The sequence below is a fragment of the Vanessa tameamea genome, chromosome 24, assembly GCF_037043105.1.
Source record: "Vanessa tameamea isolate UH-Manoa-2023 chromosome 24, ilVanTame1 primary haplotype, whole genome shotgun sequence".
Taxonomy (NCBI): Eukaryota; Metazoa; Arthropoda; class Insecta; order Lepidoptera; family Nymphalidae; genus Vanessa; species Vanessa tameamea.
The window spans coordinates 3457057-3529145 of NC_087332.1; the positions used below are offsets into that span (position 1 = coordinate 3457057).

The 72089-nt window shown below is 31.6% G+C and overlaps 4 protein-coding genes and 1 non-coding gene across 5 annotated transcripts; 3 read left to right on the top strand and 2 right to left on the bottom strand.

Moving 5' to 3' along the window:
• Positions 1–12908: 12908 nt before the first annotated feature.
• Osi10a (Osiris 10a) lies at positions 12909–15023 on the top strand. Its single transcript, XM_026636696.2, has 4 exons — positions 12909–13291; positions 13403–13584; positions 14061–14336; positions 14808–15023. The coding sequence occupies exons 1-4, from the start codon at positions 12978–12980 to the stop codon at positions 15017–15019; spliced, it is 984 nt and encodes a 327-aa protein (XP_026492481.2). The 5' UTR covers positions 12909–12977; the 3' UTR covers positions 15020–15023.
• Positions 15024–18976: 3953 nt separating this feature from the next.
• Positions 18977–20794, bottom strand: LOC113398110 (uncharacterized). The gene has a single exon (XM_026636697.2). It carries the CDS (start codon positions 20613–20615, stop codon positions 19848–19850), a length of 768 nt encoding a protein of 255 aa, XP_026492482.1. The 5' UTR covers positions 20616–20794; the 3' UTR covers positions 18977–19847.
• Positions 20795–39410: 18616 nt separating this feature from the next.
• Positions 39411–55094, top strand: LOC113398091 (uncharacterized). Its single transcript, XM_064218784.1, has 3 exons — positions 39411–39873; positions 42914–43041; positions 54788–55094. Exons 1-3 carry the CDS (start codon positions 39474–39476, stop codon positions 54965–54967), a joined length of 708 nt encoding a protein of 235 aa, XP_064074854.1. The 5' UTR covers positions 39411–39473; the 3' UTR covers positions 54968–55094.
• Positions 55095–62459: 7365 nt separating this feature from the next.
• On the bottom strand, positions 62460–62531 carry Trnad-guc (transfer RNA aspartic acid (anticodon GUC)). Its single transcript has one exon. It is a non-coding gene; the product is annotated as a tRNA-Asp (tRNA).
• A 3044-nt stretch (positions 62532–65575) lies between these two features.
• On the top strand, positions 65576–68212 carry LOC113403237 (uncharacterized). Its single transcript, XM_026643705.2, has 2 exons — positions 65576–66304; positions 67495–68212. Exons 1-2 carry the CDS (start codon positions 65743–65745, stop codon positions 67812–67814), a joined length of 882 nt encoding a protein of 293 aa, XP_026499490.1. The 5' UTR covers positions 65576–65742; the 3' UTR covers positions 67815–68212.
• The last annotated feature ends 3877 nt before the right edge of the window (positions 68213–72089 follow it).

Genomic DNA, 72089 nt, shown 5'->3' on the forward strand with positions numbered 1-72089 from the left:
ATCATTGACACTAAGTAAGAGTCAGTAGATCATAATTATTATGTCAATTCTTCTTACTTTATCATTATATTTACTTTTATTTGAATAAATTTATATACCTAATTTATGTAAATATATTTAATAAAAAACGAGTATTACAAACGATCCAGTTGCCCTTAATGATATAAACAACTGACTCCATAGATTAACAAATGTCTATATCTAGTATTTTAATAGAAAACATATTTCTGAAAAAAAAATCCAAAAATTGGCGAAATTAATCAAATCATTGTTGACACAAGCGATAGAATATTTTACATCCTAATGCGACTTATAAGTTTAAAATTGGCTTATTTTGTAAGTTGCAGTATACGGACGAAGATGACCACTTAGCAAATGGTGACTCATTGGCCACGAAGAAGATTGTAGCTTGAAATCCGGGAAAACGCCACTGAGTTTTCATATGCTCAATTTTATTTATTATATTAAATCTCGTGTTCTGCGCCGAATAACATCGTGATGAAACCCGCTTGTGCTGTGCTGGAAATTCCACTCAAATTCTGTCACAGGTGTAACCAACCCACATTAGAGCATCTTTGTGCCTTTGCCCAGCTTTGCATATTAATAGGTTGTTTCTATTAATTTTATATAATTGTTATAAGCATATGATGTATAAGATATCTCACCTTTGTAATGAGCAAAATTTACATTATCACGGAAATTGGGTTGGTTCCATCTGACGGCCGACTCTAGCATCGTACGCACTCATTAGTCAAATCAAATAGTGCGCGCTTTCCCGGATTCCTATTACACACTTCCGTCCCTTTTCGAGAGCTTTCCTGTAATCACTCCCACAGATTACAGGAAAGCGGTAGAAAATATGTACAGTATCAAAAAATAATGTTAACATGGGTAGAAGACACAAAAATGAGTTCACTGGTATTCAATAAAGTTAGCATCATTTATAAAAAAGTTTTTTGATGTACTTTATTATATCAATGGTGCATAATTTTTTTTAAATTATTTTTTACTGTATAAATAAAGGTAATGCCATAGATAAACATTAGAGTTGAAGTTTTATCATTATCATTGAGCCGAGAATAAGCCTTTTTCTTGCATCAAACTGATTTGCAACGAAAAATTAATGTTATATTTTTGTTGTTTTTTTTACAAAAGCTGCTTAAATAGCATTCGTTTGTTGAATAAATCCACAATATTTAATTTCAGTGATAACTTATGAATGACGTAGAAGATTTTTAAAATTTAAGGAGACAAAATGATAAACTCGATTATATCCAAGTGCACTTTATTTTTTCGTTTTGTTTGTGATGTTAAATATGTATTAACCATTAAGATCATAATAATCGCAGCAATAGAAAATATATTGTTTGACAGTAAATTATCTGAAAAGACAGTACAACTAATCCAGATGGTGCTGCACACAGCCCTACTATAGACCTTAAGGTCACTAAATAAAGTTAGTAAAGTTACCAATATAGTAGAGTAAGAAATTGTTCATGTTGCAAACAAGGTTTCGTGCTACTCTACTCTAATGCGGACTGATGGAGAGAAACGTGGCAGAATTTTATCCGACACACGTTTGCTCGCATTGTTTTCATTTACGCCCATAATAAGCATGATGATGAGCACACTAACGCACATGAAAATTTAGTGGTAATGCCAGATTTCGAAGCCTTTAATAAAAAGTTTGGTAAAGTAACCATTGAGCTATTTCAGCCTCACAAAAAGTATATATCAAAAAAGATAAGCAGAGTTCATCAAATATATTTGTTCTAGTCATCATAAATACTTCAATTGAGTTATTTAAAGAAATTACTCGGCTGTTAAGTGAATCTGATTAATGTGTCTATAATGGCATGCTCTTGGAACGTTTATTGATTCGAATCAATCACGTTTTGATCTCGCAAACGGTTCTTACAATAAGTCCACAACATCGGCACTATCACTTACAAAATAAAATCTATCACTAATATCTTTATACACATATATTTCTAATTTTGGTGTGTATAACGCTGGACTTCTCCTATGTGACTGGAATAATTTTGATGTGTTTTAAATGTGTTTGAGCGGGTCTCTGGTTTACTTAGATTCGATCCGATAGGTGGCACTGTAATTGGGTTTTAAGACATTTTTAAGGTTCTTATTTTACCATTACGAATCCGAAGCTTTGAAACGAAGTTGGTATATGCGTCTGGTTTGGTATATGTATATCAACACTGTTTGTCAAAGTGTAAGTACTCTTTAATGGAAAAAACTTTTATACCCACTTGCAGAACGCACTTGTGTCGCGCGTCTGTAATCAGTGTTAACACTAACCATCAGGTGTGCATTTGATCGTCCACAAACCGATGCTTTAAAAAGAACTGTGATGGGACAGTGTCAGTGAAAGAATAACAATTACAAATATATCTGTATATGAATCCATACATTAAACTCTACCTCCGTTTGTTTTTCCATTCTAGGCACATAAAACGCGATAATTACAGTCTTTATATATATGCTGAACAACATAATACGTGACATTTTAAATCTTAAGATATAAAATTTATATGAGGTTCTGAAAAATAATAAAAAGCTTGATGTAATTTTAATTGAAGAGATCCTTTTATATATCGATTATTTAAATTGTAATAATACATAATGTTCCGAATTTAATTTATAAATATACTTAATGACTATTATTCTGTTAAAACAAATACATTATGTTGCCTAATTAATAAATTTTGTCAGCGAAAGAAAAAGACAAAACATTGTTTAAACCACCTGCTAAGCGACGTTTATAAGTAGATCCGTTTTATATTAGATTCTAAGAGGTAATACGACTGTAACGCACATGTATGTTAAGCGTGATGGCAGTTGTGATCATTTGGTATTAGTAAGTAACTCCAAGTAAAAAAAAAACTTGCTAGTATGACGCTTATGTGTAGTTGAAATTCGTAATATTTTTTCTTACACATCGTAATCATCTTCCAAACGCTGTCCAAGCAAGTCATAAGACGGTGATATTTCCGCTCCTTATTAATATCGCTGATGTTTGTCATACATTAAGAACTTAAACTATTGATATACCTTAAAATTAAACAGTAAATTTCAAATCTAGAAATGTTATTTTTATAGCACAATACAAAATTTATTTATATACACCATATTTACACAGACATAAATAATAGACAGCATGTATAAAAGGAGGTTTTATCCTATTTGTATTAAGATTGTGATCAACAGTTATTGGTTTGTATTTAGCAACTAAAATATCAAATATAACAAATAATTACACGTAACGGAATTAAAAAAAAAAAAAAACAATAATGTAATCTTTACTAATATGAAAATACAAGTTCCAAAACTCTTACGACAAATAACAAGCCCGCGAGCAGGCATTCAATAATAATCATTACACATGAATCAAACTAAACTAACTAATTAAAAAATAATAATAATGAGAAAACAAATTTCATTTGACACGATACAATAAAATTAATCAATGCAATAATAACATACGAATACTTTAAAGCAATGTTCGTAGACGCCGACTGCGGTGCTATTCTATAAGAAATCACTTTGTATCTCACTCGTGAAATGCTGAGAACCGACTTACGGCAATAGGTCATTTTTATAGTCAATATCGCGTATCACTATCTGATAGTAAACGACAGTGTTCTGTGATAAGCTTTAAGCTTGTTCTTACAGAAAAGCTCTATAGTTCTATAATATTCGCAATAAGCATGCTCGTTTACGTCGTCTGCTTGTTACCGTTCTCGTTACAAGTACAGTGTTAAACATGCTTTATTTTCGTTCAAAGAAATATTTTTTGTAAATGAATATTATAATGCAATAAAATATATATATTGACAGAAATTCAGAGCGATATGTATGTACAACCTACAACTTAAATAACATTAAAGGGATTCGTCGAATATTAAAAGAGCGAGGTGACCTTGCAGCGAATGGAAACGAAAATTTAGAATACACAAACAAATGCTCGCATAGTAAAACTTTTCGTTATGTTTCTACAAACATTTATCAAAAATTTACTAGTTTCGAGTCGGTTACAATTTGTTTGTAGAATTGTCCCCCAGGTCAGGCACCGGCTTTATCTATTATTTCATGTATAACGTAATAAATAATAATAAAAAATATTTATATAGCGTTGTCACAATTTGTCCGTTCCTTCAAGACTATAGATTCGAACGTAATGATTTTCACTCACACGCTATTCATACGTTACGTTTAAATTGATTAGGAATCTATTTATAGACTGGGACCAAATTAATTTACGATTATTTATGTATATACGACGGCGTATCTTTGACAAAAGTGTTCTATCACTTGTACTCTAACGGAGCGTCGTTTGATTAAAAGTCTCCGTTGAATCGCAATTGCGATAGCATCTAGCAATTGCTGCTAGTTATCTTGCCAGTTCTTCGCACGTTTTTGATTTGTATAGTAACTATTTTATAATTTATTTAAGCCTAACGATGTTAGTTGACTAATAATGCCATAATAAATCTTTATCCTATGACTTAGTGACATAGTATAGCTTTATTACACTAACCCGCATTGGATCAGCGTGGTGGAATATGCTCCAAACCTTCTCAAAGGGAGAGGAGGCCTTTAGCCCAGCAGTGGGAAATTTACAGGATGCTAATGCTAAAAAAAATAGCTTTATATATATATATATTTAATAAAAATTAATAAATGAATTACAATGTTTATTACAAAAAAAAAATTTACAAATAATAATAAAAGTAACGTTGCTTAAATTTAAACTTTATAACTAAAATAACGTCAATCACTATAAATACGGCACACTTAGCACCTTTCAATGATTCTGAATCGTGCGGTGCATCAGTTTTATTTTCACTCAGAAGAAAATTAACAGTTAAAATAGCGTCATTTTTTTCGATTTCACATTCATTTTCATAATAATTACTTTGCTAAATATATCATTGTTTATGTAGATTTAATGTAGGTACCACTAGCTATACGGTCTGTAACCGCACGGGGAAACAGTAACGTATAAATGTTAAAGTGTTTTATTAAAATATTGTTTGTTTGTTTTATTAAAGTGCCGTTGTTGGTTGTTGAAACATAAAGATTTTACTATGAACTTTGAAAAGTCGAAAAAAAAAAACTGATGAAAATTTAAAAAAAGAATGTGCACGTCGGCTGTCTATTGGGTCAAACTATAACTAAGAAATAAAAAAGTTACCCACATACGAAACTGATGATTTATAATATATAGAGATTGATTAGTGATATCTTATTTTGTATCGAGGCGTAAAACATCCAGCATCATTTGATTAGTTATAATTAATAGAAAAATCTGTGCTGATTGAATTAAAAATAATCACATAAGTACGCTTATAATGAGCTCTTCCAGAGACTATACGTAGGTAGGTTGGATGCAACGCTTCGTATCGCCTTAAAAGCACGTTTGAATGATCATTAAACAGTTCTAAGCTACAGTAACACAAGTTTGATAAATAAATATTATACTTCAAGATAATTCACTAATGAGAAATCTGACGATTTTAATATTATTTATTCGATTGGTTGTATCAAGGAGGAGCGAGAATTGTTACATTTTAATTCCTAAAAAACAGAGTTCTTTGAGTGGAATATTAGTTGATATGAATATAATTTTAAATCGATTTTAATGAATAATTTTTAAACAGGTAGATTATATTTGCCATGGACATAACTAAACAAAACCATTACTGAAGATATAACATAAGAATTGTTTCTGTTACCAGTACTACGTCATCTCTGTCATGTAAGCAGCAGGTTTAGTTTAAAATTAAAATAAACTCAACTCACAATGTTCTCTGTCTCTAAATCTTCAAAACATCAACAAATTAATTAAAAAAATATATAGGTTACTGTCGTCAAAAATGTTGCCAGAATATTAACACTTTAAAATGTATGTAAAATATAATACCTTTAATAATAAATAATATACATTTTTTATTGTATACAATACAGAAGTCAAGTCAGAATATCTTTATTCAAAAGTCAAATATCTTTATTCAATATAGAAGTGTTTACACTTGCTTATTGATAGTCAAAAATCTACCACCGGTTCGGAATTTAACACCTCGGACCTGAGAAGAACCGGCGAAAGAAACTCAGCGGGATATTTTATTTTTCTATTTTTTTTTTTATTTATTTTTTTTTTTATCGTTCGTATTGTTCGTTTAATTCTTAACAACGACATTTACGTACAAATTATAATTATATGCTTGGTGGTAGGGCATTTTGTAGCCCGCCTGGGTAGGTACCATGCACTCATCATATCTTCTACCGTCCAACAGCAATACTAAGCATCTTTGTGTTTCATTTCAAGGTTTGAATGAGCATGTAACTACAGGCACGAGGTTTATATACATAGATACAAAGGTTAGTGGCACATTGGTAATATGAGAAGCTAATAATATTTCTTCCAGTACTAATGTCTAAGGGCAGTTGTGACCACTTAACATTAGGCAGTCCATTTACGTGTCCGTTTACCTTTATGACAGAAACAAAATATTCGCTCTGTCGTCAACATTCGTCGATAATCATTTCAATTTTGGAGGATTACATTTATAAATCCACCTGTTTCGATTTATTTTTATTGATACGTTTGACTTCGAAAAAAAAAAAAAAAAAAGTCGTTTATAAACAAGACAGAAAAGGGATTAGAACGATACGGAACTGTTTTGCCTCAGAATATTTATACACCAATCAACGTAGGAATTTCAAAATTACAGGAATATATTATTATAAAGATAGATATTTCATACCATAACAAGATAATTCATACATCAGCTAACAACCGTAACGTTTAAGTAAATGCAACGCTAGCTAGTTCCGTTCCGTAATGACCTAGTAATACTAATGGTCTCGTCAGGGGTGGCGAAACTACGGACTGCTAAACTATTTCTTACTATTTTTAGTCTGTGCGATTTATTCTGTAAGCAAACTATTAATACCTTCAAGAAAAGAGCGTACTCTTTCCTGAAAGGCCGGCAACGCACCTGCAAGCGGTGCAATGCGGTGTTGCAGATGTCCATGGGCGGTGGTAGTCACTTTCCATCAGGTGAGCCTCCTGCTCGTTTGCCACCTCTAATATAAAAAATAATAATAATAATAATACGCAATTTGTGCTATTTGGTTTGCTTATCGACACTGTTGTAAGCAATCTCAAAACTAAGCTAAATTAACAGAAAAAATCTATTGCTATCTCTTTGTTTTTTTTTTAACAAAGAAGTAACTACTGTATCAATAACTTAACCATCGATATTCATATCTAATATTCATTTAAGATTCATATCGAAGTTTAGAAAAAAAGTTATTTCTATAAATTTTACTGTATGTAAATTTCACGTTCAACCTAAGGTTTAATTATTCATAAATTAATCATAGCTGCATTCGATCCTTGGGACAAATCAACAACAATAACCCCACAAACATTTTAACAAGCGAAAACATTTATATTTTTATTTTAGTTTTTTTTTTTAATTGTATATTCTATTTCATCAGAAAACCTATCAAAAAAATTTTACGTATTCAAGTAAACTATTTTAACATCTCTTAATATTGATAATCAACCATTATTGATTTTTTTTATTTTTACTTGAATGTGAAATTGATATTAATAATAAACTAAATGTGTTGTTAATATATTTTAAAACATTTTTATAGTGATTTATTAAGGTATTTAAGAAGTGTTGTAATCCACAATAATAACGATTGTTTAATCCCACATATTTTAATTAAATTAATAGTGCATATCATAGGTATAATGATTTCTGCAGCAAAATAACAAACACAAAAATTGCATTATGCACTTTCAACTTCAATCCATCAATATTGATCGGAAAACTTTACACCACCAGCATTTTTACTATTCTAGACTGAATTTGTATTTTGAACATTATAAAATGCGACCCACACATAAAAAATTTGGTGACCCATGACCTATATTGTAGGTTGAATTAATTATGTGTTGAGAATTAATTTTTTTATCGTGTGATTTGGCTTAGTTAAGAACCGCCATTGATTTCACTTAAAAATAAAAGTTGATAATTATTTCAATCTCGTACAGCTTATTAGTAAAAGATGAACTTGCAAAATATCCGTGGAAATTAGTCTGCTCTGCTAATAGAAATTTGTATTGCAGCTAATTTAAATCAGACATGGAATAGAACATAGATTCATTTTTTAAAAATGTTCTGTTTATGATGTCATTTAGAGCAGACGTGTTCCAAAGTAGAAACCAAACGCAGTATTGGATTCCTTCAAGCTAAGTCCAATGACCTAAGGAAACTGTATGTGTGGCAGCAGTGGACTACGATATGGTGAATGATGAAGATCAACAATAACAAGTTCATTTAAAATACAAATATTAAACCGAGTCCACGAGTCCGGAACGGTTTCAAACAAATAAATACCATTTACAAGGCATGACGTGAACTTGTCCGAAATATGAATGTTTATTAAGGCGACGATGTTGAGGTCAGAACATTGATTAAAAATATAATTGAAAGGTTAATATAGATTTGAAAGCAGCGTCAATCATATACTAACTGAGAGGAAATCGTTTATCGTCTTTTGAAGATGTTATGAGAAGGAATGTCTGACATGTGACTAAATGAGTTAAATATAAGCATTGATGGATGGTAAAGGAGATATAGAGAAAAGGCGAGTAAATTCTGTGAAAAATAATATGGATAAAAAAGTTTGAGTGAGGAAGAAAGAGAAGAGGATACTTCACTGTCCCCAAGTTCCCTGGCAAAAGATAGGGGAAATGAATCCTGAGAAACTATTGCTTATTCATTAGTAGCAATGGCATTCTCTGTTTTTATTTTAAATAATATCAATAATAAAAACCGACAATATCAAGAAATATGAATGAATGACGCACGCCATACATATTTACAATACGCGAGTTTCTATACGGATGTCTATAATAAAGTTGGGTAATTAATTTGAAAGTGCCATAAGAATCTCATGTAAACGAAAACCTGTTATGAGTATTTTATGACCAAATACAGCTAGGAAAAGATCTGTTTTTTCTATTAGACCTTATGTCTATTGTAATAAAGATCACACATTTTTCGTTGACCAGCGTACGTATTTGCATGAATGAATGATAACGACAACTTCCTGTACCAAATTTTCGATTTGTTTAGTGAAAGGAGTGAGATTAAAATTATTATAGATATTTGAATTTCGATAAATGATGGATTGGTTTTTGTATGTATTGTATGTTTCATATGATAACAAACTGGTCTTGATAATGATTGTGTTGATATAACTTTTATAGTTTGAACGTTTATTTACCACAATTCGTATTCGTTTTGAACTCCGGCAAATGTTTTTTTTTTGTTTCTATGCTATAAATCCATCTGTTCCTTCAATTTTACCCGCGTTAAATATTAACGCTCATCATCCGTGTATGATGTTATATGTATATCGAAGGCAAAAAATATATATGCTTTCCTGATTGATCCTCTGATAAGCGCATTTGAACAAACTAATTAATATAGTCATTAACCTTAATAATATTAATATATGCTAATTGCCAATATTAAAGTTATAAACATTTAAATTCACATTTTATATGTAAGTTGATTTAGATAATTTCTTGGCGTATACCATAAAAAAAATGTTCATGAATGAATGAAAATTATTTGTAGCCTTTTTGGAAACCGTCTAATTGCTTATTTTAAGGATACAATCCACGATTGATGAAATATATGCAAAGAGAGTAACTTAACGTATAGGAAATATCAGTTTTTAAATATTTAGTAATTCACATTAGCAGAACATAAACGTTTCCAAATGGCATGTTACAAATAAAATCAATCGAACGGAAAACTTTGAAGAACATGATACGGAAACGTTGCATATTTCTAAACGTCCACACGCTATTTCCTTTCTTTTGATAACGATGTATTTCTTTTATTTCCTTAAATTTTTATCAATATCGTTTCTTAAAGTATCGGAAATGCTTGCTTGTATATTTAACTTCATATCGCGAAACTTTCGCTTATTTAACGATCTCCCCTTCGAAATTTAACAAATTAGATGATTGAGAAAACTCATCAATGTCACGTTAGGACGAAACATCTACAACATTACAAACTGTTATAACTGTTTATATTTACAGTGAATCCGATTAAATGTTTCTCTTGAAATTCTTTTAAAAAGAAAGCGTTGACGTAAGTCAAACTATTTGAAGAAACAGAAAATATTAAATAACATTCATCACGTAATTTAGCGTCACATATAAGTATTTGTGTCACTTGAACCGCCCACGGCATCCTTTACCTAAAAAACTTAAAGAAATTTCTCTTCACATGAGCTCCTGTGTCCGGTTTACATCCGCCGCTTTTCCTTTAAAGTAAACATCGCATTCAATAACTAAAAATTTCATTCACAACAAAATAAACCTTAATTCACGGCGATAAGAGCGTCGTGTTGAAAAATGTTGTGTTCCAATCATCAACGTGTACCATATATTACAGATGTAAGCGATATTGAATCTTATTCTTATAAAGAAACAGCTGATAATAAAATCACGTACAAAGAAACGGCATCACGCAGTAAAAATGAAGAAGAACATGTTCCACAATGTTAAAACAGCAGTCTCGCGATACCAATGGTAAACAATTGTAAGCATAATGCAGTTGACTTAAGACCTGTTGTTTATGAGAATGCTGTTGAAGAGCTGCGGAATGAATTATGTAAAGGTATGTTAAATGAGGAGGGGGAGGTTACATAAAACAGAAGAGATGCGGAAAGCCTCAGCCCTCAAGCGACAACGGCGAAAGTAGAATGACTAATGTTCACATAAGGTCAAGTAATATAAACGCGGACCGAAAAAGAATGCGATTTTTGAAATCGACTCTTGTCGTGGAAAGTTGATTATATAATGAGAAATTCGATCCGATCAATCATTTAAAAATCTGATTCATATTTAATTCATTAGTAATATAAATGTACGAATTCTTAATCGATAAATATTTTATGTAAAATATGGAAATTCAACTATTATTTAAAATTGTAAATTTTTTTGGTTAATTTTAGTAACTATCAAATATTTTTATCGTATTAAAGTATATTAAGAAATATTTTATTTTCATTGAACATAATTTTATAGCGAATGCTGCAGACCTGCAGATAAATTTTAATGGAACTTTCTTCGTATGTAATAATATATTAATAATATTAATAATAATTTACGCATCAATTAATTCGGTATCAATTAGATTCGGTAATCCTAAAAAATATTGTGAATATAATATAACAAAGCTACAAATCAATTTTCGCAGTGAATTTCGAGATAGTTCTCACAGAGCTCCATAACGTTGACTATTTCACAAAAATCATAAGAAAACTAAATTGACCAAGCTGATATTAATTCAATTACAAATTATACGAAGATGCCAGAACAAGAAGAATCGCTAACTAATCAATTAAAACATTAAGAAATAAGTATTAATAGTTCTTAAGAGATAAATCAAAGGCACACTCAATAACAAACGAGAAACTATTACGTAACCTACAACAAAACTTTTACTAAAGGCAAACCGGACGTATGAGTAAAAATAATGGTTTTGTCGACTTTCACTTCTCCACATCATTGAGAAACAAAGGCATTAAACTACGATAAATAGGACTTTGAACTGTATGACGTTGAATATAAAGATGAAATTTATCTACCTTAAGATCAAAATTTAGACAGGTTCAATTAACAACGCAGGTTGTTAAACAATGGCCAGGTCAAAAGCCCTTCGCGTCGTGTCTAATAAATATATTTTATGATCATGTAGACATTTTTTCTAAAGTAATGGGATAGATATTAGAAATAGGAAACTTTAAATATATAATATATAGGCGATATAATATTATATAGTATGTGTTAAATAGTAATTATATAAAAATCTAAAATACACTGACTATTAAATGCAATGAGACTTGATTATTGAAGGCGAATTTTGTTTCGTATTAAAAAGGTAACGTAAGAAATATAAAATAAATGTTCACAATTTATCAAAACAAAGTCAAATGAATTTCCCTCCGTAAGCTATACAGATAAATACTATGTTTTTTTAGATACAAATACCTATTTAATTATGGTACACTGTGTTGAAAATTATAGATTTATACCTTAAATCAATATTGTTATTTAAAATGATTTAATTATTAAAATGCTTCATGCATTTGTGTATTGTGCTTTACGAAAGGTTCAGAGGTCATTTTATTTAAAAACACCCATACAAATTTGCATAGAATGAACTAAATAGTTACTATACGTAACTGCTTTTCTTGTGAATGATTTGTTTATTATGAATTTAGCATATCTCATATGAAATTCTGACAGACATGTATCCAAAAAATCACATTTGATCGGCGTAGTTAAATCAGCTTCAAAATCTTTGCCTGAAGTGAAACATTTCATGAACTGCGAACTATACACGTGAGGTTAACAGTTATTTTGATTATTTATAAATTATTTAGTACAAGTATTTAAATGTATCAATAGCACTTAAAAAGAGATGTGCCTGTTTCCTTAAACAGGTCCTGTTAATTTAAATTGTATTTTATATAGATTTAAATGGTCGTATCTACGATATCTTCAATTTAAGAAATCATTTTATTTTCTTATTTAAACTCCGGATGAAGTTTGATTATTCCAAAGTATAGATTACATAAGCAGATGTAATACCTAACATGTAAATCGTATCTCACGAATCTTGCAAATTATCTGCAACGAATTTTCACCTTATTGTTGGCCCAGACGTGGGAACACCCCGTGACGGGCCTCGAAAACAATGGCAAAGTTCACTCGTACATAACAAGAAAAGTCTATAAAACGGAGTAAGTTTTGTTACAATAAAGTATACGTAATATTTGAATCAGAGTAAACAGTGGTGCCTGTAAAAACTGATGATCGCTTTTTGGCGAAGATTTCGACCATTTTTAAAATGGCTGAAAAATTAGCAGCCAAATTTGTTATTCTTATTATTCTATCGGTGACTGTGGAAATTATGCCGATACAATTACAGGAAGGCGAAGAATTGAAGGAAAATAATGTTGAAGGATCACAGTTGAATCAGTGCTTGAGTGGTTCTGGACGTTCCGAAATAGGCGTATGCTTTGGAAAGGAATTGTTAAATAAATTGAACGATTACGACGAAACAGAAACTTTTAGTTTGGCAACTGGTGTGTCTTTTGTTCGAGATGACAAGACTCCTAGGAATTTTGGCAATTTCCTTGACAAAGATCCTATGGACTTCCGGTAGAACAATTATTTAATTACTTTTCATTTTGGAGGATTAAAATAATATATACTAATTTATATTGTTTCTTCTATATTTTTTTTTCCAAATTTGAAATATTTTAATTTCAGGTCTATAATGGAAGATGCTAGTAACTTAATCTCAAAACGTTCGTTACATTGGGATCTTGGAACATTTTATCCAGGATTAGTTATGAGAATAGGTCCTACTCTTGCCAATGGTATTTTAGAATTTGTTATTGATCCAAGAATAAAAGACAGAACATATCATCAACAAGGAGAAGTAACGACTGGTAAGAAAATGCATTAAAAACCCGACGATTTACTTTTGCAAAGAATTTTTAAGTAAAGTAAATTTTAATATTAAAATAATAATAATTTGTTAAAGAATATTATAAACCTTACGAATTCTTAAATTAATAACATACCTTGGGAATGATGCGATTAAAAAAGATATACTTAATAAAAATTGCCCTGAACTTTTTTCCGAACCGATGATAGATTTATTAACAATCAATAAGTGCATGTAATAATACTTCTATCTTGAATAAAGATTATTGATTTTATGAAATTTTTCAACAACGCCATCTCTCGATTAATTTCAAAACTTCTAGCGCTGACCCGATCCAAGGCCATCGCAACATTGAACTTGACATTGCACGCCATCTATTGATAAACGTTAGAACTATTAAGCTTATGTTATATTATGTTTATAGGATAACGACATGAAAAAAATAATATTTTTTTGGTTTATATCTTATTGTTTCAGGTCGCTTATTGGCTAGAAACTTACTAGTACCATTTCTATTGGGGCTTAAGTTTCATATTACTACACTTCTTCCGCTACTACTTGGTCTCCTATTGCTGGCAAGCAAAAAAGCCTTCCTTCTTGCGAAATTAGCCCTATTAGCTGTTACGTTGTTTAGTGGAGGATCAGCATGGGGTGGTGGATCTTCTTATTTCAACAGCTTTGGCAGCCCTAGTCTATCTTCATACACTTCACATGAAAATCTTGGTCAATACCAAGGTCACCACAGTTCTGGAGGTATATAAAAAAAATATTATTATAATTTACTAAGAAAATTAAATGTCACATAAAATATTAAGAGAAGCAATAAGAGGAAGTAGCCCTTCACATTTATTTACAAACATAGACACGATATTTAAATCTAGTAGAACAATATCCTGAAAATTTCATTTAAATAAGACACTATAATTTTAATATACAGCATATATTAACATCATCACCACAATGACCAGAAAATTTTGAAGATTTCGATTACTTACTTTTCCAAACACAGGTCCCTTAACTTCATGCAGTTGTAGAATAACAAAGCCATCCCCTTATTATTATGGAAATGCTTGAGATATTTTTCGTAATATTAAAGTTTGTAAGTATCCACGAAAATTAATCATTTATTGCCAAACTGATAATAGGTTCAACTAATAGTGGCTTTGCTAAAACCCATCCACAGTACATCAAATATTGCGAATTAGATTTAAGTCACATTTCCAGGATACTATCGCGACAACAGACATCTTCACCATGGCGATTACTTTAATAAAGAAAAAGCAGCTGAACAATCCACTGCTTCCCCTATCACGCCAGATGAACTAAGAGACAGATTGGAAAGACTATTCATAACCAAGAAAGACGTAGGCGATCATAGAGAAGATACGAAAATAAGAAATGCAAGGAACTTCGCTTGGATACCTATCAATGTTTAATTAGTTAATAAACATATAAATTATTCGTGATCTATAAATAGCTAATTGGAAATGATCAACAATTGGTGAATTATAAATTTTCTAGTCAATAAGTCAAATTTTATCTGAAGACGATCGAATGCTACACGAAATTTTCACAACAAGTTTCACAACAAGATTCTCAATCACCTATTTAATTTTATATTTTTTTCATCTGCTACTTCTACATTAACATCGATTTAAATTTTATCTTTAATGATTAAATATTATTCTTTATTATTCGCATCGTTTTCATTTTCACACTTATTGTTGATGAGTTCAACGATATCACCATCAATAAATAATACTTTTTCTTCTATACTTCAATGGTACATGTGTAAACCGGGCCAACTGTATTGTCTATCCGATTTTACGCTCTGAATAACTTGAAACTACTATTAACTCACTTGTTACTTACTCGGTCAGTAGTAGGATGTATTTCCTATGGAAATGAGAAAATTGTTATATTATTTTCTCTATCAAATCTACTTGTATATTATCCTAGGCCATGGTATAGATTCTATTGCTTTAATGTTGAATGTTTAGACTTCTGGAGGCCAGTTTTAAAATATTTCAAATTTACTAATATTATAATTTTTAAAGGTAAACTCCGAATAAGATATAAAAACAGTATAAGGTATGAATTATTACGGTTTGTTTGGTAATAAAATGAACCATACTAATGATAAGATCATTAGCCATTATGTCCGTACAGGCTAGCTTATAAGTCCGAAGATCCCGAGATCATGGGTTTAAACTCCAGTTAAACTTAATTACCCCGGTTAAATCCAAGCTTGGAATAAGCCACGCTAGTAAAAAGTAATGGTGATTTCCTGTGGACAAGTCCATAAGGTTATAAGAGTGAAGGAATAGATGGACTTTTATTTACGTATATCGAGCTAGTGTCCATTGAGTATGGCCACGGTGGATTAAAACATTAATTAAATGTTTTATATATCTTTATAACTGTCATCCCTTGCATTATACGTTCTGCGAAATATAGGAATGTAAATAACGAAAATATTTGACCATAAAATCTAGTCTATTATATATATATATATATATTCACATTCAGTTTATAAATTTAAAGCAAATAAACTAATAATAAATCAATAAAAAAGGGAATTAAATATCAAACATCAATGTCTCGCATAAACAAGCAATGAATATTTGTATTAAAAGAAGAATTAAGAAAGACATCAACTGTTGAGTATAATTACTAGTCACGTAATTTATGCATATCTACAATAATTTCCAATCATTCCTTTTCGTATTTTACATCAAGCATAAAATTCTAAGAATATTTTGCGTAAAATAACGAAGACACACGCCATAAAATAAATGAACCAATCTTGCCAAAGATGATTAATAAGTAGAATTCCTTGTTCTTTTTTTAAATTTATATCTTATCACAGACTAAGTTTACGTGTTCTAGTGCTTTATTATATGTATAAATTGATACTAAGAAGGTTTCCTCGTCTGAAGTTAATCTTGGATATACGATCAAGTCATATTTATCACTAAAATACATCACAATCGAAACCAAAATGTAAAATTTCAACTTTGGAATAGTCGTAAGCTTGCAAGATTAGACATTGCAATTTAAATAACACAGCTAAAAACCACGTACTTGCAAGCATTAACTAATGACAATAAACGTTAGATCTTGTTCGCACAAGACACTACAACTATAAACGTTATATCTTGTTCATAATCTCCAAGTGTTCGGTTCACAACTTCAAGTTCCTAATAATTGACCGATAAATACATAAATCCTTCCGTCTCCAATCTAATTACTCCGACGTTATTATTTATCTCCGTGTCGTCTCGTCGAGATTTATAACGTACCACCACTTCTCGAACGGCTTGACTTTCATCATTTTTTTCATTATTATTAACAACTATGTTATCTTCGCGTGCAAACGCTACATGCTCAACTTCATAGTTTGCGTGATCTAACATATTCTAAGCTTTCTCAATATTTTTCTTATAGTAACAGTATTGAATGAATTGGGCTAGCTAACTGGACGGATCTGCTCCAATTAAGACTCTATGAATATTATTAGTAGATGTGGATTTTTCTTGCGTAGTGATTTATAGGATAAAACATTTGTTTTATATGATGCGTGATATTTAACCTCATTTTTACGCATTTTACTAGTATACATATATTTAATCTTCGACGATATTATCTTGCATATAATTTTATTAAAAAAATACTAATTACGTTTTCTTAAAATCAAAGATAACATCTATGATTCAAAGAATATATAACTCAAGAAATTGAAATAGAATAATTTATTTAACTTCTATCTATCTATCTATCTAAAGTATTGTAATGTATGTTTAATTTTATATGTGTTTTTCAAAAAAGTTAATGAATATTCCTATGTAGTAAATATTTATGTTTTAACTAATCATATCTTAATATAAAATTAAGATATTATTCGTTAATTATATCAGAGCTTTATTTAAAATTATAATGTTAAATGATTAATACTTGTGCATATATTTTTGTATAAATTTACTTCGTCTATCTCGGAACGGTTCTAAGGATTTGGCTCAAATTTTGTATTTAGATAAAGTTTTCATTTTAGGTTTATTTATATAGTTCTGTTTGAGAAAAAAGCGCAATTTTTCACAAAATAAAATTACTAAATTACTATGCGTAAATGATTATCCGGGTACTTAGATTAATGCGAGTTCAATATATTTAACATAACATAAGGATGACCTGAGTCCCCTTACATTAGATAATAGAAGCATTAAGTCTACAATTTTTATTTTTTTATTCATACTAGGTACAAAAAACACTGCCTCCTCATCATATACAATTTAGTGAACTATTTATTTCACTATTGCAAATGATTCAATAAAAAAAAATCTCACGAGAAAAGCCCTTACACACAATTCATTGTACCTACTATTATTATAATAGAACCTCAATTAACAAATTAAAGTAAATAAAATTGTTTTTTTTTTTTAATGAAATATAATATTAGACTTTAATCTTCCTAAGATACAATTTCCACCAACTTTCTTTATATTAAAGATTACGTGTTAATTAATAAGTAATATTATATAAAAATTATTTTATTTAAACCTTTTAACTTAATACCATTCCGCGTTGTTCTTTACTTCAATGATTATAAAATCGAAGCCAAAATAACCTTATTTAATAAATAAATACTATATATATATACCGATAGCATTATTTTTGCAATAATATAAGCAAAATTTGTGAAACGAAAAATGTAATACTCACCTGACAAAATTCCGTAAATGTATTTTTTTACCATAGGTAGGAGTTCAAAAGTTTATGACTTTTTCCTCGATTCATCAAGGAAGGCAAAAAATTCTACAGATTTCGCATACGTATACTAAATATATTTTTTTATAATTACATTCAAGAACAATTTTCTGATTCTGTATGACTATGTAAGATATGTATTTTATCTGTGGTTTTCTATTATTAGATGTGTTTTTTAAACTAATATCATTCAAGGTGTGCTCAAATCATTTGTTAACGAATATATAAATTATTTAGACATAAAAAAGGAGAAAACATGGAATGTAAATAAGATAATTAATTTTACACGGTTTGTAATAATAATAATTATATGAAATATAAGTAATTGGATATCTAGAAATAACATAAACGTTCTCAGTAACTATGATACGCCAACCATGAACAGCTACGTAGTAAAATAGTTATCCGTCTTGAGTATCTGTATTATTAATAATATTATGTTAGTGTGCCGGAAACAACTTATGTATAATATTTCTTACAATTGTAATATGTTTATAATATTGAAATAAAAAAACGATCATACTAAAAATTTTATAATTTCACTGACCATTTAAGTTTAAATAATTTCAATTAAACGTATATTTTAAATAAAACAATGCGCCGTTTTAAATTATTTATCAAATTTTCACATCTCCTCATTCAACATTTAGAATATACCCACCATTCAATATAACATAATATTACATAATTTTTATAAATGTTCCAAAAGTATTATTATACTATAATAATAGTTACACAAAATATAATATTAATATACCATACATAATACAGTATTTTGTAATATAATATAAAATACATAATATTATTAACAAAAAGGTACTCGCGTAACCACCTTGTCATGATTTGACAATTTATATATGATGAAATATAACAATATAAAATTATATAGGACTCAATAAATATTAATAAATAAATTATTAAAACTAATAATATTCCAAACAGCAACGCACCATACCAGCGAATATAATAAATTAATTATTAAATTATATACTTAATCTATGTATCTTACAAAATTGGACATCTGTAATCTTTGAAATAGAAAATGCACAGTACCCGTCGACTAGCCTAGTTATTAATTATTCACCGTAACAATAAAATCAATAAATATCCTTACGTAACATATTTCATTAACTAGAATTATTTGGTGCAATAGTTATTAAAAAAAAATAATTAAATAATATAAATTATTCAACACACATTACACAATTATTTAACCCTTTTTACATAACTAAATTCAATTGAATGCGATTATATATTTGGGATAAGCAAGCGTCTTACGATTAACATAATTAAATAACACTTAAATAATACCTATTCAGTTTAAATAGAGTCGTATAACTTATAATAAATTAATATAAATGAATACTAGTCTCCAGCTTGCGAGTGCGAAGTCGCCAACGCGTATGTTGACATGGGAGGTTGTTTCATTTGTGAAAATGCCTTGTCGTTGCTGTATTTTGTAAAGGGAGTCGTAAGTCATCTTCTACCAGATTTTACCGCTTACTGCTTCTTTGCGTAAGCTCTGTAAGCTCTATCCTGAGCTGCAGCTTCCTCTTCGACGCTTCTTCTGTAGTGACCTCCTGGACCAGTCGTGTCGAAGTCGTTGCCGTAGTGTGAGGATGAGTAAGTGTGGCTCTGTGAAACCTGTGGATGCTTCACGATCTCGTACGTTGTTTTCTCGTGCGCTTCTCCTCCTGCTACCAGTTTCTTCAATCCGATAATGGCGGATAATAGTAAAGCAATCTTACCAATCAGCAACGCCTTACCAGCGATCAGAGCGATAGCCTGGAATGCCATGGCCAAGAAACCTCCCTTGATCGCTACCCCAGCTAATATCGGCCCTATCATTTTCTTCAATTTACTTCTAGCCTCGTTCATTGACCGGCCGACGTCCGTTCCAATATTAGTAGGTGATATTATAACACGATGCGTTTGCATCAGCTTCGACGTTGCTAGATTGAGAAGTTTGTCGACTTCCTCTGAACTTAAAGAATTCAAGTCACCTTCTGGTATGGATGAGGGAAACGCTCTACCGTGGTCCGCGATCCGCTTTAAGGAAAAGCCGTCGAATAGTGGAAGTGATTCCATTCTAGCAGCACGATCCACCAACTTAACTGCTTGGATTTTAAAACATTTCGTGATCTCCTGTGACTTCTCGCAGTCATCATACAACCGTCTGAGCAGCTTCATGCCGACTCCGAAGGTGTCAGCCGTAGCCGAAGCCAGGACGACACTAAAGCACAGGACGAGTATCCCGCGGGGAACCATTTTGTAAAATAACGGTGGCTGTCCCGTCAACGTCACACGTGTCCAGTCAATGCGCTTGCGCCTATTGAAATGTGTAGAAAACACATGAGCACTGGCATTTATCTATTTTCACCGGGAACTGCATTTATCTATAAATCTTTTAGAGCGTGCAATCGTTGCATCGTATCGTCGTGCACTGAGGCATGTATGTGCACGTGGATTTTGGCGCGTGTGTGCGTGCGGTGGCAATGTGCTGGTCAGCGGTGGTCGATCTCGTGCTGAGGATAACGTTGCCCATGTCAAGGTTAGTGAAGTTTTAGTATTTTTTAATAAAATCCGTATTTTTATTATTGTGTATAAACAAATTTCATTTTTTCCATTCGTCTCGAACCTTCTACAACGTCTGCAATTTATAAATTAACCTGTTGCATCTCATGCTTTTCTTAATCCAAATGTCAAATTTGATTTTTTAGTATTGGTGTACCATAAAAAATATTAATTAATACAATTGTTAAATACCGTTTACTTGTTTTTTTAATTGACATCATATATTTTTATATTTCAAAAATAAACTTACGAATATCAATATAAAAAAATTACATATATACAATTTTTTTTTCTAGTACATGTACTTAAAATAATATAAACAAAAACGATATTATAAAAATGTACTTGCAAAATTCTTTGTATTCTTATTTATATCTAGCTGGGCCCGCGACTTCGTGCGCGTTTGAATTTTACAAAATAGTTATTATTGTAGCCTAAGTCACTCCTTATTACATCAGCTGCCAGTGAGTCCCGTCAAATTCGGTACATCCGTTCGAGAGATAAGTCGGAACAAACAGACAGACAGAAAAAATAAAAAATAATGTTTTTGGTATATGTACCGTGTATACATACATATTCATTCAAAAAGCGGGTAATTTAATATTACAAACAGACCCTCCAATTTTATTGTACATATATATATATATATATATATATGTGTGTGTGTAATATGTATAAATATTAATTAACAAAAGCTTGACTGAGAGAGTTTTAAATTTAATTGATAAATAAAAAAATACTAAGGCTTATTAAAAAAAGAATAAATAAAGAAGGGATGTTTTATTACATTGATAGATTGAACTGTAAATTATTTTAACACTAGCTGTTACCCGCGGCTTTGCTCGCGTAGAATATGAATTTATTTACAAATTAATGTAAAATAGTACGTTAATGTAAGACCTCTTTGTATACCACATTGGTGTGTATTTCAGCCCTTAGGGTAGAATATCCAGAAACGCTTAAATGCAAATCAACTCATTTTTATTCGGTAGCCCAAAAAAAAAATTCGAGCTTCTAACTTTAAAATGACGAACTTCCAGACTAACCTGTATACGAAATGTCAAACTCTGTTTCTCCCGTTAGGCGTAAAATATCCAGAAACACTTAAATACGTATCAACTAATTTTTAATCAGTGGCACAAAAATAAAATTTCATGCTTCTAACTTCAAAAATGACGGACTTCCATAAAAACTTACATCCCTTATTTTACCCCCTCAGAGGTAGAATATCAAAAAACGCTTAAATACGTATTTACTCATTTTTAATCAGTATCCCATAAATAAAGTTTCATGTTTGTATCTTAAAAAAAGACAGACTTCTATACAAACTTTAAACCCTTATTTCACCTCTGTAGGGTAGTATATGCAGAAACACTTAAAGAAATATGTACTCCTTTTTTAATCAGTATCCCAAATGTAAAGTTTCACGTTTCTAATTTAAAAAATTACGGACTTCCATACAAACGTTCAACCCTTATTTCACCCCTTTAGGGTAGAATTTCCAAAATTCGCTCCTTAGTGGGTATCATGATATGTTAGTTTATAAGTTTACAGACTAAAATATAAGTTTTATGCTTCTAGTTCTAAAAATGACAATACTTTCAACAACTAACAACCTTTCATCCCCCCTTTCAACCCCTTACAGCACTTTTTTCAAAACAAAAATGTCCTTTCTCAGGCTCTAGACTATTTGTGTACCAAATTTCATTTAAATCGGTCTAGTAGTTTTGGCATGAAAGCGAGACAGACAGACAGACAGAGTTACTTTCGCATTTATTATATTAAATATTAATATGGATAAAACTTATTCTCCTTAAAACACGTACCTTCAACGCTCGACTGAGTCCTTATGGAATAAATTACCATCATATTAAATTTTCATGAAAATTGTTTTACAAAGTATTTTATTACTCGCAAATTTTTTAATGGGTATTTTACAATATTATTGGCCTAAATCTGTAGTATTATTATAGATTATAAATAAAAATATACTTTATTCAATTAGATCTTTTAATAATAATATTATACGTATATAATTATAATATAAGATATAAATGAAACAGACTATTTTGTTTTGTCTATTTCGTTACGTTTAACCGCAACATGTACAGGATGTGTAATGATCTCAATTATAAGACGACGAGATTGTTCAAACGATATTATATGCGCGAAGTAATACTTAAGACAGAGAACATTTTAAACACCCAACAGATGATCAAAGAGTAGGAAGCTTAATGGCAAATAGTCTCCCGTCCATAGATAGACTAAAAAACCACCAAAAATTTAATGGATTAAAATCCCTGGTCTTCCATTACGCATTTTATCCACAGGGTCCGTTATGAAAATCGAATAACACTTATTTAAAGGCCGATATGGCCCAGTGATTAGAACGCGTGCATCTTAACCGATGATTTCGGGTCCCAGGCTGGCACCACTGAATTTTCATGTGCTTAATTTGTGTTTATAATTCATCTCGTGCTCGGCGGGGGAAAACATCGTGAGGAAACCTGCATGTGTCTAATTTCAACGAAATTCTGCCACATGTGTATTCCACCAACCCGCATTGGAGCAGCGTGGTGGAATATGCTGCAAACCTTCTCATCAAAGGGAGAGGAGGCCTTAGCCCAGCAATGGGAAACTTAGAGGCTGCTAATGTAAAGCTAAAAATACGTCTTTATAACCCGTGGTGATGTTCCTTCAGCAGCTCACGTCTGTAATATAACAATCGAAGATTTGATCTTGCAGTACTGCCTCCCTTTACTTGGTGGTTCTATGCAGGCTCGACTGGGTAAGTAACACCCATTCATCGTAATCTTCCACCTAACAGCCATACTTAGTATTGTTGTGTTCCGGTTTGAAGGGCGAGTGAGCCAGTATAACATGCTCAAAGGACATACCATATTACTTTCCAAGGTTAGTAGTGCATTAGGGGTATAAGGAATGGTTAATATTTCTTACAGAGCCAATTTCTATGGGCAGTGGGGACTACTCACCATTATGAGACACATGTGCCCGTTCGTCTACCTATATCATAAATAATGACGATTACTTTTAATGGCAATTACTTTTAATCAAAGGCCGGCAACGCACCTGCAAGCCCCCCGGTGTTGCAGATGTCCATGGGCGGTGGTAGTCACTTTCCATCAGGTGAGCCTCCTGCTCGTTTGCCACCTCTAATATAAAAAAAAAAAAAAAAAAAAATGTAACAATCTATGATTCAACTTTGAGCATTGCGTTACGGTCCCACCACACTGACTGACGAGCATTCCTGTAATGTAAATCTGATAATCGATTTTGAACATTCGCCTGCAATCGAATCAAATGTTTTTACACTGTAATACTAATTCTTTTTTGCTCTCACTGATGTAATGTTACAAATTGTGTAATTTAAGGCAATGCACAGTAAGCTCAGTTCTTCTCACCTACTTATGTATTGCTCAAATCTGAACTGTTAGCATTAAATCAACTTCCGAATGATGTCGCTGACCTTAGACGCCCTTATTTAGTATTAACGAAATATTTTAATGATTACTAATCCCTTTTCAATGTGATGGGTCCGATGACAATCCGATGATGAGAATGGTATGTTTTTCAACTACTCAAAAATACTATAAAAAAACGTAACAATCTGTGTATCTCCCACATCTGGTTAGACGATTCGTATTCTCTCAAGGAGACTATTGAAGAACCTTGGAAACTGAGATGTTATGACCCCTGTGCGAAGTTCAAGTATTGCTGTTTGGTAGAATATGTGATTAACGATTATTATCTAAACGAACATGCTTGTTCAAAACCACAAAATGTTACGCAGTAAACTGATCTCTGTAGAAGTGATATTAAAGTTCAAACTGTATTGCATATATGACTTACTAACGACACGTCCCGGCTTCGCGCGGTTGCAATACTGATACTAAATATACTACAGAACGTCATTATATACAAAGTTCATAGATTTTTGTCATTAGACAATACTAATCGCTTTGTCCCTGCCTTTTAAATCTGTCGTATCTTCGGAAATATTTATTTAAATTACATGCTGTAAAGGCTCACATTGATCTATTTGAAATGCACAACGTATTTAAGGTACTTTATTAGATAAGGATTAATGCTGTATTGCTTAAGATTGCTTCGTAAATAAGCCATTATTTCTCGTTAAAAGTAAAAAATAAAAAATGGTTATTGTTGGTTGTCCCTAAATCACTGACTTTATGTAGTCCTTTTTGAGGTGTACAATACTGTAGTACATTATTTTGATCTATCTCATTGAGTTTAGTCAGCGTTTGCAATGTAATCGCAATAAAATGTTTTTATTTACGACATGACTTTAGAAACCTCTAAAATAATCAGTGTTTCTCTACTATAATGTGCATGTATTATACACATAAACCTTCCTCTTGAATCACTCTATCTATTAAACTCCGTTGTGTTATTTTAAAGATCTAAGCACACACAGGGACAGACAGAGGTAAGCGACTAAGTTTTATACTAAGTATGTAATGATGATATTTTTCGTAATTATTCCTATATGGTAAAAATCTATTGATATATGAAAATTTGTTCAAATAGTATCTGTTTTTGTATTGTAATCAATTTTATATTGATTTAATATCTTTCAATAAATTATGCCCCAATCTAATATGTATACGTAATATTAGTTCACGTCCAATTTGTGAAAACTAAACACGATAGTGATACTTACATTACAACGTTTTTTACTTCATTCATAATGAAGTAGGTAAAGATATCGATCTATGAGACGAATGTTGACTTATATACTTATATAATAATAAATAAAGCGAATAAATAAGCATTTGACATATTACCTAACTGAATGAACTACAAAACAAATATGTATAAAACTTATATCAAAAGATGCAGCGATGTCCGGAGATTTTCGTACATAATATTAGTCATAGAAATAGTTAAACTTCGTAGTTTCTCCCGCTTTGTATTTAGACTATTAACGTGACGAGCATGAATTTCAACTTCTTGTAATACATAAATAAACGGATTAAATACACATGCAACTGAATCATTTTATCCAATATACACTTTACAACCCTAACAAACACTAAACACTTGATAAATCACATAAAAATAATTATAAATATTGGACAACATCACACACATTACTCTGATTCCAATGTAAGTAGCTAAAGCACTTGTGTGTATGGAAAATCAGAAGTAACGACGATACCAAAAACACCCAGACCAAAGGCAACATAGAAAACTAATGAAGTTTTTTCTACATCGACTCGGCCGGGAATCGAACCCGGGACCTCGGAGTGGCGTACCTAAGAAAACCGGTGTACACACTACGCGACCACACTTGTACACTTAAATGAAAATAAAGTTACTCTTACCCCAACTTGAATCCTTAAAAGCGAATAAAATTACTTTATAATCATCATTTTACAATTAGAAAATGGTGTTTAGCATATAAGTTTAGCCACTTACCAACTGTTATATTTAGCTAGAGTTCCAATTAAAACATTCTTATAAACAAACCACTACACAGAACGAGACAATCAACAACACAACAACAAATTTAAGTGATTAATTTAAATTCAATCCAATAAATCACAAATTCAATAACACGGACTAACACGAAATCATACAAGACATCATGTCTATAGTTACATGTAATAAAATTACCTGATTACAAGTAATCTATCATTCATGACGTTCTAAGATCGGTAATCATCCAATAATTGTATAATACAGTACACGCGATGATACATTGACTTGTAGTGACATTGACTCGATAATCTCGAGTACTTTATGAAAAAATGTGCTTGCATGTTTTTAGAAATATACTATATTTTAGACCAGGGTTAGGCATTGGCAATTGACATAGGAAGTGGAATTTCAGCATCTATTTATTAAATTTAGTAGAGACTAGCGAGCCGACCCGTCTTCGCACGAGTGCAATTCTGACAGACCTTTTTAAGGTGTACAATAGTGTAGTACATTATTTTGATCTATCTCGTAGGGTTCAGCCAGCGTTTGCAATGTAAGCGCAAAATAATATGTTTATTTACATCACATTGGAAACCTCTAAAATTATCAGTGTTTTTACACTATATTATGTATTTATTATACACTTCCTCTTGAATCACTCAATCTATTAAAAATCCGTTGCGTAGTTTTAAAGATCTAAGCATATATAGGGACAGGCGGCGGGGAGCGACTTTGTTTTATACTATGTAGTCATACAATCATGTGTCTAAGAGTTAAATTCGATCGATCTATTTTTGAAAATTAAGCACTCTTTTGTTATTGTTATCCAGTCATTAGAACACGTCAATCTTAACCGAATATTTTATAAACTTCAAACCCAGACAAGACAAGACCACTGAATTTTCGTGTGCTTAACTTATTTTTATAATTATAATTAATCTCGTCCTCGTCGGTGAAGGAATATATCGTGAGGAATCCTACATATGTCGAATGAAAATATTTCGTTAGAAAAATAATGTAGTTTAATAAACAATTTAAATAGTGTTTGTCCTTGATATAGTGTGCAGAGAAATTTATATATATAAAACATATCAAATATTATCATGTAAAATTAAATGAATTGGTATTACATTAAGTTTCGTATAATGATTATTTCTTGTGTTTATAAAATATTTTAATTAATATGTACTGTTATTTATTTTTCAACTAAAAACAACAAAATATCGATACTATTATGAAAAACTGCTTCCCATTCCCTATATTTCCTTAATTGTATCTGTGTGTGTTAAATGAATGTAGCTACGAGATATAGCCCCGCCCAATTTATATATGTATATGTTTTCTTGAATGTGTGAATAAATATTTGTTTGATTTGTGTGTCGTTCTTAAACTTTTTTCTCTGTAGTAGTTATTCAGGCGGGAAAAGACCGCGACACTTGGACTCAAACGAAATGATTCCATATCTTTCAGATATCTTCAGGCTGCTGCTTATATTTCTTCAACATTAACATCATAAACAGCCTGTAAATTTCCCACAGCTGGACTAAAGCCTCCTCTCCCTTTGAGGAGAAGATTTTGGAGCATATTCCACTACGCACATTCCAAAGCGGGTTGGTGGAATACACATGGGGCAGAATTTCGTTGAAATTAGACACATGCAGGTGTGTAATTGTTATAATTTTAAGCAACGGTTGGATTATCTATTGTTATACATAACAAAGCATAACTCTTTGGTTAGACGTAGTCGGTTAAAGTAACATTTCTGTACAACCGTTTGTAGAATAATGGCAAGTAGAAGGCAACGCGTTCTTTTATATTAGACTGTAGTGAGCGTACACCTTCAGGCGGTAATCCATGATGGAAAGTAAATAAAACATTATATATAATATATTGAGTTTTCGTACGTAGATATGACATGGGTTGAAAAATATATAAACATTATTTATTTCAAATAAACAGTTAGAAAATATAATTAGTAGCGTATAATAGAAAAAATAAACTGATCAATGATTAAATTAATGAATATTAATTTATATATAAGATAGATAGTCAAAAAATTTTTGTAATTATTGTTGTATTGTATTGTTATTGTACGTAGATTTATAGACTGAACTCACTCTCAAGTTGTTATCGTACCATATTTTTTTATACTTTCTCTTTTTTATCGTCAAATAAATAAATTTTGTTAATCATATGAAACTGAATGACATACCTTTACGTTACGTTTTATTAATAATTTAAATTCAAATATATCGTAGATAGACTAACCTATTTTTTAAATAGAAGATAAGACTAGAGTATATATACGTATATATTTAATTTCAGTTTATTAACAACATATAGATAATAAACACCTACATTTTAGTTCTTCGCGAGCGCCGTCGTCTGCGATGCAGCGGTCCATGGCTTGCTTCTCCTCGTCCAATGTGATGGCCTTGGTCACGTTGGCTACGATCCAGTCAACCATGTTCTTTTGAGGTATATCGTTCTAGGAGGGTCTTCACAAGCTGGAAGTCCAGGCGATGCTTGATCTCCTGGTACGCGGTCAGCGCACGTTCTATGTACACGGCCTCGAATTGCAGCAGAATATTCTCTTTCTTGGCTTGGATGAGCAGCTGTCCTTGAGCCTTTCACTGAGTCTCCTTTTTCCGGCGACGGCATATTAAAGAGAATTAATAGTACTTAGACGACCCGCGTTCCGGCTGCTTTCTACGTTATCAACTTCCTTGTCAGGTAATTCGGCAAGTTTGGGCCCGAACTTGTAAAAATATATGTAACTTCTTATGCCAATAAGAAATATTCTTATAAAGATACAATACCCTGTATCTTGCCCTATAGCCAGAGGTAGATAGTAAATCGAAGCACAACTCATTTAATAAAATGTTTAAAAATATTCTCCTTTCGCTCTATAATTAAACCCAGTTTCGAATGTAAGGTAAGGTAAGGTAAGGTAGGTAATCATAAAAGAATTACACCACAGGTGTCGTCTGGCAGATTGCAAATCAATCTAGCTAGGATAACATCGGCTCACCCAAAAAATTGCATTGATTTTGTAATTCGCATATCAGCCAACCCAAAAATATTATGTACTACAAATACCATTTATAAGTAAATAAAATTTTATAATTATTTGGTTGTTTATTTTTCTTATGGCACTATTACGAAAATCAATATTTTCTACAACATGAGCAAATCCTATAGAAAAAAATCGTATACAAAAATCACCTTAACCTGTACAACACTGTAAAAAAAATGGCCGGAACTATTTCAAATTACTTGCTTATTATGTTGAGTAAACATTCAAAGCATATTTATACTGTAGGTACTTATATTTCGAAAAGGTTAAGATGATTTTGATGAAACTTTCGCTTTGGTGATATTCACCGTAACATAAGTGTTTGGTTGTATGGTAGAGTGCTATCGATTTTTACAACATAGAAAAAGAGTTTTTTACACTCACTGACACGTATTCAGTTTATAAGTGTACACGATGTTCACAGATTCTAACATGTAAATAAATTTTAAAATAGTTTATATATCTATATTTATTTATTATATATAAATAAAAATATATAATTTATATAAAATAATATGCCCTGACTGAATGATTAATCATTGCCGAGCGGCTATGAAATTTGGCGAGTAGGGTCGTTTTATTAAGAAGATACCCGCTAAGGAAGGCTGAAATAAGGGTTAAAAGTTTGTAAGGAAGTCCGTCAGTTTTTAAGTTAGGAACATGAAAATTTATTTTTGGGATACTGATTAAATATGAGTGCATACGTATTTAAGCGTTTCTGGATATTTTACCCCTAAGGGGGTGAAACAAGGGTTGAAAGTTGGTATTTTTTTAAGTTAGAAACATGGTATTTTTGTTTTTGGGCTTCTTATAGATCTTAGTGTATTTTTTTATTCCTATAGTAGTCTGAGCTGTTGTACTTAGTTTTTGTTTTATATTACAGAACAAAAATTACATTCTGTAAGAAATCGCTTTTTATCTCTCCTGTGAAAGTTGGGCAAATGTCCAGCTGATGTTAAGTCGGGACCACCGACATTAGATATTGGGATTGTCTTCTTCTTCTTCTTCTTCGAGTGCCACTCCGACTAGCGAAGGTTAGCAGTCAGCTTTGAATACTCCTTCTTGTTCTTCTGGGGTTGTACGAGATACTAACTTTAATATTCACATCGCCAATGCGCCAACATAATTGGGAACTAAGATGTTCCTTGTGCTTGTGCTTAGACTAGCTCAGTTACCCTTCAAACGGGAACACAACAAAACTAAATATTATATAATACATATAATATTCTAACAATTAAAATATTATATTTAAGTATTCTGCGGTAATATAGAGTTTATTCTTACACAATGACTTATATAGGAACCGTTAAAGCATTTAATTGCATCGTTGGTCGAGTAGCTACATAAAATGGCTCATTAGGTTACGTGCAGCTGTTTGTTTTTTTTTTATTAATACATTTCCAAGTTCGGAAGTCGTTACTGAATTCAATGCCTTGTAATTCATATACTGCAAATCCGCCTGGGAAGGTAATACGCCTCAAATATTCAAAATCAAAATATTCTTTATTCAAGTAGGCTCATAAAAGTACTTTTGAATCATCATGTTACACTGAAAGTACATTCTATCGAGAAGAACCGTCAACAAAATCATTAGTTACTCTTTTTCACCATTTTATTTACAAAGCATGTCAGTAAACAACAATATTTTTTTATATATATCCTGCCTAGAACTCAATAAATACTAAGTCCACCCTTTTTTATCCTTATTATAATCTAGTATTGAGTAATATACCACCAAGTTGCAATACTTGGTATGTTTGTGACAGTTTGAAGTGTGATTGAACCAATGTAACTAGATCCTAAGGACATGACATTTAAGTACGCAAGGTCGTTGGCGCATTGGTTAGCAACGCCAATGGCAATGGACGGTGGTGATCACTTACCATCAGGTGCATTTGCAGTTCTGTAGAGCTATTCTGTAACAAAAATTCGAAACTCATCCCCGAATACGAAAAAGAAATATCAGAATGTGATACGGGACGTTGACTATAAAAATTACAAAATGTATACGTTACAAGTATCAAAATCGAGTATCACTGTAAGCCGGCTGTCAATAACGAATGAAATACGAAGTGAAATCATACAGACTAGATTATACTAATCGATTCAAAACGCTGGCTAAAAAAAAACGTATCAAATAAGTGTATACGTATAATATTAAATTCTTACTAGCTGGTCTTCTTGTCCCATTTCTCTATCTCTCTATCTCTATCTCTCTCTATTTGGGATGGGATGTCATTCCCATACTCCTCTATTATTCGTCACAAGATCGTTCACATCCATCTTCATCATATCCCCTCTCACACATTCCCGCTAAAAAATATTAGTATGAAATAAATAATACAAAACACACAAAATAAGTGAGGTAAAATTAACATACCAAAGTAATCATAATGAACTTTTAACTATCGCTTTAAAAAATATGATCTCTGAGCTCATTAACGAGATACGTGGAGAAAGCTCAACCAGTGCATATTGCTGGTCGATCTTCCCATGACGAATAATTGATAGCGCACGAACTCTTCAAACTATTGGTAAGTATATAATACAATAGCTTAATGGATTAAATGAAGTGTTTCCTCTATATAGATGTTGTCAAGATATTCGCAAGTCTCAAGAAGATACATTTTTTTATTACACTACAAAGTTTCTAATCGATTCGATAGAATGTACATTTGAATCTGGTAGCTTTATGTTTAAATCGTCATGACTTTGAGGTCAATGAACTTTATATTTATAATTTTTAATTGTCCTCTTAAAAGTATTCCGAATTTAAAATATAACAAGTTTAGGTTTATTTATATAAGAACAATGCTGTTGAACACTTTTATAAGTAATGTGGTTCAGCAATTTTGAAATGTAATGTAAGCTAAATTGGTGCTTATAACGCCTCATTATGGTGATATTTTTTCAAATTTCGTATGTCGACATATAAAGAATAATATTTCCATACAGTGACAGGAGAATATTCCTGATTAAAAATATATATATAAATGAATTCTAAATTCAAAAAAAACCTTTCCACCCAAGACCAAGGAATCTAATACCTTATAAACTAACTACTGAACTAACGAGATAACGACGTTTAAGCAATAATATTTCTATAACATCAGAAGAAAGTAGTAAATAACATTCATTTTTAGTGTCGTTAATTGTCAGTTTATTTCAAAGCTAAAGGTACTTCGTATGTTAATTAAAGTATATTGTTTGATTTATAGGCGATAATAACATTTTAAAATCGTCGATTGCCCTATGTGAAAGAGCCAAGATGCTATTTATGTAATCGATATAGTCCAAGGTTCTATAATTATCTTTAAAACATTATGTACCTAAGTATTTATAAAAGTGTAACCTGGTTGTGTTTTTTTATTATATAGGTAAGCGGACTCTTATATATTATCAACCTATATACATTGGCGCTGTAAGAAATATTAACCAACAACCTTGGCTACTTATATTTTAAGTCCCTTATGCCTGAAAATCACTCATCAAACCGGATCGCAACAATAATAAGTATTACTGTTTGGCGGTAGAATATCTAATGAGTGGGTTGTACCTACCCAGAGGAGCTTGCACAAGGCCCTACTAACCCCCACCAAGACCGGTGACCTTATCAATGCAGATCTTGAGACTACGGGATAATTTTTACAAACAATATCGAAAATCGATCTATCCACCTAACATTGAACACATAGGTTAACCACACGACGCCTTAGTCATCTCCGCCGATGTAGATACGCCCTTTTCAATCCTGGGTCGTCGTCACCTTCTGACAGCTGTCCGCATCGTCGGTTTAAAGCGATTGGAAATTCGAATAAAATTGGACTAAATACAAATAATTATCATCACAAACTTGACAATATTTGCTATTACAAATGTCACAAGAACAATAGATAACTACTAGCGAAATTGCTCGTTCTGTGTGCGTTCATAATCGTTAAATGGTTTACTTGGAAGTCAAGGTTTTGGTTCTTCTAATAGACGTATTTTAACTGTTATTTTTGACATGAGTTCGTTATAATTGTATGTATGTACAAGCATACACGCACTATGATGTTGGCTAAGTGCGTATTGTATATAACTGTTTTGATTACCTACATATTTTATTATGGTAGACAAATCAATTTGGACTTTTTTTTAAGGGTATGAAACTTTTAATGGTACTCAATAAGGCATAATATTTTCGATAGAGTATCTTCTCGTGAGGGAAAGGTTCGGAGCTTATTCTGCGAGGCTGATTCAATGCGAGTTGGTGGTTACACCAACAGTTTCCAGTTGCAGTTGCCAGTATTTTTATCATACAGAGAATTTTTATGTGATTAATTTAAGACATTTTATCAAAATAAAGAATATTAGTTTGAGAGGCAATATTCATTTAAGAATCACTTATTTCTATATAATCAACGTTGTAACAGAGCCTTATACATTCCTACGTCTTTTTATATTTAAAGCTATAGTATGTTTGAATTGACTCATGGGTTTAATGGTTATGTATAAGGCCACTGGTCCCAAGGTTTTAGGTTGAAAGCTCGGGTCAGGCCGATGCTATTGGTTTTTTCTGTTGAAAATTCCCACTAACAGCAGTGCCTCCCGTGACTCGAAAAACACTTCCGACGGTCCAGCGAGTGAACTCTTTCCGAACGTGTCAGATTTGCATCGGATTATGAAAGTGAGGAAATAAAGAGCGAACCTGAGTTTGCTCACACATTTTTGCGCTGTAATTTTTTTTTTCTTTGGGTCAACATTAAAAAAAAATACGTTTCAAAATTATCTTGGAAATGTTCTACTATTTACAGGTAGTCTTCTTAAATATCCTGCGTTGCTCGCTGGTCTCATAATGGAAATCATCATCATGTTGTTTAACCTTACTTTAACAGCCTGTAAATTTCTCACTGCTAGGCTAAGGCCTGTTCTCCGTTTGAGGAGAATGTTTGGAGCATATTCCACCACGCTGCTCCAATGCGGGTTGGTGGAATATACATGTGGCAGAATTTCGTTTAAATTAGACACATGCAGGTTTCCTCACGATGTTTTCATTCACCGCCGAGCACGAGATGAATTATAAACACAAATGAAGCACATGAAAATTCAGTGGTGCTTGCCTGGGTTTTAACTCGAAATCATCGGTTAAGATGCACGCGTTCTAACCACTGGGCCATCTCGGCCCAGTTCTGTTACCTTACAACCTTACCTTACTATATTTAAAATAATCACGTCAATATAAATGAAATTAAAAGTCTGCAAGTCTATTTAATTATTACCATTAATTAAAAATCTAACCGATGAATCGTCGCTGTTCATTATTAACAAAATTCTAACATTATATTTTTATGTACGTATGCTAATTTCAACTGTACAACCATTACCATAAAACATCGCTAAACCAGCGAAAGTATGGTACTTTTACCAGAGAAATGTTCTTTTATACATAATTTTGTAATTGAAAGTCAAAATTTACTTTTATTACAATGCTTAAATATTAATTGACTTGATACGAGATCTGTAATGTATATTTTCTAGAAATTATTACTGCTAACGGACTCTTTAGCAGGAGGAATTATTTTTAGGACAATATGCACGAGGGAAATATTCAATCATATTAATCTTTTAGTTTGTATATAATAAAGTTTTTTATCTCTGAATTATGTACCTAAGATCTATAAATCCCAACAACCCCGCTCCACACACCAGACAAACCAGCGGAAACTAGTCAAAATCAAAATGAAAAATCAAAATATAATTTATTCAAGTAGGATTTTACAATTTTGATATCGTCGTTTAACAAACTATATGAATATAAGTGAAGCTACCACCGGTTCGGAGAGAAGAATCGGCAGGAAACGCAGTAGTTACTCCTTTTGAACATTAAAAATACAAAGTCATGTTAGTTAAATACAATTATACTTATATGTATGTAATACATTCCGCCTGGAAGTCAACAAGTATTTAGTTTATGTATTTATATTTTTTTATTAAATTAAGTAAGTGTTTGTTACGTTTGTCAAGTAACATCTTATCCCAAAAGGATAACGGTGTGTTCGGCATAATTCGTCAATCATAATACAATGTATTACGAGTTTCGTAACCATGAAACGCCTTACATTATAAATAAAAAAAAAATGTTGAAAACGACAAATGAACCCGCTTAGTTTTTTCACCGGGTATTCTTCATTCTAAAGTTAGATAGAAGACTTTTGACAATTAATAAGCATGCTTAACCCCGTGTACCTTTGGGATCATTTTTGACCCACCACAAAACCCGTATCCAAACTGAAAACTTGTCACCGTTGGGTTGAGGTTTCTTCTCGAAATAAATTATATACACAAATTAAGTATGTGTAATATATTATTAATATAAATAAGCGTCATACAGTTCTGGATGTCTATGATCTATGGATGCGCGGGTGCTTAATTATCTCGCGGAAGAAATGAACTGACTAACCGGACTACTAGACAACGACTGCCTCTTAATGGTCATGATGTATTCAAATGTCATTAACTTACATAGTAAGTAGGCAAATGGTCTATGAGAATTCTATAAACAAGAGATATCTTCTCGCGTACTCAAAGAAAATGTCTTTTGCGCAAATGAGGATTCGTATCTCATTCGTACTTTCTAGCATTCATTTATGACATGTTATATTTAAATCCATTGTAAATGTCAATGTGAACGAGTGAGGTTATGTCTGTTTTTTTTATTTAATTTGGATAGAACAGCAGATTTGCCAATGTGCACTTGGTGGTAGTTGTTCACCGATTCCCAGTGACATTGATACTGTAAGAAATATTAACTAACCTCAATATACGCACTACCAACCTTGGGAACTAAGATATTTTCTCCTTTGTGCCTGTAGTTACATTGGCTCCTTACGCTCCAAACATTCGCTCCGAATTCAACAATGTGTTGCTGTTTAGTGATAAAATATGTGATAATTGGGTGGTGCCATCTGGTGCACAGACCCTACCAACAAGTTATAACAATAAAGTAATTAAATGAAAATTTGTAATAGAGTTACAGTTGTCAATCGCAACTTATCTACTCTAGAGCAGGTAGTTTACGGAACACTATTTACTATTAAGAAAATTATTTTTAGGTAAAATATTTACAAATTAACATGTAAAGGTGTTCTTTAAGATAATTTTAAAGATTATTAATATTTTCAAAAAATAAAAGTACTTCCGAGTCAAAATTAGATGTAAAGTAACAGCCTGAAAACTTTTCACTGCTAGGCTAAGGCTTTTCCTCCATTTGAGGAGAAGGATTGAAGCTGTTTCCACAGCGCTGCCACAATGCAAAGACACATACGGCAGAATTTCATTGAAGTTAGACACATACTGGTTTCCTCACGATATTTTCTTCCACAGCCGAGCATGAGATGAAAACACAAGAACATGAAAATTCAGTGATACTTACCCGGGCTTAAACGCGCAAACATCAGTGAACATACACGCATTCTAACCACAGAGCCATCTCATCTCTTGGGAATGGTGGTATTAAAAAAAAAGTACCCACCAACCCCGACTCCATAATCTGTTCTTGTCGGCTTTACCCCAAGGATGATTTTTCGAAACCGTTACGATTCGAAGCCATTAACAAAGTACAAATTTCCAAAATTGAATAGTATATTTATGAGATTTACTCCAGATGTACTTTGTCAAGAACGTGACCTTATAACGTGAGTATCCTTATGTAGTAGTATATAGTGAGCTCCAACGTTTACCCCGTTGCAGATATGTGCCTCTAACCCAAGCAGCGTCAAAAAGTTAACTAATTAATTAATACTTTGATCTAAAACGAAATAAAAAAAAAACATGGTATGGTTGAAAAAGGGCATTTTCACATCCTAGCCGTGACCTTACTTGCTAACTTAAGTATGTCACCATTATAGTACTTTTAATTGATTGAAATCGCAATTATCTAACACCATTATTGGCTACCTTTCAATGATCGTTATCACTAAGCAAGTGCGGTCACCGTGATAATGAAGTCCTCCAGACCGGTTTCACTACAGCATTCACCACAACCAAGTTTAACCAAGCTATGCGCAAATTCAGGTGCAGTCTTTATTAATCCTCTAATAATCCGAAAGGATGGGAAAAGCGAACGAACAGGGTTCAGACTCATGAGTATTTAGTATTTCCCGAGGAAGGACAGGATAAGAACAGCTAACGCCTAAACTCCGAGCTGCTATTAGGAATTTCATATTAAAAGAACCTAGTAACTTTTTATATTAGTCCAATCTTGGATTCGAATTCAGTCGGAATCTGCAATCTTATAATGTAGCCAAACAGGCCCTTATAAATATTGATTCGATGTAAGGCAGTTTTATTGGTGACAATATTGATTTTTACAGTGCGATAATTGCGAAAACTATACTGATAAAAAAATCACATAGTAAAGTTTACGTTCAAAACATTTGTGTGTTTTTTTTTTCATTTAAACGTAATTTGAATTATTGGATAGTAAGGCATCCAAAATATTCGGAAATAACATTGGATCAGAGCGGCTTCAAATATGAACAAATATCACAAAGTTTGACTTAATCAACATAACGAGATTTTGGTATCTTTACAGTAAATTTAATCTTGTAACTATTTTACAAATATAAATTTACCAATTTTCGCCAAATTCACGTGATAACGATACATTTCCTAATGTCCGATTGCTTAACGTATCGGAAGTGTCAATTATAATAAATAACTTGCGATTATTTTATGAGTGTTTGTTTTATTCCGTGTGTAGTTTGCATGCGAGGTGTTACATTATAAAAGATGTTAGAAAATATGGATGTGGTACTTAATGCATTATAATATATATATATATATATGCAACAAATATTCAGCTAGTATTCGATATTAGGTGAATTTGATAAATCGTGTTTTGTCCAACCAAAGACGAATTGCTAAAAGTCTACCTAACTGACTGATTATTCAATACTGTAGGTATTGAGTAATCAGTCAGTTAGGTAGTCTGAATCAATACATAAAGTATTTTAAAATGAGATTGAGTACAACCTTTTTTTTTTTAAATACTACCTTTATATTGGTTTTGGTAATCAAGACTCATGCCGAATTTTCCTGAGACAGTGTGACAGAAAAGTTTAGCTGAATATTTGAGTGCACTCTCGCAAACTAGAAAAAAAATGTATTTACATGACCCAACCTTTCAACTTACACCCTTCTAATTCCCAAACTCCGAAACGCTAGTGAGAAATTTTTCGGAAGAAAATCGCAATAGGATTATTGTCGGCCCCACGCCGGCTTTGCATCCAGGACCACGGAATGGCGAGGCTTTATAAGCTAGCTAGCTACTAAACCTACGTGGCGGTCAACTTTATACTCGTTGAATTGTATTAAATGTTAGATGATGGTAGAAAAAGACACCAAGGATACCAGAATCATAGTAGATATTTGAATTTTTTTTTTTAAGATTTTAAATAGTATTTTTTCGTAAGTGTATTTTTTTTTAATAATTTATGTCTACTAATATTTTAAATGAAAACCATTTTTTTTAATATAGTTCGAATTTAGTATAATTATTACTACTACATGTAATGTAAAAATTAACCCAAAAAAAATAATGTTCACTTTTTTGATATCCATATCTCTTTAACAATATTTCAATATTCATAACAATATTCCAATCTTTTTAACAATATTCTAATTAAATCCCAGAACCAATTAAGTTTGCCATATCTATATCCTACATATTCAACATCCAACCACGAACCAAGACCAGCACAACAATTTTCCATTTCGCTACACACTCACACAAACAACTCGCGGACGCTAGTTGCACACTAACCGCAACTCCATCGGCTCCATAACATCTAACGTCATTAGACATCAATGAACATTAACAGCCGTTTGATGTGAAAACAGCCTCAGTGAGTGTACCCCCGATCTCAGAGGTACAATTCATTTTGTAGTGTACATAGCCTATAAATACGCGTCGCTTGAAAACTATGGCACAGTCTTTTTTATTGTACCATCCTGTAAACATCTAAGTATTCAAAATGATCAAGAAGTTATTTCCCTTAGTATTCCTTGTTGTAGTGGTGGCAGCGGACGACTTCGGGATGAAATACGTGATGAGGATATACGAAGACTGTCAGAGGACGGACGGGATAATGCCCTGTTTGAAGAAGAAGGCTATCCTGTTCTTTGATAGGGCGGCTAGGATGGAAGCCATACCTTTGGTCGCTGGTGTGGATATTGTGAAGACGTCTGATATGGAAGTCGTGCCGGTTAGTGAGAATGATATCGACGCAAACCTGCCACGAAACATAGACAGCAAGGACGAAGCTTTGACGGATATGTTATGGAACAGAATAGCGACTTTCGCGAATTCAAGAACAATACAGCTGTCACTCCCGAAAATGTCAGGCGAGGAGCTAAACAAGGGCGTGGAAGAAGGTAATACTAATTTACTAATATCTCTATGATAAATAACAATAAAATCATCATCGTTACAATTAAATATAGATATAAATTTTGGTATCAACAACAAAAATATTGAAAGCTAATTTGGCAAAGCACATAATTCCATATTCAAAAGTACAAATGTAATTTTAGAACTGTGTTCCTTGATTAATTTTTTCAATTATAAAATAAAAACTTTTTGAAAAGGATTATTATTGCAATAAATCGGTAAAGATTGACGCTTGGAATTGAATCTAATGAGCTTTAACGTTCCTACTAACCTTTCCATCCTGCAATAACTATAACTTTCTCTTAGAAAAGGGAAAGATATTACCTCAATACGGCTTTGCATATTAAATATAACACAAAGTATAAAACTGCAACAGAACATTTTACATCGTATCATATAAATAATTATTTACATAACAGGATATTTTTAACATTAACGGCTGAATATTCAGTACCTTTGCTTGAAAAAAAAATAATACACGTTCAACCGAATCTTATATTGGCGTTGGTAATAAATTTTTGTGTTCCATATTTGAAAAGCATAAAAAAAAATATCTGTGAATCGTTTCATTATTGACTTGGAAATGATTAAAGGGATGTACTTAGTAGTCGTACCACGATTTTGTTTTTGAAAATTCTGTGCTTACTGCTAACAGTTAAGTAAGAATAGGTATAGGGTGGTCTAGGTAAGAATTACAATATATTTTTATTAAAAAAATAAAGCTTAGAACATACAAACGAATTCATCAATATTTTTATCATAAGCAATTGAGAACGCACAAAGCTCTGCCATTAGACGAAGCAATATGTAGGTCATAGTAATTATTAAAGAGATAATTGGATAAAAATACAATATACTATAATGGGCTTGATTACAAAAGATATCTTAACATTTCATCGGTGTAATTAAAACGGTACTAACCATATTTTACACGCATGCTTTAAGTAGACAGTTTATACGATTTATACATCTTAATAATAATAACAATTATATATTTAAAAATCTACCATGTAGTTTTTTAATTTCACGCGCAAATATCTCTTGGGCTTTGCTTGCAACTCACACAAATAAAAAAAAGAAACATTTGAATGTAAAACACGCTATGGAGATATATTATGATAGTTGGTTTTTTTTTCTTTACCATCATACTGTGCGTATATATAATAACAGAAGTTAATAACAGACTAAAAATCATCCATATCTCTATCTCTGTACCTGAACTTTACTGTAAAAGTCACGTAAATATAGAGAACGGGATTCATTTCAAATCCGCGTCATTACATTTCAAAACTCAATACAAAATACGCTCGGACTTATAGGAATACCTTCACGTAATTCAAAAATTATATTGAATTGATGTAATTCACAATAATAACAGGGAAAGCTGAATATGACAATCTTATAATTGGCCAGTTTTACACTTTCCAATAAACAACGCGTTCGTGAGAACTATGACCTCGTTGATGACTACCAAAGTCATCGTCTTTATGTACATAAATCAGCTGTAACTCAAGTCTTCCTAAACGCTTAGACAGACTTCGATTCGATTGAGTTTAGATTGGTGGCGCTGTGATCGAAAAATAAAAAAATAAAAATAAAACGGATCCTATCGGGACGTGCGGAGATTATCATAGCTATATTTTAATACCTAGATACCTTAAACTTTTCTTGTTATCATTTACATTATTTGACAAAACTTTTAGTGACATAGAAGCCTATATACGTCCAAAAGCTGAATTTTTCAGCGTAATGAAGTTTAATCCAACACTATACTTTATAATAATAAAATAATACTTCAATGCGGGTTGAGGGATACCTATTAAGCAGATTTTAAGCCGACAAATACTTCCTCGCGATGTTTTCCTTTACCGCAGAGCATACGAATTTATTTGTTTATACAAAATATGGAAGCATATGAAAATTCAACGAAAAAATCTTTTTACAGATAAAATAAGTATTAATTCACATATGTATCTGTAAGTTTTTGTAAGTTCGATTTATGAAATCGTGAGTAAACTTAAATGTAATCCTAATCTTCAGATTACATAGTTTTACATTATTTGATCTTATAAAACGACAATTCATAACTTTTGTCTTGTAGCATTCCAACTGAAGTCGTTTCAATACTGAGACTTATACGACAAAGTATCTCTTTTATATATTTCTCAATGAAACTATTAAAATCCATATAATTCAAATAATAATTTAGGCAAACTTGACACAAATTTAAAGAGAGAAGACAGTTTCATTGGTTTCAAAAAATATAACCAATAAGTAAGCCCTAATCATTAATAAATAAACTAAGAAGTAATGTATGAGTCTTTACTTTGACGTGAAACAAGGAAAGGGATTTAAAACCTAAATATTAAATATAGGAAATTATTTGAATTTACGACTGATATTATCAAAATCGTACACGAAATTATAAATCGCTAAACACGCGAAGGAATCGTTTTAAATGTAAATAAGCAAACATGCGATAACATTTTACTAATTTAAGGAAGTATTGCATAATTATTATATAAAGGAAAACTTTAGGAAGATTGGAAACAGTTAATAAAATAAAACGAAAAGTAATTGCAATATTTGGCTAAAGAGGTTCATTCGTCCATTAAAAGTTGTCAAATGAATGCTGAAATCGATTAATTGAAATATCTCAATACTATGTCTGGTCTCGGTACAGAGTGTCTTGTAGAAAACTATAACTACATACACATATAAACCCTATACAAATCAGCCCAGTTTATACAGGTTGTAGTTTAACAACACAGTCGTCTTTTCTTTAATTTTTTTTTTAAATATAGAATTGTATTTACTTGTCACTTGACGTTAAGTCACTCATTGACATCAGCACTGTAAAAAACATAAATCATTCCTTAAATCATCAATACCAACCTCTGAAGGAAGATGTTAAATCCCTGGTCCCTTTAATAACAGCTCACTCAAACTCCACACCAGAACACAACATAAAACTTAATCTATACCAGATGTACAATAATTTATTTTCATAAATAACGATTTCAGGGCGAGGTAAGATGAAGAAAATGATGGGGATGATGATGATGGGTGCAGCGATGAAGATGGCAGCGATGATTCCTCTCGCAATCGCTGGACTCTTCATTCTGGCGGGGAAGGCACTGATAGTATCAAAGGTATGTATGACAAAGACAACATCACATTCATTTCATAATCCTTATAATATGTATTAGCTGATTTAATACTATAATTCATAGTTATTGGTTCAATTATTTTCCTTCCAAGATGTACCAATACAAGTGTATCTGTTGAATGATGAAGTGCCAATATACGCGAGCCAGACCTTTTTATCATGACTGACATCGTGGCCTGTGAAAATTTATTACATTCAGCTCTCTTATAAATTAAATATATCTAGACGTATATGTTAAAGAAATGTCACAATTGTTCCAATCCATTAGTAATTTTCATCGCTTCACCATTTTGACATACATTAAATTCATATAAAAGTGATTACCTTAATTGAAGTAAAAACCTACTAAAAGATAAGTAACTTACGATGCTTTTACGGTATTCCTACATTAGTTACAGAGAGGTTCAAAACTAAGCCCCGATCTTGCTTTCTTCGCTTAGCTTTCATTAAATATGTAGGGCGATAAAACGATAATGGAGCTGTACATGCAAACAGACAATTTAAACTGAAGAGGAAATATAAACAAACCTTCAAGTTAAAATGTAGATATCTCGTGAAGTGAACGCAAATATTACTGGAGAGAATTTAGGACCTAATTTATATTGAATACAGAAACCATCGTAATATAACTATAGAATACAATACGCTTCTAAATCTTTTGGGAAAACTATATAATTATGTATTAAGTCAGCCAAGAAAACGAAAAATTTCGCCGGACAATATGACTAGTTGCTTATAACATTTATAATAATATTTTTCCGAAATATCTTGAGTTTTTAGTGCAATGTCATTCATAGAACACAATATAGGTTGCTAAGCTCAGAAAAATGTCCCAACAATGGATATATGTGATTAAACGGTAAAACCTATTCATATAAAATAAAAGAAACACATTGCCCTAAATCGTATACATTGTCATCATAGGGAAAACGCGTAAAGATGTTTTAATTATCTCTCTTGTAATTTCTTCCGCAAATGTTAATACCGTGGGAAGTGTTACAATAACTTGTCACCAAGTTAAGGTACTCTATTGTTCTTTAAGTACATTTGATTCGTGTCAAGATGAAAGATGTTATGATAGTGAATGACACGAAAAAATGTGAAGTGAATACGTGAAAGTAGGATATAAATCTTCATAACCAAGACCACATAAGATTTTGGACAAAATTTTATTTAATGAGGAAATCGGAATGCTTCAGGAAGTTACACTAATTTTAAATTTAAGGTTTAATGATATGTAACAATTTGTAAATTATTATGCTTGGGATTTTAGATACATTTGACATGATAAACGTTCATATTTAAAACCAAAGCTCCGAGAAGTAAAGAAATATTTTCTCATATTTATAAAATTAAATTAGTATGGGTATATAAAAAGATGTTTTGGAAGCATAAAATATCCTATCTAACTATTAACTAACTATTGTTAATTAAAATCAAATGTCCAGGAAATTTGGAAACAAAATACTCAGCAAATAAAAATCATTTGCAGAGTACTTTCATCGGAGCTATAAATATTTTACTACTTACAATTTCATTATTTAATAAAAGTCACATCAGATATTGACGGTTTTATTAAAAATATGCTATCAACCAAACTCCATTCGTTTCGATCTACGTTCGTTACTTGAACACCTTCGTTTATGGAAGTACTTGGAAATGTCCAACGTTGAAACTGGTAAAAGTTCGCAATATGATCAATAATATAGCTATTTTAAAAGGAATTGCTTTGAGATTGCCGTGAAGAAGTAGCACACTTTGCAACCCATCAGTTACGCGTTCCTCACCATCATTGACTGTGGTTTCAATGTCTACGTACTGATTAAGTAATGCTGGCATGATAATGTTATTATAAAATAATGGTATCGCTTTTTAATATTAACTAATTTTAAAGGGGGTCTTGATAAAATATTGCTATCTCTTTATTTTGTAAGTAACTCAATAGGATAGCAATGTTTCGAAGTTTAGTGTTTTTTTAAATAGAATACCCGGTGATATGTTCGTAACAGAATGTGTTGATCTTAATATAAAAAAAACAAATATAAACAAAGTATGAAAAAACAAAAAACTTGAACGTCAATGTGGTTTATGATATCTTTAAAACTTGTGATAATTTCTTATTTAAAAATGACCGATAATGTTACGTACAATTACAAGATACACTTGAACTTTTCGATCGGTATTTTCGACTTTCCTATACACAATTTTTAATTGTTTTTAAAAATCTATTGTTGCATTTATTTATTTATTTATCATAATGTCTTTTATTTCTTTTTATTTTCATTTGTTTTTTTTTTGTCTGACGCTACACTTTAAGTAGCATTCAATTACAAGTTGACGGCAACACAGCCCTTTTATTTCCTGTTCCGTTATCACGATTAATGCGGCTTTCAGGCTTATCATATATCCTTTTAAACATTAACATAACGTTAATATTTTAGATATTTAAGTATATAATAATTAATATCAAAATTTAAAAACTAAATCAATAATAACTTATGTAATCACAAATTAGGAGTTTAAAGATCGCTTCTATGCTCTTTCATTTAAAAACCACATACATTGTTAAAAAACCGATAAGCACGTTTCGTCATTTCCTCTTGAGATTGAGATTGTTTTATAACACTGTTGGTTGTTTTAAAGAAAATCGAATCGACTTGATATGGAATGAAATATGTTTAAAAAACTAGATAAAATCAGGAGTTGCTAACATATCTTATTTGAAAATTTGATCACCGATTTATGGTGATTTTAGTGAGTTAAATTACATGTCTGCATACTACAGTTTATATAATAATAATAATAATAAAAAACACACAAACTGATCAGCTCTTGTTGACTACTAATATACAGACAAAACATGTCAAAGCTAAAGTTCAAAGATCAGCCGTACTGCGAATTGTCCGATAAATTGTATAAATAAACAATGACTCATACACAGTAATCAACGCTCCAACTGTCTTATCATCAGCAATTTTTACTACTATATCAAATGCGGGGTATATCCTTTGTAACGGGAAAACTAGTTTTATGAAAAAATACTACAAAGACATTTCTTATTCTAATACCATAAAATTCGAATTATAAATTCCCATATCAAAAGTGGTTAACCACAGAAATTCAAATTCTGAATAATTAATAACTGGTTTCAACCGGTTATAACAAGATGTTATATTTGAGCTCATACATAGCGTGTGCATATATGAATTCTTGCAAATCAAGTGCATAATGATTATTTATAACGTCCTACATGCATACGAAGCAGCGTAATGTCCGTTCAAAGTTATAATGACATTGATTCTCAAATGACACAGATAAGCTTGGAAATAGGAACTAACGTTATTGTCACAACGATTTACGTGAAGAAAATGTGATTTAGAAATCGAACTATTTATAGCTTTAACATTGCTCTAATAATCCTACTATATACTATGAATACAAGATATTGTATAGACGTTTGTTACTCACGCAACAAGGCTGAACGAATTTGGATAAAATTTGGAATAGAGATAGTCTACCTAACGTCTAACGCCCAGTAACACGTAGTTGAAGCCGCAGGTGGAAGCTATATACGTAGTTCCTATGTACATATAGTAACTGACTCTTAGGTTTCGTAGCAAGTGTATAAGACCATAGGCACCGAGGTCTTGGGTTCAAAACTGAGTCGGATTTTCGGACGAGAACTTTTCAGTCCAATCAATCAATCTTGATTTAAGATGTCTTAAATCTAGTGTCCGAAACACTAGGTCGTTAGAATTTTTTTTTTATACATATATAATAAAAGGAATGACTACTGGCCTTCGAGGATTTCAAGCGATTATACAAAAGTGCCAACACAATTCAAGTGTATTGAATTTAAATTTGCCACAGAAAAATAATAATAATAATACTTTATTTGGATACATTTCCGACAGTTACTGATATTGTTCAAACAACAACTTGAATTGAGAATTTTCCTTGTGATTGGCTGACAACTTTGTTCGAAAAACAAATGACAGTTGTCATTTGTTTTTGACAGACTAAAATGACAGTTGTTAGACGCTACACTCAGTTGGATATAAACTAAACAAATTTTCTGTTAAGTTTAACTTAGACGACACAAATAAGAGAATCAGTGTCATATTTAAGGTCAAACGCTATCACACAGCGATCTGCCTTATTATACTAATAGACGTGTAACTGTCTACGTTCGTTAGCTAAAAATGTGGAATACTGTTTACAGGGTGATTTATTTAAATTTAATTAATTATCATACTATTTATAAGTTTTAACTGTTTGGATTTGTTAATGTGAAGTTTAGTATGTCATGTTTTTGATAATTCAGTGGTGATATCAGCTCCCTTATCTAAAGGAGAGGAGACCTTAACATTTGTTGTATATTTGCTTTTATATCAACGGAGTCTCTACGTCCTTGACTTACATACCTAAATATATTTTATGACTATTTTTTATCTTCAATATTGTATTCAACGCTTTAATTTTACTACAGCCTGGCAATAATAAGTAACACTAACGTAAAATGATTTGATATAACAAGAGTACAGATCGCAGGTCTGTGGAGAGATTACAATACATTTAAAAAAAAACAACATGAAAACGAAAATCTCGCGTGTCTAATAAGTCATATGTACAAATGTTGGTTTAAAAGTTTTCACTCAGGTATTACAATAAAAGATCTCATTTATTACGAAAGATAGAATAGATAGAATATTATATCACCTATATAATACCCGATCGAGATGAAAACGCTTTTCTTTGGAATTCGTCGATTAACTTGTGAAAATATTATATATTTTTAAAACAAACATTACATTAACAACCTGTAAATTTTCCGCTGCTGGGCTAAGGCCTCCTCTCCGTTTGAGGAGAAAGTTTGGAGCATATTCCTCCACGCTGCTCCAATGCGGGTTGGTGGATACAAATGTGACAGAATTTCGTTGAAATTAGACATATGCAGGTTTCATTCACCGCCGAGCACGAGATGAATTATAAACACAAATTAAGCACATGATAATTCAGTGGTGTTTGGCTGTGTTTGAACCCGCAATCATAGGAAAATATGCACGCGTTCTAACCGCTGGGCTATCTCGGCTCTTTTTTAATATTATATATGATATTAATAATATAATAATTATTATATTTTTTATATCAGATTAAATATGTCATTCGATAAAAATATTATCTACCTACTGATTTTATTGTCGGTTATTCATGGAATAATCTATATTCTAAGCCAGTAGTAACTTAAAATTTGATTTAATTTCGTCAATTTTCAATTCAAATGTTCTAGAACATTCACAGAAACAGAACACCACGTAATCATAGCAAAAGCTACTAGAAGCTTTACATAAAATAAAATATATGTACAAGAAAATAAAAACCGTAACATATACATATGTACGTATGACTATGACTATTGCGAATTAAATTGTATAAGTGTATAATTATACACGTATTAAACACGTGTTTGAAATCAATATAAACTTTTACTTTATTCTTGTATATCTAACCTATGCTAGGATATACAAATGTATAGAAAATCTAGCTTTCTAGGTCGCATCTAGATAAACCAAAGGTCAAGGAAAGCTGTATGCGTGCGAAGGTATTATTACTGGTTATTAATAGTTTCCTTTAATTTCTATATACTTAAACGACTCCATGCTCATTAATCATACTCCAGTTTATTTCTGACACTGAGTTAACAAGCCACTAGACGAAGGAAATAGTGAATTATTAAATAATACACAGTAACAGTAATCGAATTGTTTATTAAATGTATTGTAGCAACTACCGACACGGCCCGGCTTCGCACGTGTCCATATTAATGAAAACTATAATGTGATTTAAATATAATGTAGCTTTTTTCAAGTAAAATTCGAGTTCCGTAGATTATCTCTTATATTCAAACAAACAATTTTAGCCTCTTTATAATATTGTTATGAAGATTATATGAGATTGCAAACCCTTGATTGGTTCTTTGATATTATTTGACGACTAACATCCTTACAGTGACTGATCCGTTTAACAATAATATTATTAAAAAATATTATCTGTGATAATGATTTTCGATTTTATTGAATCTCCACAATTTTGTATTTTAGTCTATTTAGAAAAACTTACAGGAACATAAATAAAAGCATAAACCAGATATTTCTAAAAAAAATGATGCATTAAAATAAAAAAGTCGTATCTACACTGAATGAATTATCAATATAGAACTATTTTCTTCTTAAACTATACCAATTATTATATCAATATTTATTTGACATAATATAATGACGAAAAATTAAATAACGTGATATTTAAAAAAAAAAACGTTGACGTAACTTTAATTCGATTCTTTAAAAAAAGAACGTGTTCTGTATAAAGCACGGTCGTTGCTACCGACTTATGTTTAAAATCAAAACGTATAAACATATTTTGAATCTTACCACCTTGAAGTTAAAAGTGAAAATAAAATGTGTTGTTAGCGCGGAACAGGAATTTAGTAAGAATGGCGGTTACATGTCGACCTTCGATGGATCATTTACAATTCTCGTGGAGTTGTAAACTGGCATAAAGATAACACACAGTGTTGCCATTGAATTAAATTTGGCTGAAAATAGGGAAATTAAAAATACATTGCATTACATCTTATTAAATATTATCATTTATATTTCAATCTATGTAAATAATTAGTTATGCTATCTATCTAATTAGCAATCTATGTATATAATATTGTTATAATTTTTGTAGTAAGTATCTTAGATCACAAGGCATTTGCAGAATTTTAAGGCCGAATTTAAGCGGAATATTTCTGTTTTTAACGTAACAATTTAAAACGTTTCTTGCCAAAAACCTTCGGACGGGTAATTTACCATATAGCGTTTATGGCTCTAGTTAAGTTTGCGACGAGTATTTATAAAAAAGTACAAAAATAATTTTAATGGTACTGGCACCAGTACCTAGCTTAATAGTAACCATTAAATTCCATTCAACAGACTGAACCCTCCAGTCATCAAGCACTGAAATATAAATAATAATATTCAATGAACAAATTTCGTACACGAAATAAAAATTAAAATATTTATTATTGAATAAAAAATATACCTAAATCAAGCTATTTTAGGTATCAACACTAAAAAAATTGGATTAAATAAAGAGTAAAATAATTTCAAACACGGACAACACTGGCCGCATTCTGTTAGTCTATTGCAAGCCGCGCTTTGAACAACAACTTAAAATAGTTTTTTATTTTTTTATTATTTTATTGTCGTCTTAAGTAAATCTCGTGCGGCTTGTCCTATATCAAGCCGTAAGAGATTCACTTCGGTTGATAATAAATAATACGACGAAGGAAATATGTGACGTATTTATCCTTAATAATTCTTTTGTGAGTATTTTTAATTTGTTCGTGTTATTATTAGTATTTTATTTTTAGTTATTTATCTGTATTGTTTGTTCTATTTTTAAATTTGTTTCATCTTCATGTTTTATATGTTTATTTGTTCTATTTTTAAAATATTATTATTGTATACTTTATTTATTTTAATTCAATTCCTCATTTAATATTTTTTGTTAATTTTAATTTTTTTACATTTATTTGACATAGTGAAATGTCGAATTATTTATTGACAAGTTTTTTTTTACGGATGTATAAGCTGACTGATGAGGTTTTAATTAGCTTCGTCATTACGTATCAAATCATCTAGAATAATTGCTGCGACCATCACGAGGTGTCACTGTTTGAGTTGTTAATTGATGCAACCACTATTACTAAGGCGGAGTGCAAAACTGTTTTTAATATTTAAAGTCATTCGATTCTGATTCTTAATAAAATAATAATATGTACACAATTGTAGTTCGTTTGTCTATGGCTCTTATAAAAAATCACAGATTATAAACATTGTTAATATAGTAAATTTTCGAATGACTGTCACAGGTAAAAAATACAAACACACAGGGACTCGGTACGGTTTCAAATTGCTTTAAGATGTGATTAATAAAATAATACCGTCTTCTTTTTTCGAATGTAAAATCATTGTTGACAGATGGAGAAAAATCTAGTTTTTTTTTTTAAATAAAATATACAAGTTTTCACTACCGTCTATATACATAGGCGCTGTTAGAAATACTAGCCATTCCTTACACCGCCAATGCGATGCCAACCTTGGGAACTGATATTGTCACTCACCCTTCAAAGAGAACACAACAGTACTAAGTATTACTGTTTGGCGGTTTAATATGTGACTAATGGGTGGTACTCAGGGCTTTTACAATCGACTACCACCTACCACTAAGTTTTACACTGAACACCCGCTTAACATCGTTTATAAGTAAGTCTATTCTTTGAAGATCTTTGATACATCAAATGTATTACACGCTCAGTATGCTGAATGTTTTCCTATGAGATCGTGTTTGGTGTGGCACTATCACAAACATTAACGAACAATTGGTTTGTATATAAAACAAAAGTCAATATGAAGTATCAACATTAATGTTCGTGCAAGAATATTTCAATTTGAAGATTTAAACATTCTTAAAAAAATAAAGGAAAGTAAATATGCATAGTCACAAAATACATAGGAAAATAAAATTAGGACAATAGCGGTACCGTGTGATACACTATTAAAGGCATTTGTATACAACAATAGAATTAAATTACACTACACTCAACTTAAAAAAGAGAAGTTAAAACAATCAACATAAAAATAAATATATAACAATGACCGAGATGGCCCTGTGATTAGAACGCGTGCATCTTAACCGATGATTGTGGGTTCGAACCCGTTCAAGCACCTCTGAATTTACATGTGTTTAATTTGTGTTTATAATCGTGCTCAGCAGTCTTGTGTCTAATTGAAATTCTGCCACATGTGTGTCATTGTGTCGAATTCAGTATAATTCAAGGTGTTAACAACAACATGCCAATTTCTTAATACGCCTTTTATTTTATTTTCTTAATTTAATTTTTTTATTTAACCTTTTTCGTTACAATTTTTCCCACGAATGTTTCGAATAATTAAAACTGAAGCATAGTTATTACATAGTAAGTTTACTAATGTGTTGAATGTGAATAAATATTTATTTAAATGAGTTTAAACAGATGCTTTAATTACACCGCGTATAACAGTTTATTTCTAGAAAATTCGATAAACTCTGTTGTACATAATACACGAATAATATATACATAGATTTAGATATATACTTAATTATATATTACTATGTTTTTGGTATTAGTCGTCAGTTAGGCACAAAATGTCTTTTCTTAGAGAGTGTAAGTTTGCTTCGTACCAAATTTCATCAAATTCGGCTTAGTGTTTTGGCTATGAAAGAGCACCAGACAGACAGTCTCTTTCGTATTTATAATATTAGTATAGATTACTCGTATGTGTTGGCTTATTCGTTCAAGTAGTTAATCTACTGAATAAAATTTTAATATAATTTTAAAATGAATGAATGTTGTGCTACGCACAGCCTAAACCGGTATGTTTAATAGATTATTATAAACAGAAATTCCTCATGGAACCAAGATAAGCACAATGAGGATAGGAGCAACCTGATTTTTTTACAGAGATTCCTTATTTTTCATATAAGAAATATTGGTATCACAATAGTATTTAGACTGATAAGAAATAAATAAATAAATATTGGAAAACATCACATACATTACCCTGATCCCAATGTGAGTAGCTAATGCACTTGTGTTATGCAAAATCAGAAGTAACGACGGTACCACAAACACCCAGACCCAAGACAACATAGAAAACTAATGAACTTCTTCTACATCCACTAACCCCGGATCGAACCCGGGACCCCGGAATGGCGTACCCATGAAAACCGGTGTACACACTACTATCACTAAGTATGACCTGCAAAATTTATCATATAGGTTATAGAAGCCGTTAGATTCCAGATCTGGACTCCCACATTTATGCACCAAACCAAAAATACTATATCGTGATCAAATAACTATTTACTAACTTGACTATATCCATCACTTATCGAGGGACTAGCTTATAAAACAAAGGTTCCAAATTCAAATCTAGGTAGCAAAAAATATATTGAGCGTGTCAGTGGTCAAGATATTCCCCGTAGCTGCTAACTGAGAAGTATCCAATGCTTATAACTTACACTATCCTGCTACGGTAAACGTGTAAAACCGTTGATCCTGTGCCTGATCACTCTCAGTTAGTGTCGAATTACGAGAGTGAGTAAATAGAAAGTGCACCTACTCACTAATGCACTGTGTTGATAACTCTTATGCAGATTATACTAGGCTTTGAGTTTGACAGTCGAGGCCGAAGTTTGACCAAAGTCACCTTTTAGTCACAAATTAAAATGAGGTGTAAACATCACTTCAATAAATATCTTTAGTAAATGTAACTTCTGGGTTACTTATCGGTTCTTCTCGGTATCAACGTTACGAATCGGTGGTTGCTTTACGTCTACTGTTGTGTAAAATGACGATTCAAAAGTATAAGTTTTAAAAAGTGTGTTTGCACACATTAAATCAAAATATTCTTAGTTCAAGTAGGCTCATAAAATCACTTTTTAATCGTCGTGTTACAGTATTGAATTATTTTTAAACCTGCCACCGGTTCGGAAAGTTCTAGAATCTAACGAGAAGAATCGCCAAAAAATTCAGTAGTACTCTTTTCCACCATTCTATTTAAGAGTTTATTCAAAGTCCAATTACATTTTTATATCTTGCCTTGAAATTAAACAAGTACAGAAGTGAAACTTACTTTTTTTTGTATGTTTCGTGTTGACGCATTTTCGTTTCATCGAGTTTCAAATCTCAACGATTCTAAAAAAAAGTTAATTTAAAAAAAAAACTTAATCATCTTTTTTTCTACAAATATCATAGACAAAGTCAAAGCAATGTGTAGTCTATTATAAACCCTTTATTTGATAAATGCGAGTGTGTTCCTAACGTCATTACTTGATTCTTTAAGGCTTCGCTATTACGTAAATAACAAAGCATTTCGTGTTGTAATAACTTGACCTATATCAAAAATAGATTCACATTGTAATTGATGCCGTACAATAAATAATCACGATTTAAATAAAATTTATTATAAAAATTAAATGTAGCGATAATTATAATTATGTTATTTAGTCTAAACTGCAACACAAGTACACTAAGTATTACTGCATAGCGGCAAGATGTTGCGTGATAACCAGGGCCGGATCAACCATATGGCTTTTTGGGCTTCAGCCCAGGGCCCCGTGGAATCAAGGGGGCCCCAGCAAAGCCAAGTCAAAGTCAAAACTAGACGATAATGCGAAATAATCCATAAATTTATTAAATTAAACAGATCGTATGGTTTACAGCCCTGCGAGTCCTGCAATTAATCAAACCCATTCAATTAATTTAATTCAAGTCTACGTTCAGATATGTCTTAGGTGAGCCCCTAAGTAGTGTTAGCCCAGGGCCCTCTAAACTTACGGTCCGGCCCTGGTGATAACCTACACCAAGTATATAGATACTATATATATATCAGAGGTCCTAAGATGTATTTTAATCCAAAAGCATTAACTCAATTAATTATTAATTCAATTAACTGTCAGGAGTAGATTTAAAGAACCAATAAAACTTTATTGAGTTTTTTGGTCTACAAACTGCTCGTGCTTGGAAGACTTAAACGTACCTTTCCTCGCCTTTTCTCAAAAAGGGGGGAGATCTTAACCCAACTGTGGATAATACAAATACCGTTAATTTGATTATATATTTTGTTTATTTTCAGATCGCTTTACTTCTAGCTGGAATCATAGCGTTGAAAAAGATCATTGCTCAGAAGAACGGTGGTGGTGGCGGCGGTCACGAGAGCCACGGGTGGTCATCCGGAGGTGGTAGCAGCGGGGGATGGGACCGTAGATCGTATGACGCATCCGACTTAGCGTACTCAGGGTACAAGAAAGATTAAACAGACAAAAGCTAAAGTTAAGAGTTAAGTAATGAACGACTTCCATTATTAATAGTGTAACTATATATTTTAGCTTTATAATTATTACGTAAATTTACACACGCGGTGATTTTTATATAAAAATGTGATTTTTAAAGTGATATTCTATAATCGAAAGAGAAATATTTTAGTTCGCGTTCCATTATTTGGAAATATTGAATCAGACAATTCGATCGACGTTATTAAATTCTATATAATATTGGAAATTAATATGTTTATAATTATTCGCTCACGGAAAGCTATTATATTTTTAACGAAAGCATGCTATATTGATACCTATTTATTTGTAAGAAAACGTCAAAGTATAAATGAACCTTTAAAAATATTTTGATTGCTGAGTTTCATAAAAAATAATAAGGAATCTTCTAGATAGGAAGAAAGCCAAATATTGATCTTTAAAGATATATTCTAAAAAAGAAAATCATGACCCATATTTGACACGTCAAACTAACACTTCAAACACAACTTCGAAGTTTGAAACGCACAGGATTCATATCATGAAGCCTCTTTTTGCTAAATATTTTATTCGAACTTTAAATGACGAATGAATATTATTTGTAATTGTCTGTAAAGGAGCGTAAATTTAACTAATAATCGTATTGTGTTCACTTCATGTCTAACTTAGCTAGAGCTTGAACTAGAGCTCTTACAAGAACGATTGAATCTTCGTGTTTCATTTAAATTACAAATCATTGGTTCGGAATGTTACCGAAAAGGCCGATAAAAAACAGCATTCATTAAAAAAAAACTTTCTGAATAATAAGTATTACATGTTTAAATTAGCTTCTTGGTTCGGTTTTTGTTTTAAATGTACTAAGGGACTCGTCTACAATGCCCAGTTGGTTCGATCTTTATATAAAGAACTCATTCTGGCATCACAAGGACATAATATATACAATTTTTAGATTGAAGAACAAAAATAAAAATAAACCTTGTCTTTCTTTCCCGTGTGGCATTTTTTTACAATATGCATATATTATATTCACAAAACTTCCTCTTGAAGCTCTATTTATTCATGAAAACAGTTTTAAAATCCGTTGCATCATTTAAAAGATTTAAGCGTACAGAACGGTGTCAAGCGACTCTGTTAATACTACGTAGAGATAACACGTGTTGTGTTTGTGTGAAGTCATATTAAATTGCTATTTAAATGTTTATTTTTTAAGAAATTGTCCCCAAATAGAGGGCAATTTTATGAAAGTATTTTTTATAAAAACTCTTTTGTAACTAGTTTTAAGTCGACTGCTTTGTATTATAACCTTATTTATTGTAACTTATTAAATTATTTAATAAAATGTGTGGTTTTATACTTTTTATTTTTTATTTTATTCGAACTATGATTTAAGAAATGTTTAACATTGTAAACATTTCCGCTGCTTGGAAAAGTTGGACCATTCTCTTAAAAAAAAGGCGTGAAGTGACAGCATATAAATCGCCGTAGCGATAAACGGATACATCTGTAATTTTTACTAATAATATAAATGTAAAAGTCACTCGGTCTGTCTTTTTGTTTGTTACATTTTCACGGGTACATTACTGATTCGAATTTGATAAAATTTGGCATAAAGCAAGCTAGAACCCGAAGGAAAGAAATAAGCTTTAAATAAATAGAGCTAGAAATAAAATTCTAAGTTTTACCCGCACCACCTAGATATCCGAAAATCCACAACAACGCGATTTTTAAGACATTTTCTGCCTCGCACAACCAATCTGTGGAACCAGCTTTCGCCGGCGGATTTTCCGAACCGATACGACTTGGGAACCTTCAAGAAAAGAGCGTACTCTTTTCTTAAAGGCCGGCAACGCATCTGCAAGTCCCCCGGTGTTGCGGATGTCCATGGGCGGTGGTAGTCACCTTCCATCAGGTGAGCCAACTGCTCGTTTGCTACCTATCAGATAAAAAAAATTTTTTTATACCTAAATAATACAACGAAAGCCGCGGTTGAAAACTAGTTCTAAAACGCCTCTAAATTTTTATATATTTTTATTTATTGTTATAAATACTTAGTAACTAATTTTATGAATATTCGAATGCGAGCATACTGTCCTCCATTAAAATATCATTTTATATATTTTATGATTCAATTTTGGCTTGAAAAATAATATAGTAGTTTTTAAAACAGGCATCATTCTATAACTTTTTAGTGACGTTTATGTAAGTCAGCCATGACTTCATTTCATTCGACCGTTTCCGACTGAAATTTCCCTACCGACATTAATTTTTACCGCCGTGTATGAATTAAAAAAAAATAACAACATTAAAACTCAGTGATGTTTACCATAATATGAATCCATTTTATCTTTAATTAAGATTGATATGATCTTATGATCTGCTGTTGTTTTGTAAATAGCAGACAAGCTAAATTTCAATATGAAAACAAAAAACTTGTCAATAATTTGATGATAAGGCTTTGTGCAAACCCTAGGTATCACCAGGTATTCTGCCACCAGTTTACTTATTATTGTTGTGTTCCAGTTTGAAGTGAGTGAGCCAGTGTAACTGCAGGGACAACATCTTAGTTTCCAAGGTTGGTAGCGCATTGGCGATGGAAGGGATGATTAATATTTCTTACAGAGCCAGTGATCACTTAACATCAGGCTCATTTACCCGTCCGCCAATCTATTACATAAAAAAAGCATTGAATTACTCCTAACCAATTCCAACCGAAGTAGTAATAAACAGAAACAAGCCTTAAATTTACTTATGATTCCTTATTCACTACAAACAGTTCTTGATTAATCTTTATTTATACAGCACTATAATTCCACTTAACTACCTATATCCAACTTTAACATCTTAATTCTTCCATAGTTCTGATAACAACTTCGCCGCATGCAAAATATGCATAATTTCATGAATCCATAATGAATATAATATATATATTCAAGATCTCAACCGTCAAATATTGCGTCATTTCAATGTTTAAGTAATTCATTTGTTCTTATTAAAAGCTAAAAATGAAATAGGAGCGAAATAAGGATGGTATATTAGCGGAAGAAATACCATCCAATACCGCATCCAGTTTCGTCTGAATAACGGTGCAGGAGGTGCAATAAACCCGTCGCTGAGTTGGTCTTGGACCGTCGGTTAGGAGCCCCAGCAGGTTTCATAAAAATATTTGTTTGGGAGACGAGATAGCTAGAACACTGTTTATGCCCGGATGCTTGTTATGCTTAAGGCCGGGCTGACCACTTTCCATTCGAACTCGCATTTTTCACTATTCATAATTAAGAAATATATTTGACTGCAAAACACGATTGTCATCATGTATCAATATATTATAGAAATATATATCAGTGAGTTCTTGCAGTTAAGCACTATATCTGATTCAAATTCTAAACATATAATGCCATCCTCGTAGCCACTATATACAATTTAACTTTGGTTTGTAGATTGTAGTACATGTATCTCTCGCTCGTACTGTAAGCTGGATTTCCGCGAAGTATATTCTTTCAGTGCAGCATATAATGTCAAAGTATAATAAAAAACAGAAATTATCTACCAATCACTATCCGACTTTTTTTATTGACACTTTGAATCAGTCCATATTGTGAATTTATCATAACCAACCAGGAGATATATGGAGCTCCGTAACCGTAAGCGAAACTATCGGAAATCCGAAATAAAAATCTGACTGCAACCGAAACTGATAAAATATTTTTTTTATTATAATTCATTTTATAATTCTAGTTATGGAATTAAATTAGCTCACTGAAGTGGAAGTAGGCTGTTCATGTCTCCAGGCGTCTTGTTTGCCATTGGAGCCCACACGTGCAGACCACGCTTAGTAAAACTTAGTGTAGGACGCCCAGTGGCGAGGTGGACGGATGATTTAAAAAAGGTGGCAGGGTCGGGATAAACGCTGCCTGCCCAAGATCCGGTGGTTGGCGTTGGTTGGCGTCCAGCGGTGGAAGGCTAAACGCTCAAAAAAGTTGTGTTATACATTAAGATTAAAGTAGCTAAATTTGTTTTAAAGATTATAGCAAACCTTGAACAAGTAATATAGTAAAAAAATCGCATCACATCTTGAATTACGTTGTAGTATAAAAATATATTTCAGAAAATTAGTAAAGGGTAAAAGGACTCCGAAATGGTTATTCCAGCCATGGTCCCGCACATTAACTCTTTCCGGTCCACTTGTGAATCTCAAATCTCCCTTAAAAATGGTGCCGTGACACAAATCGTCCAGGAGGATATGACCACTATCATGTTTAAAGGTATTTGGACAGAACCATCCGTTTTGGCAGTTACTGGAACACACCAATAAAAGCATTGCTAGTTTGCGATAGAATTTGTTATGAGTAAAATTATAACATTAAAAACAAATACTTTATATATCTTCTATATTATATGCATTTTATTTTTCGGCAAAATTTCCCTTCGTATTTGCATGCCTGTGCGTGACTCTGTTTCATTCACATTTATATTCTGCTGGCAAACAACGATCGTGCCTGTTGTTATGCAGATAAAAATATTGGGCAGTTGACATACATGCAAATAGGCCGTATATATACAGGGTTATTGGTAATTCGACGTATTCCCGTTAGGAAGTGATAGGGGTGATTATTTGCGATAATTTTAACCCCATAATATATAAAGTGAACCATTTTTGAGTTATCACATTTTTTCGATTTTTTCAAAATAAGTCAAAAATGCAACTTCAAAAATTTATTAAAAAAAAAGTATTAATTAAAATCTATTTTTTTCTTCTGATTTATAAAAACGAATAAACACTGGTTATTTGTCAATATTAAAACAATAATTATCGGTCCAAATTTAAAAATGCGAGACGGAAAAAGATATTATATCAATTTATTTTTGATTATTTTTCCACAAAAATGCCTTAAAAACAAAAAAAAAACGTTATGAAACTTGTCCTGCAGATTATTTTAAAAATATCACCGTTTTAGCAGCTTTCCAAAAATGTATAACAACTAGGAACTTATTTCAAAACAACCGAAATAAAATGACCACAAAGGACGCTGGTGGAAATTCGTAAAATGGTTCACTTTATATATTATGGGGTTAAAATTATCGCAAATAATCACCCCTATCACCTCCTAACGGGAATAGATCGAATTACTAATAACCTTGTATATATGAAGTCGTAAATGTATTACTCTTATATAAATCTTTATATTTGTATTAAATCACAAGTTCAAATAAATAATAAATACTATCTATCGATATATAATCTCTTCGCGTAATTCTATGCAAATTAATTGTCGATGCTCAGTCATAACGGTAAACGTGAGGAAATGCGTTAGAATAATGTCGAATAACGCGTCAATACTTAACCAACTCATACACGCAAATCGTCTGAAAACATTGTATTTTTAGTTTAAAATTAATTACTCAAATAAAAAACGCTATTAGTCAACAAAAGTCTCACTGTGTGGTAAAGGTCTCCTCTCAAGAAGGCTTAGAGCTAATACCACAACGCTGTTCCGATGCAAGAAGATTCATTTAATGTTACGTTTTAGTTAAATGTAGAAACTATGTATAATATGTACACTTTAAATGCAAAAAAATATACAAATATTCCAATCAGATATGTACAAGGAAATATGTTATCCTTAAATGCCAGTTAGACTAGTCGAGCTCGAATAAAAAGTATTTTAAAATTGTTCAATCATTAAGCCACACACACGCTAAACGCAATGAAATAAAATAGTATGTTTGCTTTTTTCAACAAACGTCCCGCAATTAATTTTATTAAATATTGCATGACATACATACTGTCTTCCTACAATTGATAATTAATCGATCACAACCTACATGACACTAAACAAACATCAACACACACATAAACAAATATGTTATATATTTACGCACTCACACTTAAAACTTAAACATATAATTGGTGGGTTTGTTATTTGTAAATCGAAGAGTGATACAGTTGTGAATAGGTTGGGGATATCGAAGTTTTATTGGTATATGTGAATTGGTTTCCGTCCCTGTCGCGTGATTCACGCCCGACTACATTACGTTGTGTTCCGCAAATCTTCGGAAACATTACAATGGCGTATTTAACCGCCGATATTCATAATTGTATTTATTTTTAACTATTTTTACCCGCGGCTTTGCTCGAGTTTAAGGGGTTGGTCGGTAGGTGTTGGGCATAGAAATATAGAGTATGTTGGTTATGGTTACCTTGGAGTTCCAGCTTGCTCCATAACAAATTTTATCAAATTAAGTTCAATAGTTTGGCCATGTATAATATTATTATGATGTTAGCTGTGTCTGCGACTTCGTGCGCATTTAAATTTAACAAAAAAGTTATTGTTCAGTTCGCAGATTTTACTATAACTTATTAATTCTGTCATGAGATATTAAGTCGTTGGTGGGAGGCACCCGACATGACGGCGGAATGGTGGCATGCACGAGGGTTGCGCGCGATACTAGACTATTACTATTAGTAACTTTATTATTATTTTATATTTAAAGTCGCCTTAGTTAATCCTTATTACATCAGCTATCTGCCAGTGAAAGTCCCGTCAAAATCGGTCTAGCAGTTCCAAAGCTTAGCCGGAACAAATAGACAGACAGAGAGACAAAAATTGTAAAAAATGTTATTTTGGTATATGTTCCATGTTCTATAAACATACATTTAGAAAAAAACGGTAATTTTAATATTACAAACAGACACTCCAATTTTATTATTTATGTAATAATAGATGTGAATCATCTATTGACGCGCCTTAAGGGTAAAACTGACCCACATGCCGTGAGATCAACGTCGTAAGGCTCTTTGGCGCAGTCATGCCTCCGCCACCGCTCTGTACTCACATATGTTATGGCGCGTATACTATACACTTCGTTGATATGTAATATTATACATATATTTATATATAAATCTTCAGTGCGTGTGTATGTAACTAAACTCCTCCTCACGGTTGGAGCGATATCGATGAATTTTATTGCATTTGAGTGGGTACAGATAGAGCTGTTTTAGGCAGTAAATAATTTTTCATAGGCGAATTCGAGGCAAGTTGCAAGTTTATTAAAGTAAGAAACAGACACCAGGATTTTGATACATTTTGGAATAAGTAATACTAAGTCACTGAATCCATATCAATGTTACAATTTATATTATCTTAATTTTTAATATTTATATAAATATTTGCGCATTCAAAGACGTCAGTGTGAAAGCATTGATAATGAAAGTACCTTTGTATTATGAATCCGAACAATTGTAAGCCAATAAAACACACCTAACAAAAATGTTAAAGTTCACAGACGTTTCGCCGGAGATTTATTAACAAATTATATAAAAATCTATTTATATTATTGTCATTAAATGTTTAATATCTCTGTTAAATGCATGAATGATTTGCATATTTTTTGTAATTTCGTATAAAAAATAAATTTACATGCATTGCATATTTTGAGTCCCATAAAAACTATTTGCACGTCGAAACATTATTAATCTAGCACAAATAAAAAAAAGATCTCCACGGCGGGGAATCGAACCCCGGTCTCCCGCGTGACAGGCGGGGATACTGACCACTATACTACCGAGGACACATTGTAAATTGCAAATTTATGAGACATGTATGAATTACCGTGACATTTATAAATAAACTTATTTATTAATATATCATAGTTATTATAAGTACTTAATTATAAATTACTATTATTGTAACGTTCGTGGATTCTTATTACGTTTATGGCAATTATTTTATAACGCTTGTGCGTTGCTAATGATGGTATCAAAGATATTATCTCTTTCGTACTTGAAGTACCACTGGCACACTGAAAGCAGTGATGCTTACAGATAGTCTAACTGCTGATGAGTGGGCGGAACTTACCAGCGAGCGAGACTTATAAAATACTAGTATGTATGTAATTACTCTAATGTTACTTACCCTGTACAAGAAAGTTTGATCTTTTTGACAGATGTAAATTTTTCTGATCGACGTAACTTTGCAATTACGAAAATATTATTTTCTTCATTTAATTAATTCAGAAATTGTAAAAATATTTTTAAAAAAAATAGCTATAGTACAAAAGTTCCTAAAGATTCAAGCGTTATCCGAAAATTTTAAGACTTTTTCTCTTATATATTATTGCTTCAAAGTAAAATTTAAATAGAAACACTGAAAATAATAAACGCTTGTGCAATGTTACATCGGTCGGACGGTGGGGACGCGAATAACAAGCAGTAACTGGTACAAATATCAATTACAAAAATCCTTATTAAAGATCATTATTAAGTTATTGTTACGAACGGTTGGGGTATCTTTAGCTGATATAACTCTTTTTAGAAAAATAAGTTAAAAAATAATTTGAATTCTAATTTGAATTACGTATTCTATCGTTCCATCGACTGTTATATATGTTATATTTTCTGTTTCTCATCACTAGCCGGTCTGTCGAAAAGATCAAGCTAACTTGAACAGATAATAAGACGAAAACGCTGTTTAAAAAAATTGTTGTTACTGTTTAATAAACATTTGAATTTAGAATATTTGAATATTCCAAATTTTGTATTCTTTGCAAATTTTCGAGAAAATCAAAGCAAAATATACATTGTTCAAGTACACTTTTATAAAAAAAAATTGTATCATAATTTTAAAGAATTGTATAAAATATAAAGGTACCACCGTTTCGGAACGTAGATTCTGCTGAAAATATATCCAGCCTGTGAGGTAATAAGTATGTCCCAACACCACGTTTTTTTTTTTTTATAAAACATATATCGTATCGTACTAAAGAAATAAAAGCTGAGCTGAGATGGCGCAGTGGCTTGCAACACGTTCATTTTAACCGAAGATTACAAGTTGAAATTTGGGCTGTACTGAATTAGGCTTCGAATTGAAGAAAAAATTCGTAGAGAAACGCATATGTATGTCGGATGAAAATCTTGTTAATCCTCACTCATAATTCACAATTGAGCATAAATCCTACATTTTCTGGGTATCATTATATATATTGAATAAATAATATAAAAGATTCGTGGTTTAAGTACCTAAATTATTAATGCGATTGTGATAAAAAAAAAATGTTGTAATATAACGTAAAGTTGAAGAAGGTTCCTGTACGAAGCAAATAGTATTTTTCCTTTGTATGTTTGTGTACATAGATCATTATTGTACCCTAACGAAGCCATGACGAGCCAATACATTTATAAACATTCATGCTTAAGAACAAATTCATCAAAACCAATTAAACGAATAATAATCAATTTAATTGTATAAAAATATATTCATCGTTGACGTAACAGTTACAACAGTATATTAATTATGACACTAACAATATACAATAATTTAAACTGGACTTATAAAACAAATCATTGTCACTTTCTCAGTGTCACTTAAATTAAGTGTTCATCACTCTGTTAATAAGCTAGGAAGTTATAAATATACCATTGAATGCTAGCTGCTTCGTTTACTACTACGTTACACGTTATCGCTCCCATGGGTCGTATTGTTATATTATAATACTAATAGCCTTTCTCAGTAAATGGATCTCAGTATCTAAGACAAATAGTTTTATTCATATCGAACCAGTAGATCTCTTGCAATTTGATATTCGTGACCTACCATCAGAGTGGTTAACTTGCAACTCCTTAAGTGACATAAAAATATCGCGCTCTAAGCGCGTTAAATGTTACCACTCCAACCCTATGGGTCGTAACGTGGTGTTATGTATTCTATAAGCTTAACGCAAATATTTTTGTAAGCGGACTACATAAAGTCTCTGGATTAATCTCTATTTACTACTTAAGAGTATATTATGTAATATTAATTATTAGTTTAAGACGCTATTCAATACTTATTTATATTATATACTTATTTATGTTGCTTATGTTTTGTATATGATGCGAAAATTTTTTAGTTGTTTTATAATAATTCATATATAAATGATCATTATCGATCTAAATACATATAATTAAAATTGACTGCTCATTTTTCATCTAGTTTTATGGGCTGAGATCCCGAAGGTTCGAATTCCTGATAAGCGAATCAAATTTTATTAAGTTTATTTCAATGCATGATCATCAGCATCCCGGCGTCGTGAAATAGGAAGTGTAATACTCCTGTGCATCCAAAATCACGTAATACCGTAGGTCCTTCGTCTGAATTTTAACATCAGGTAATCGCTTTTGTTTTAAATGTAAATTGGCTTGCGTATCATTGATATACTAATCTAAAACTCTTACTCAGTAAATACTATGATTAAATAACTCTCCATACTTTACTTAAGCCAACGTGATTGAACTGTCTACATTCACATGTCTTTTGGCAACTGACATAAAATTCGTTCCAACGATTTGTCGTTGACATAAAAATGGCTTCGAAATAATGACAAAATTGTAACGACATTACAAATTAGATAGTAGGGTTTTAGAAAATTGGACGACGGATGATACTCCGAGCTCCGACCATTAGCGGATGAAGCGGCGCGTACGCAGAGACAAAGGCATTCTTATTTTGGACGATTTTATTTCACCCTAACGGAATTACTATCAAGACAAGGTAGGTTCCGCGAGACCGTCCGACCGTGAATAGTCTGGAAAAACGCAAGTTTATACTTACACATGTATAAATATAACGTCGTCGAACGATAGTGATTCAGTTTTGCGCGATCGCTTGATACAAAATGGTGGACCGAGGAGGGGTGCGATACTAGACATAACAAATATACGTAACTTCGATAGAAAGTGACGCGAGGACAGTTTTACAACCAGTGACGCGTCGCTAATTAAACAGGTGACAATTAATCAGCCATCATGAAGTACCATATGAGGTTAAAGTGTCATACGATATTGGTATTGTGTTACGCTGTCTTATCGACAGCTGATCAAGAATATGACAATAAACTAACGAAACTTTGGTCGATGTCCAGTGCCTCGAATAGTGATGGTTCAGCTGTTTTAAATGTGACTAGTGCTTCAATTGTGATACCTTCGAATTACAATAGTGACCCAATCGTTGCTAGAACATCGAGAGTACCACAAAATTTTAAACCATACGCGTTCCGGCCCCGTGCGATACCACTGAAAAAAATCGAACAGCCATCACAGGAAAAGAGTGTTTATTACACGCAAGATAACAAATATAAAGCCGAGATACTCTTCCCTGGTAATTACTTCGCAATTCCCAAAGAGAAAAGTATTGAAGAAAAACGTTCCGCGTACAATCCTTTAAGTGGTGAGCAGTTCGAACCGAAAGCGATACCCTTGTTACGGGGCCAGGGTTTTGAGAAGCGATCGCTTGATGTTAACGTAGAACCGAATGTAGATAAGTCTGATGAGATTCCGGATCAACAAGCGTCAAGGAGATCATTGTCATGTAAGATCCGCTGAACATTTTGAATTCTACTAAATTTCGATATTTCAAAATATATATTTTTTTACACAATAGGCTTATCATATTCTAATTATTTACATATATGTAAAATTCATTTTATAATTATGTGTCATATAAATGTCATTTGTCGTATAAACAGAGAAAATTTAATCCAAAAACAAGAACAGCGAGTTTAAGTAAGCCACCGTCGTTTATATTGAAAATATTAACGGCATCTACGTTATTACCATCCATTATAGCTTCACCGTCGAACGCTGTTCTCTGAACCGCAGAAACCTTAAATTTCATCGATTCTAAGTTATAATCTTTTCCGCTTGTGAACTGTAAAATGTAAATATCTATTATGACTTAGAACTGCGTCGCGTGTTATTGTACCGTCACGCGACAATGCAATGAACTTTATTATAGCATTTAAGTTTTTTATTGTTGTCAATTTCGGTTCCTCATTTCATTTGGAAAATTGATTTATACTTTTGTTGCGTTTAATTAATAGTTTCAACATTTACATTATCGTGCATGAATAACACGTTCTGAAGTGCACTAATTACGTTTGTCTGTATGTTGTTCAATTGCACATTAACTGGTTTTTGTTGATTTAATAGTGAAATCAAAGTATATTTTAATAATTGACCGCCGATTTTACTCAATCAACGTCAATTATGTTTTGATATGTAAGGTTATTTTAATTTCAGTTATCATAATTTGATTTACAATTGACTGGATCATTCTTAACATTATGATTTAAATATTACTTAGAATACTGTGAAATATTAATATTGCTTAGAATGCAGTTATAAAATTGAGTACTATAAGATCAGGATTATAATTTAATGATCGAAAATTAGATAATTGATAGAAAAACGCAAGACGACTTTCTATAAAACATTGCGTTCGTGGTTATCTAGATCATGAGTAAGACGGATAGTTGAGTAAAATTGTTTCTTTAATTAGTACATTGTTATCTTAAAGTATGGTATTCGTTTTTAAATTGATGAATTCGTTTGAAATATGATCCGTACTACTCAGTTTGTATTTGCAGCAATTTTATTAATTCTAGTTTCGAATTTTTATACACCTAATTTTGTTTATTTATATAAAAGTACATAATTTAGAAGATTCAGAATCAATCATTAGTTTGGTAATATATATAAAAGGTTTAATTGTATTTACAGATATCTTAGGAGCAGAAGAAGACGAAGACAGTGAGGACGAAGATGGCGAATACGAAGAAGAAGACGATACTGTACTCCAAAAAGAAGACGACATCAAATCGAAGCATAAGATCCCACACAAGATCAAGCACAAGATAAAGAAAGTGAAGAAGTATTCGAAATACATGATGCCCTTGCTTCTAGCGTATAAATTAAAATACTTTGCGCTAATTCCTGTAATGATGGGTGGTTTGATCCTGTTAGTAGGTGCTACAGGTCTTGCTGGTTTCTTCTTTGCCTTATTTGCAGCTGTTATGGGTTTGCAAAAGGGTGGTTATTAGATAGTTCATAAGTAGTCGACGTTCTCGCAGATGCCATCAGATTTAGGTAGATGTTTTAATGTTTGTTAGCCCTTAATCTTAACCCTACTGGGTGAAATTATAATTGATGTCGAATTTTTATCGGCGCTTAAACTGTTGTACTTTATTTATGATTTTATTTTTCAACTCGTATTTTCAATAGAATTTTATTTTTTATTTGTATCGTTTATTTTTTTTTAATTTTCTGTTTTTTAATCAGTCTCAAAACTTTTGTAAATATAATTCGCTAATTAAGTAATATAAAATAATTTTAAGTTATTTATTTGATAATTCATTTATTTATTACTTTTGATTTAGCGAAAGAAACGAGTGAAAAGGTTATTTATATAGTTACCATTAAATTATGTATACGATTGGTACTATTATTTTTAAAACATATTTTTTAAATAATATAACATTAAAATATATACATGTTTTGGTTCGTTGTTTTAAATCACAAAAGTCTCGTAATTTTTTTTATTTCATTTTTTTATCAAATTTAATTTCTAATAATAGGGCAATGACACATGTTATACAGCCACCGCCGTTCAGTATAAAAAGATTTGACCCAACTTTAAGTTTTGTAACTTCATTAACTAATATAAGATTAAAATGCATATTTGATTTTCGAAGAGTAAAAACAATTATTACTATGGTTAGCATATTATAACCTTTAAAATTACGTATTTTAATTTTGAGCAAAAATTCACAAAAAATCCCAATCGAGTCTTGTTAGTGGATCATATTTTTTATTAAATCGCAAATGGTCGTTATTTACTGGAAAAGCACTACATATGACGATCGTACTTAAAAATATACCTCCTACTAAAGTACCGTTGACAAAATAATTTCCTCTGTTTTCATTAAAGCAACTTTCATTTTACGACAATCATGGCGACATTAGCCATAGTAATTAAACTCAAAACTTTATACACATTGAACTCATTCAACACTATAAAAGTCGTGAACAGAATTTGCCTACCGTCATATAATAACTTACGACATATATAAATACACGTAGCTATGTAAAAATAAATAATTCAACCATTGAAATTGACAAAGCTTTTCAGTTTAATAGGAATTGAAATGATAGAATATGGAATATTCGATAGTGCAAATAATGTCAAAAATTTTAAAACCGACACCACTTTTGATTTTAATCCGAACAAGAATAACGTCTTCAATTCTACAGGACCTTTATGGATGTATGATCGTGGGAAATACGGAAGGTCATTTGCAGGTAAAGTAATACATAAAAATCAAAAAGTTTAAATGTCGATTGCGTATCTCGAATATTTTGAGTTATAATTTCTACGTAGATTTAGAATATACTAAGCTTGGAGCATGGTGCATATGTTTATTTAAAGAATGGTTAATATTACTAACAGTGCTAATGTATATGGACGATGGTGACCACTTACCATCAGGTGGTTCATATGCACGTCCGCCTACAAATTACATAAAAAAAAATCTTAAAAAGGAGCACATACGAGTACTACTGATTACAATATCTTAATAAAATGTGTTTGATTTTAGATATGAAAATATCAACATTTGCAAGACCAGAACAAAAGCTGTTGCAAAAACCAAAAACTACGACCAAAGAAAGGTCAATTGGAAAGAAACATCAGAAAAAGAAACACAAGTTTAAGAAGTGCATTTACAAACTGTTTAAAGGAAAAAGGAAAAAACGTAAATTCTTAAAATTGAAAAAACGGATAATATCAACATTTATTGGATTTTTCCTAATTAAAATTCTTTTTATACCAATTGTATTAAAAATACTAGCTTTGATAGCTGCAAAAGGTAAACGGGAATACTATTTAACTTAATATCTTTAATATTATTTTATCCTTTATATTAGTCGCACTTCCAAATAACTAAGTAATAATCTGTATTTATCCCACTGTTGGACTAAGGCCTCCTCTCTTCACGGGGAAAACATTTTGGAGCTAATTCCACCATGCTGCTTCCACGCTCCAAGAGAGTACCTAAATAATCAAATCTACCTGAGATTTATTTTACAAAATAAATTAAAATATAACTCCAAAAACAGAATTTCTTCATTTCAGTAACTGGACTGATGGAAGCAAGTAAAAATACCAAAATTCGACGTTGTCCACTTGTCTAGTAAATTAAAATAAGTTTTAGAATATCACATAGGCTTTAGGCAAGAAAAGTTCACGTTGTATAATTATAATTAATATATATTTATGTTGAAATAATATATAGAACATAATAACTTTGTCCTTTTTAGGTTTAATGGTTGGATTATTTTCTACCGTAATAGCATCAGTGATTAGTTTAAAGGGAATGTTCGGTCATTCAGGACACCGAAACAGAAAAGACGATTGAAAAACACGCGTCGAAATAGTTCACATACCAGGAAAAGACGAAAATGTGTTCTATGAGAGACCATTTAAAAGAAAAATAATAATAAATCCTTTTAATAATAAGTTGTGATGTAGAATAATTGGGTACAATATTATATATTTGTTTTTTAAGCAATATTGTTTCATTTGCAATGTAGGTGATAAATCTGATGAACATATTAATTCAATTATAGTCTCTATCGATACAAGGATAATGTTCAATTTCCTTATACCTGGCTGGATTGTATGATCTTAAGTTCCATTCACATACAAATATTCTAAAAATCTCTGTATGTCAACTAATCGAAATGTTTGGAGTTTAGTTTTTTTGACATAAAATCAAAAAAATAAATCCTCAATGTCGGTAGTTTATACAGATATAGATAAATATGTAGGCTCTATAACAATAGTATTTCCTTATAATAATTGACATAATAATATAAATCGAACTTGTTATTCTGCGATTAGCTGTAATTTGAATACATTTGAGGATGTTTGTTGATTTGAATTTGTTGTTTTTTTATAATATACTTAGGTAAGCGGTCGAGCATATAAGTCATCTGAAAGCTGGTAAGTGGTCACCTCCGTCCATAGACAAATGCACTGTTAACATCACTAATGCCACCAATCTTGGGAACTAAGATGTTATGTCCCTTGTGCCTTTAGTTACACTTGCTCACTCACCCTTCAAACTCACACAACAGTACTGAGTATTGCTTTTTAGCGATAGATATATGAAAAATAAAAAAAATAAAAATATGTATAATGTTTATATATTTCGTAAGTCATAATGCCATCACCACACATATGATTGGTTTACATTTGTACTTGGTTGTATGTGTGTTATTAAAATTTATTTTAAATAGATCTTAGTTACTGAATATTACATCTGTCTTCGTAGAATTGTATGCTAAAAGGATTATCGAGGGCCATAGTACTTTCGGCTATTTTATCTCGAACTTTATCAGACACAGTGTAAATACCACCGACCATTTTTCTAACACCGCGAACGATGAAGCCTCGGGGATTGTGCTTGTGGAAAAACGCCTTCATTCGTCTGTGTCGTAACATCATTTTCCTTTTGATTGGATGCGGTCTACTGAATACAGATCTCTTTTTCTTTGGAAAGATTCTCCTCTTTCGTCGCGCCATTTTTTTTGTTCTAGTATTATGATCTTACTTTCGTAGGTTTGTCACGCTTGCGGTATAGACATTTTCTGGGATCAAAACAGCGTTTGTTTCGATATTTTAAAAGAATAGTTTTAATTTTTATATTACATTTTTTCGGTAGGGTTTGTTGATGAAATGTCAAAGAACTGAAGTGTCAATTTTTATTCTTCTTTATCTTTAGGTGGATAATGTTTTATCAAAAGTTTTTATTACAATGGTTTAAACAAAATGTTCACATATATTTTTTTTATATTTATTTGTATTAATTGTACAATCATGTATTTTTATAAGGTACAATGACTTGCAACTCTGTCGAAATAATAAACAGTGTGATCGCGGTTAAAACCCGAATATACTGTTTTCAAGGAGAAAACATAATTTTATAATGTTCTATAATGATATCGCAAATAATTAAATGCGTCTCGGGACGCCGGACAAAAGTGATAAATTAAATTGTGCGAAATACGGCTAGCGTTGAGTTAGAGTGAGAGAAGAGGAGCCTGCCTACCACTGTATGCATAAGAGACAGGGAAGCCAGACACTGGCGCCGTAACGCGTTGCGTAACGAAACGGTTTATCCTCCCATAAGAAGTTATCTCTTCAAAACGATATTTATTGAATATTTTTGTTTCGGCCATTAAATTGGCGACAATCAGTAAGGCTAGCATGATAATAAGATTTATGTGAACAAAATAACGCTTGTGGCTAAATATTG

What these genes read in the sequence shown, in the direction of transcription:
- Osi10a (XM_026636696.2), top strand. Translation starts at nt 12,978, where the DNA reads ATGGCTGAAAAATTAGCAGCCAAATTTGTTATTCTTATTATTCTATCG. An exon ending in AAAGATCCTATGGACTTCCG is followed by an intron (nt 13,292 to 13,402) that starts GTAGAACAATTA and finishes TTTTAATTTCAG; the next exon opens with GTCTATAATGGAAGATGCTA. An exon ending in ACAAGGAGAAGTAACGACTG is followed by an intron (nt 13,585 to 14,060) that starts GTAAGAAAATGC and finishes TTATTGTTTCAG; the next exon opens with GTCGCTTATTGGCTAGAAAC.
- LOC113398110 (XM_026636697.2), bottom strand. Translation starts at nt 20,615, where the DNA reads ATGGTTCCCCGCGGGATACTCGTCCTGTGCTTTAGTGTCGTCCTGGCT.
- LOC113398091 (XM_064218784.1), top strand. Translation starts at nt 39,474, where the DNA reads ATGATCAAGAAGTTATTTCCCTTAGTATTCCTTGTTGTAGTGGTGGCA. An exon ending in AAACAAGGGCGTGGAAGAAG is followed by an intron (nt 39,874 to 42,913) that starts GTAATACTAATT and finishes TAACGATTTCAG; the next exon opens with GGCGAGGTAAGATGAAGAAA. An exon ending in AGGCACTGATAGTATCAAAG is followed by an intron (nt 43,042 to 54,787) that starts GTATGTATGACA and finishes GTTTATTTTCAG; the next exon opens with ATCGCTTTACTTCTAGCTGG.
- LOC113403237 (XM_026643705.2), top strand. Translation starts at nt 65,743, where the DNA reads ATGAAGTACCATATGAGGTTAAAGTGTCATACGATATTGGTATTGTGT. An exon ending in GTCAAGGAGATCATTGTCAT is followed by an intron (nt 66,305 to 67,494) that starts GTAAGATCCGCT and finishes TTGTATTTACAG; the next exon opens with ATATCTTAGGAGCAGAAGAA.